Source organism: Schistocerca gregaria, chromosome 2, assembly GCF_023897955.1.
Source record: "Schistocerca gregaria isolate iqSchGreg1 chromosome 2, iqSchGreg1.2, whole genome shotgun sequence".
Lineage (NCBI taxonomy): Eukaryota > Metazoa > Arthropoda > Insecta > Orthoptera > Acrididae > Schistocerca > Schistocerca gregaria.
Genome location: NC_064921.1, coordinates 525,438,690 through 525,510,778, shown reverse-complemented (window position 1 = coordinate 525,510,778; position 72,089 = coordinate 525,438,690). Strand labels below are relative to the sequence as shown.

At 39.0% G+C, this 72,089-nt stretch overlaps 2 protein-coding genes across 3 annotated transcripts; one reads left to right on the top strand and one right to left on the bottom strand.

The window, feature by feature from the left end:
• Nucleotides 1-34,551: 34,551 nt before the first annotated feature.
• LOC126330241 (uncharacterized) lies at nucleotides 34,552-36,598 on the bottom strand. Of its 2 annotated transcripts, none has more exons than XM_049996341.1 (2): nucleotides 36,303-36,598; nucleotides 34,552-36,198 (listed from the first exon to the last, which is right to left on the bottom strand). In XM_049996341.1, exon 2 carries the CDS (start codon nucleotides 36,152-36,154, stop codon nucleotides 34,991-34,993), a length of 1,164 nt encoding a protein of 387 aa, XP_049852298.1. In that variant the 5' UTR covers nucleotides 36,155-36,198; nucleotides 36,303-36,598; the 3' UTR covers nucleotides 34,552-34,990. The 2 variants fall into 2 exon arrangements, with proteins under 2 accessions (XP_049852298.1, XP_049852299.1); XM_049996342.1 differs by having other exon boundaries at nucleotides 36,308-36,570.
• A 5-nt stretch (nucleotides 36,599-36,603) lies between these two features.
• LOC126330268 (beta carbonic anhydrase 1) lies at nucleotides 36,604-60,376 on the top strand. Its single transcript, XM_049996344.1, has 5 exons — nucleotides 36,604-36,920; nucleotides 37,001-37,085; nucleotides 56,550-56,689; nucleotides 57,709-57,948; nucleotides 58,727-60,376. The coding sequence occupies exons 1-5, from the start codon at nucleotides 36,828-36,830 to the stop codon at nucleotides 58,934-58,936; spliced, it is 768 nt and encodes a 255-aa protein (XP_049852301.1). The 5' UTR covers nucleotides 36,604-36,827; the 3' UTR covers nucleotides 58,937-60,376.
• The last annotated feature ends 11,713 nt before the right edge of the window (nucleotides 60,377-72,089 follow it).

The window sequence follows — 72,089 nt, the reverse complement described above, 5'->3', positions numbered from 1 at the left end:
GTGTTGATGTCTGCCGCATTGTAGTGGACAGTTGACGATTGTTTCTTGCAGGAGGTCGAGATATAAATCTTTTCTTATAATACACCTTATGCCTAACGTCTAATTTAATTTATACATCTTTGTTCAAATGTATGTGAAATCTTATGTCACTTAACTGCTGAGGTCTTCAGTCCCTAAGCTAGTTGTCGTTTCGTTTTTCTCCCTTTTTTGTGGCCTGCTGTCTCCTGGAGTCCTTCCGACTTGAGTAGCATTACTCAATACTGCATTACGCAATACTGCCATTACAGTTGCATAATACTTCAATGAAAGTCTATGCCCAGTAGTGCGTAAGCACCCCAATACTGCAATATTAGTTTGAGGTGACTTAAACCAGTGAGTATAGACTCAAACGTCTATGGAAACATCACAGTTAGTACGAACAGACAGTTTGGTGAAACAATGCTAAACACATTTTCCAAAAACTGTCGTGAGCAGCTAGTTCAACAACCACACACAATGGAAATATTTTAGACCATGTAGCTACAAACAGGCCTGACCTTATCAGCAGTGTCAGATAGAGAGCAGGATTATTGATCATGGTGTCATAATAGTGATGATGGTCACTAAAGTTAATAAATCTGTCAAGAAGGTTAGGAGAGCTTTTATGCTTGAAAGAGCAGATGAGCAGATGTTAGCATCCTGCTTATGTAATGAATGGACCTCATTCAGGTCCAGTATCATGGACATAGAGGAATTCTGGGCAGATTTTAAACTGATTATAAATCACAATTTGGAGAAGTACGTGCTGAGTAAGTGGTTAAGGATGGAAAAGAGCATTGTAGTTTAACAAGAAAATTTGCAAAAATGCTGAAGGAATATAGATTGTTGCACTTTCAGTTCAAAAAAACACAGAAATGTTGGCACGTAAGCATTAGTATAAATGTGCATGTCAATAAAAAGATGAATGTGCAAAACATACAACTTTCTCTGTCATAGATGAGGGTAAGGTCTTGCTGAGAGCGTGTGAAAATTCTTGTCCTATGTAAAATTTCTAAACAGGTTGAAGGCTTCTATTCAGCACTCATTGCGCAGTCTGGTGTGGGATCGATGACCGAGCAGTTTGGCCTGCTTCACCCCCCCCCCCCCCTCTCCTCCTCTTAGCCTTTAAGCCAAACAACCAATCAGTCTAGTGCAACAATGTAAGATGGTAAAAGGAAAGCTGAAGTTGTAAATTTAGCACTTAAAATGTCATTCATGCAGGAGGATCATACAGACATCCCATAGTGTCGTATCATACAGACTCTAGCAGTATGGAGGATATAGTAGGAAATTGGCACTCCTGGTGTTGACAGGCAAGTAAAAGAGTTGAAAATAAATAAGGTGCTAGGTGTGAGTGAATTCCCAATATGATTTTATAGAGAGTACTCCCAGCACTGGCCCCCTAACTGGTCTCACGTTTATCACAAATCCCACGCCCAGTGCAAAATCCCGAGAAACTGGAAAAAATGCAGGTGACTGCTGCGTATAAGAACGATAAAAGAACAGATTTACAAAATTACAGACCAATTTCCTAAACTTTGGTTGCTGCATAATTCATGAGTATATCTTAAGTTTGACTATTGAATTGCCTTGAGACAGAAAAGCTTCTGTCCACAGTCCAGTGTGGATTTCTAGAGCATCACTCATGTGAAACTCAGCTTACCCTTTTCTCACGCAATATCCAGTGGATCACAGATGAAGGGCAATAGGCTTATTTGAGATTCCTAGATTTCTGGAAAGCACTTGATGCAGTGCCTCACTGCAGACTGTTAATGAAGGCCCAATCACGTGGAAAAGGTTCTCAGATATATGAATGACTCAAAGAGGTTTTAAGTAATAGAATCTAGTGTGTTGTTCAGGAGAGCGTGCATTCATCATCAAGGGCAAGACTATCCTCATGAGTATGGGGCTGCTCTTGTTCTCTACAAACAAAACCACCCAATGAATAGGGTGAGCAGCAATGTGCAACAATCTGCTGATGGCACTGCTGTGTATGGGAAACTGTCTTCATTGTTTGACTGTAGGAGCATATGGGATAATTTGGGCAGCACTTCTGTTTGGTCCAATGAATGGCAACTTGCTCTAAATGTAGAAAAATGTGCAAATGCAAATACCCTTTGACTCAATACTGTCCTGTGACATAATCCACTGGGGCAGTTCAGCTACACTCAAAATGTATTTACTCACATTCTACAGAAGAGAAAGATAGGAATATCATGTACAGTTGATAACCAGTCATCTTGCAGAAGCTTCTTCAGGGACTTCACATTCTTGTACTTACCTGCAATACAATAACTTCATAACGATGTTGCTGCACAATGTAACCTACAGTGACATAAACAAATCTTTAAAATATGCTGTTTGCAATGGTTACGAGTACAAATGAGTTGATGTCATATATTGGAAGCTACATGATGTCAAAACTCAAGCAATCATTTGTAATTATACTGTATTTGTATTAAGGGATATAAATTCCAGTCAACAGTAACTTTCGCACTAAACAAGCTTTAACTTTATTAGTATGCAGACAGCAGCTTGCAATGCTCTTTGTAAAGTTGGGCAATGCTTACTTTTAAAGTCTTAGATAAACACAGCAGTTGATAATCAATCTGAGAAAATTCACACTAGCTGAAACTGCTTCACAACAGTGATCTGTAGTGGCTGCATCTGCAAGTTAGAGCATAATCCGACTCATTTCACAATTGTGAATATGTCTCTTTATGATTGTTTATCTGTAGAACTGTTTGTGAGAGACAACATAACAAATTAAATCAGCAAATAACGTTCTAAATAATTGAGAGAATTGTAAACTGTAATAAAAATGGCTGCCATTTAAGAAATTTATGATACTGTTTTATGTTCTTGATGTTTTCTACATTACTCATACACTTGCTGCACACAACGTAATCCTACACGATCAAACAAAAATAAAATCAAACTAAAACATGATATAGGGGTGATTATGATGCAAAAGTAAGGCAAAAACAAAGGTGTGATTGTTTAGTGGGAAACTTTGGATGTAGTGGCAGAAATGACATGGGTCATATATTCATAGTCATAATTGTCAAATGAACAACGTGTTGGAATTAAGACATTCTACAAGAAGAAACTAGTCTTTCAGCAAGAAACAAATGGAACCGAGACTGAAGCTGCTAGAGAGCTACTCACTGTAAAGATGACATGTTGAGTTGCAGACACAAGCTGTGTCTGTAAATGTGTAGATGGATATGAGTGTGTGTGTGCGAGTGTATACTTGTCCTTTTTTCCCCCTAAGGTAAGTCTTTCTGCTCCCGGGATTGGAATGACTCCTTACCCTCTCCCTTAAAACCCACATCCTTACATCTTTCCCTCTCCTTCCCTCTTTCCTGATGAAGCAACCGTGGGTTGCGAAAGCTCAAAATTTTGTGTGTGTGTTTGTTTGTTTTTTTATTGTGCCTATCTACCAGCGCTTTCCCACTTGGTAAGTCATGGAATCTTTGTTTTGTTCAGGAAAGCGTCTATTCATCATCAAGGGCAAGAGTATCCTCATGAATATATATAGAAACTTCCACAGGGGAAAAATATATTAAAAACAAAGATTCCAAGACTTACCAAGCGGGAAAGCGCCGGCAGACAGATCACATATATATATATATATATATATATATATATATATATATATATATATATATATATATATACAAAGATGATGTGACTTACCAAACGAAAGTGCTGGCAGATCAATAGACAAACAAACATACACACAAAATTCAAGCTTTCGCAACCAATGATTGCTTCGTCAGGAAAGAGGGAAGGAGAGGGAAAGACGAAAGGATGTAGGTTTTAAGGAAGAGGGTAAGGAGTCATTCCAATCCTGGGAGCGGAAAGACTTACCTTAGGGGGAAAAAAGGACAGGTGTACACTCGCACACACACACATATCCATCCGCACATACACAGACACAAGCAGACATTTGTAAAGGCAAAGAGCTTTACAAATGCCTGACTCCATCAACCTCCTGACCCCACTGACACCCCGCACCGCTACCTTCTACCTTCTTCCTAAAATTCACAAACCCAATCATCCCGGCCGCCCCATTGTAGCTGGTTACCAAGCCCCCACAGAACGTATCTCTGCCTACATAGATCAACACCTTCAACCCATTACATGCAGTCTCCCATCCTTCATGAAAGACACCAACCACTTTCTCAAACGCCTGGAATTCTTACCCAATCTGTTACCCCTGGAAACCATCCTTGTAACCATTGATGCCACTTCCTTATACACAAATATTCTGCACGTCCAGGGCCTCGCTGCGATGTAGCACTTCCTTTCACGCCGATCACCTGCCACCCTACCTAAAACCTCTTTCCTCATTACCTTAGCCAGCTTCATCCTGACCCACAACTTCTTCACTTTTGAAGGCCAGACATACCAACAATTAAAGGGAACAGCCATGGGTACCAGGATGGCCCCCTCATATGCCAACCTATTCATGGGTCACTTAGAGGAGGCCTTCTTGGTTACCCAGGCCTGCCAACCCAAATTTGGTACAGATTTATTTATGACATCTTCATGATCTGGACTCACAGTGAAGAAAAACTCCAGAATTTCCTCTCCAACCTCAACTCCTTTGGTTCCATCAGATTCACCTGGTCCTACTCCAAAGCCCATGCCACTTTCCTTGACGTTGACCTCCATCTGTCAAATGGCCAGCTTCACTCATCCGTCCACATCAAACCCACCAACAAGCAACAGTGCCTCCATTATGACAGCTGCCACCCATTCCACATCAAACGGTCCCTTCCCTACAGCCTAGGTCTTCGTGGCAAATGAATCTGCTCCAGTCAGGAATCCCTGGACCATTGCACCAACAACCTGAAAACACCTTTCGCATCCCGCAACTACCCTCCCGACCTCGTACAGAAGCAAATAACCAGAGCCACTTCCTCATCCCCTCAAACCCAGAACCTCCCACAGAAGAACCACAAAAGTGCTCCACTTGTGACAGGATACTTTCCGGGACTGGATCAGACTCTGAATGTGGCTCTCCAGCAGGGATACGATTTCCTCAAATCCTGCCCTGAAATGAGATCATCCTTCCAATCTTGGAAGCGGAAAGACTTACCTTAGGGGGGAAAAAAGGATAGGCATACACTCGCGCGCGCGCGCACACACACACACACACACACACACACACACATACACACACACACACACATGTCCGTCCGCACATACACAGACACAAGCAGACATTTGTAAAGACAAAGAGTTTGGGCAGAGATGTCAGTCAAGGTGGAAGTACAGAGGCAAAGAAGTTGTTGAAAGACAGGTGAGGTATGAGCGGCAGCAACTTGAAATTAGCGGAGGTTGAGGCCTGGCGGATATTGAGAAGAGAGGATATACTGAAGGGCGAGTTCCCATCTCCGGAGTTCGGATAGGTTGGTGTTGGTGGGAAGTATCCAGATAACTCGGACGGTGTAACACTGTGCCAAGATGTGCTGGCCGTGCACCAAGGCATGTTTAGCCACAGGGTGATCCTCATTACCAACAAACACTGTCTGCCTGTGTCCATTCATGCGAATGGACAGTTTGTTGCTGATCATTCCCACATAGAAAGCGTCACAGTGTAGGCAGGTCAGTTGGTAAATCACGTGGGTGCTTTCACACGTGGCTCTGCCTTTGATCGTGTACACCTTCCGGGTTACAGGACTGAAGTAGGTGGTGGTGGGAGGGTGCATGGAACAGGTTTTACACCGGGGGCGGTTACAATGGTAGGAGCCAGAGGGTAGGGAAGGTGGTTTGGGAATTTCATAGGGATGAACTAAGAGGTTACGAAGGTTAGGTGGACAGCGGAAAGACACTCTTGGTGGGGTGGGGAGGGTTTCATGAAGGATGGATCTCATTTCAGGGCAAGATTTGAGGAAGTCGTATCCCTGCTGGAGAGCCACATTCAGAGTCTGATCCAGTCCCGGAAAGTATCCTGTCATATATATATATATAAAATAGAAAGAAACTTCCACATGGGAAAAATATATTAAAAACAAAGATTCCAAGACTTACCAAGCGGGAAAGCGCCGGCAGACAGGCACATGAACAAAACACACACACAGGATTACTAGCTTTTGCAACCGATGGTTGCTTCTTCAGGAAGGAGAGGGAAAGACGAAAGGATGTGGGTTTTAAGGGAGAGGGTAAGGAGTCATTCCAATCCCGGGAGCGGAAAGACTTCCCTTAGGGGAAAAAAAGGACAGGTGTACACTCGCACACACACACATATCCATCTGCACATACACAGACACAAGCAGACATATCATATGACAAGCAGACATATCATATGTCTGCTTGTGTCTGTGTATGTGCGGATGGATATGTGTGTGTGTGCGAGTGTACACCTGTCCTTTTTTTCCCCTCAGGGAAGTCTTTCCGCTCCCGGGATTGGAATGACTCCTTACCCTCTCCCTTAAAACCCACATCCTTTCGTCTTTCCCTCTCCTTCCTGAAGAAGCAACCATCGGTTGCAAAAGCTAGTAATCCTGTGTGTGTGTTTGTGTGTTTTGTTCATGTGCCTGTCTGCCGGCGCTTTCCCGCTTGGTAAGTCTTGGAATCTTTGTTTTTATATATATAAACAAAGATTCCAAGACTTACCAAGCGGGAAAGCACCAGTAGACAGGCACAATAAAATAACATACAAACACACTCACAAAATTTCTAGCTTTCGCAACCAACGGTTGCTTCTTCAGGAAAGAGGGAAGGAGAGGGAAAGACGAAAGGATGTGGGTGTTAAGGGAGAGGGTAAGGAGTCATTCCAATCCCGGGAGCAGAAAGACTTATCTTAGGGGGAAAAAAGCATATGTATATACTCGCGCGCGCGCGCACACACACACACACACACACACACACACACACACACACACACACACACACACACCCATATCCATCTATACATATACAGACACAAGCAGACATATTTAAAGGCTTTGCCATTTAGGGTGTTAGTTCTTCCCTGTCCTCACCTAATACTATCCAAATTTGCTTATGTTTTTATACAAAATGCACAACTTTACTTCTGCCATTTTTTCCCCAACATTTGAGGCTTTAATGAAACAAATTGGTTACACATGTATCATTCGAAGTATTTTCCATCACTGGCCACTACTTTCTCCCATCTTTTGGGCAGTGTACGAATCCTGCATCGAAAAAATTGTTCATCTTTTGAAGCAATCTACGAATCGATCCAATTTGTGACTTCTACATGAGATCAGAAGTGTTGGTCAGCCAGGTCATGCGCCATTGGTCTAAACAGGTGACAGTCAGAGGGAGCAATGTCTGGAGGATACAGCAGGTGGAGCAGGACTTACCATTTTAACATTTCCAAGTACGTTTTGACCTCTTTTGCAACATGGGGTTGAGCGTTGTCATGCTGCAAAATCACCTTATTGTGCTTCTTGCTGTATTGCATCCGTTTGTCTTTTAATGCTCTGCTCAAACACATTAATTCAAATGGTTCAAATGGCTCTGAGCACTATGGGACTCAACTGCTGTGGTCATCAGTCCCCTAGAACTTAGAACTACTTAAACCTAACTAACCTAAGGACATCACACACATCCATGCCCGAGGCAGGATTCGAACCTGCGACCGTAGCAGTCGCACGGTTCCGGACTGCGCACCTAGAAACGCGAGACCACCACGGCCGGCAAACACATTAATTGCATTCGATAATGAGCACCTGTGATTGTTTCACTTGGTTTTAACACCTTATAGTACATGATGCCGAGCTGGTCCCACCAAATGCAGAGTGTGATCTTGGAGCCATGAATATCCGGTTTGGCCGTTAATGTGGAAACATGGCCGGAATATCCCCATGCTGTTTTGCATTTATGGTTATTTTAATGAACCCATTTTTCATTCCTGGTCACAATGCGATGCAGAAATCCCTTCCGTTTTTGCCTCTGAAGCAACTGTTCACAAACACACAAACACTGTTCAACGTCTCTTGCTTTCAGCTCACATGGGATCCAAGTTCCTTCTTTCTGAATCATGCCCATAGCCTCGAGACTTTTTGAAATGGCTTGCTGTGTACACTCCCATTAATCATGCCAATTCCTCTTGAGTTTCACACTAGTCGTCACTCAACAATGTCTCCAATTCTGCATCTTGGAAAACTTTCTCTGTTCCACCATTACGCCAGTCTACGACGTTAAAATCACCATTCTTGGATCATTGAAACCACTCATGACACATTCTTTAGTGTCCTTACCATACGTACTTGAGAGTATTCAATGAGACTGAGCTGCTGTTTTCTACATATTGAAACAAAACAGTAACACCTCTCGCAAATCACAAGAATTAGGCTCATAAATGGAAATTTTCAATCAAGAACAACTTTATGATGCAGACACAAATCGACTAATGTTCAGAGCTGAGTAGTGAGCTTTGTCTGGGGTGTTCAGCTGATAAAAACATTGCTATGAAATGCAAGATTCTGGATTTGAGTCCTGGTCCAGCAAACAGTTACAATTTGTCATGAAGCTTCAAATCAGTGCCTTGTTTCTCTTGAGCTGCTACTAGAGATTTTGTTGTAACCAAGTCAAAAGATTTCTCAACATCTATGAATCTCAAGCCAAGTGGCAATTCATATTTACTGCTCTGACTTATAATTTCATTCATGATTTTCAAATGGTGCTATGTGGATAATGATAATTTTAGTACGAGTAAATATTGAAAACCAGCAGGTCTAAAATTTTTGTATGTTACCTATACATCTCTTATGAAGTCAGACAGTTACAGCAATTTTTTTCAGTTTTCTGGTAATTGTCTGCTTTCCCAGATATTCTGCAAATAATTTTACAGGTTTGTTTTGTATTAGTTATGCTCTGATTTTCTATTTAAAACCCTTAATTTTCTGATGTCCTTCCTTTCTTCGAATTTCTATGCCTATCATCTACAACGTTAGGACATGTACTGATGAAGGCAATAAAGCTGAAATAAGTTTACATACTAAAATAAAATATCAAGTCAAGCAGCATACTTTCTACCAATTCTCTGCATAATGCCCTAGTGTGTCTCATTATTTGCATTGTTAACCATCTCACATATTGATCTCTTGAACATTTAAAGAAACCTCTGAATGCTTATAAAATTTTGTCTATGTAGTTAGTTCTGGTGCCCCCTTAACTGATTAAATGTGATATGTACCCAAAACATTGATTAAGCTTTGTTTTCTTCTTAAGCTTACTGTTTCCAGTTCTTTGTATAGTCAAGTTTCCATTTTGTATTCCAAAGATTTTTTTTTTTTTCAAATTCAGCATAATTTAACATCTCCATATTATCCTTTCCTTGAAACTTGCACCTTCCCTTTAAGAGCTGCTGTGTCCAATCTGAAATTTGCTTTTCATTTGGTTTCATCATACCTACAGCATATTTTATGTTGCTGAAGTACCTTTGTTAAATAACAGAACTTTTGCGGCTGTCTGTATAAGCTTCATTTTTCAATATAATCAGTAATGAACTTTTGTTTAATTTAATCTAGTGTACCTGTTTATCATTAAATTTTCATAATCTACGTTTCCTGGCTAAATAGTTTCTGTCTTTCTAGACTTGTGTCTATTTTTACTATATGGATTGGTGGTCTGTGGTAATTTGAAATTCAAAACTGGTTTAGGGCCAGCATATCTTTCACAATTTCTGAATTGTTTAGTGCAAATATAGTCAACACCATTCTCAAACAATGGAAATTCCATGTTGGGATATCAACAATATAAAGAAAAATATGACACGTTGAGGACACACACACACACACACACACACATATATATATATATATATATATATATATATATATATATATATATATAAAACAGAAAGAAACTTCCACATGGGAAAAATATATTAAAAATAAAGATTCCAAGACTTACCAAGCGGGAAAGCGCCGGCAGACAGGCACATGAACAAAACACACAAACACACACACAGAATTACGAGCTTTCGCAACTGGCAGTTGCTTCGTCAGGAAGGAAGGAAGGAGAGGGAAAAATGAAAGGGTGTGGGTTTTAAGGGAGAGGGTAAGGAGTCATTCCAACCCCGGGAGCGGAAAGACTTCCCTTAGGGGAAAAAAAGGACAGGTGTACACTCACGCACACACACACACACACACACACACACACACACACACACATCCATCCTCACATACACAGACACAAGCAGACATATTTAAAGGCAAAGAGTAAGGGCAGAGATGTCAGTCGAGGCGGAAGTACAGAGGCAAAGAAGTTGTTGAAAGACAGGTGAGGTATGAGCGGCGGCAACTTGAAATTAGCGGAGGTTGAGGCCTGGCGGATATCGAGAAGAGAGGATATACTGAAGGGCGAGTTCCCATCTCCGGAGTTCGGATAGGTTGGTGTTGGTGGGAAGTATCCAGATAACTCGGACGGTGTAACACTGTGCCAAGATGTGCTGGCCGTGCATCAAGGCATGTTTAGCCACAGGGTGATCCTCATTACCAACAAACACTGTCTGCCTGTGTCCATTCATGCGAATGGACAGTTTGTTGCTAGTCATTCCCACATAGAAAGCGTCACAGTGCAGGCAGGTCAGTTGGTAAATCACGTGGGTGCTTTCACATGTGGCTCTCCCTTTGATTGTGTACACCTTCCGGGTTACAGGACTGGAGTAGGTGGTGGTGGGAGGGTGCATAGGACAGGTTTTACACCGGGGGCGGTTGCAAGGGTAGGAGCCAGAGGGTAGGGGAGGTGGTTTGGGGATTTCATAGGGATGAACCAAGAGGTTACGAAGGTTAGGTGGACGGCGGAAAGACACTCTTGGTGGAGTGGGGAGGATTTCATGAAGGATGGATCTCATTTCGGGGCAGGATTTTAGGAAGTCGTATCCCTGCTGGAGAGCCACATTCAGAGTCTGATCCAGTCCCGGGAAGTATTCTGTTACAAGTGGGGCACTTTTGGGGTTCTTCTGTGAGAGGTTCTGGGTTTGAGGGGATGAGGAAGTGGCTCTGGTTATCTGCTTCTGTACCAGGTTGGGAGGGTAGTTGCGGGATGCGAAAGCTGTTTTCAGGTTGTTGGTGTAACGGCCAGCACATCTTGGCACAGTGTTACACCAACAACCTGAAAACAGCTTTCGCATCCCGCAACTACCCTCCCAACCTGGTACAGAAGCAGATAACCAGAGCCACTTCCTCATCCCCTCAAACCCAGAACCTCTCACAGAAGAACCCCAAAAGTGCCCCACTTGTAACAGAATACTTCCCGGGACTGGATCAGACCTTGAATGTGGCTCTCCAGCAGGGATACGACTTCCTAAAATCCTGCCCCGAAATGAGATCCATCCTTCATGAAATCCTCCCCACTCCACCAAGAGTGTCTTTCCGCCGTCCACCTAACCTTCGTAACCTCTTGGTTCATCCCTATGAAATCCCCAAACCACCTCCCCTACCCTCTGGCTCCTACCCTTGCAACCGCCCCCGGTGTAAAACCTGTCCTATGCACCCTCCCACCACCACCTACTCCAGTCCTGTAACCCGGAAGGTGTACACAATCAAAGGGAGAGCCACATGTGAAAGCACCCACGTGATTTACCAACTGACCTGCCTGCACTGTGATGCTTTCTATGTGGGAATGACCAGCAACAAACTGTCCATTCGCATGAATGGACACAGGCAGACAGTGTTTGTTGGTAATGAGGATCACCCTGTGGCTAAACATGCCTTGATGCACGGCCAGCACATCTTGGCACAGTGTTACACCGTCCGAGTTATCTGGATACTTCCCACCAACACCAACCTATCCGAACTCCGGAGATGGGAACTCGCCCTTCAGTATATCCTCTCTTCTCGATATCCGCCAGGCCTCAACCTCCGCTAATTTCAAGTTGCCGCCGCTCATACCTCACCTGTCTTTCAACAACTTCTTTGCCTCTGTACTTCCGCCTCGACTGACATCTCTGCCCTTACTCTTTGCCTTTAAATATGTCTGCTTGTGTCTGTGTATGTGAGGATGGATGTGTGTGTGTGTGTGTGTGTGTGTGTGTGTGTGTGTGTGCGTGAGTGTACACCTGTCCTTTTTTTCCCCTAAGGGAAGTCTTTCCGCTCCCGGGGTTGGAATGACTCCTTACCCTCTCCCTTAAAACCCACACCCTTTCATTTTTCCCTCTCCTTCCTTCCTTCCTGACGAAGCAACTGCCAGTTGCGAAAGCTCGTAATTCTGTGTGTGTGTTTTATATATATATATATATATATATATATATATATATATATATATATATATATATAAAACAGAAAGAAACTTCCACATGGGAAAAATATATTAAAAACAAAGATTCCAAGACTTACCAAGCGGGAAAGCGCCGGCAGACAGGCACATGAACAAAACACACAAACACACACACAGAATTACGAGCTTTCGCAACTGGCAGTTGCTTCGTCAGGAAAGAGGGAAGGAGAGGGAAAAATGAAAGGATGTGGGTTTTAAGGGAGAGGGTAAGGAGTCATTCCAATCCCGGGAGCGGAAAGACTTACCTTAGGGGGAATAAAGGATAGGTATATACTCGTGCGCGCGCGCCCACACACACAAACACACACACACATATCCATCCATACATATAGAGACACAAGCAGAGATATTTAAAGGCAAAGCAAGAAGATTCCATATTACTAAAACTTTTCTAGTTTTCAGAACCTTAAACTGGGAAATAGAAGAATGGATCAATGGTAATGGAACATTATGGACTATCGTCACTTAGCTGATGGCACTGTAATGTTTGCTCCAGTGCACATGAATTTTGATAACTAATAGAAGAATTTAACAAAGATACAAGCACACAGCACATGTTTCCCGATATGTCACTGGCTCAAAGACTTTTTAAGTAACAGAACCCAGTATGTTGTCAATGACAGCGAGTTTTCAACAGAGACAATGGTATTGTAGGGAGTGTCCCAGGGAAGTGTGATTGGACTGCAGTTATTTTTCTATACCTATAAATTATTTGGTGGACAGGGTGAGCAGCAGTCAGCAGCTGTTTGCTGATGATGCTGTGGTGTACAGGAAGGTGTCATAATTCAGTGGAGGGTACAATTATGACAATATTATGAAATGCATAGATCAGTACTTACTATATAGCAGAGATGCTGAGCCACAGATAGGCACAACAAAAGACAGTCAAACAAGTAAACTTTTGGCCAAAAAGGCCTTAATCAGAATTAGACAACATACATCATACACACTCGCACAAATGCACTGTGTGTGTGTGTGTGTGTGTGTGTGTGTGTTTTGTCTAATCCTGATGAAAGCCTTTTTGGCTGAAAGCTTACTTGTTGACAGTCTTTTTGTTGTGCCTATATCTCACTCAGCATCTCCATTTTATGGTGGGCGGCACTCTATCCTTTTCATAATATTATCATCATCCTATCCTGTATTTTGCACTGTAGGAGGATACAACATGACAAACAAAATTTACAGTTGATATGATGAATGACAGCTACTGGTAAATGTAGAAAAATGTACGTTAATGCAAAGGAGTAGGAACAACAAACCCTAAAGGTCGAATACAGCAATAGTGGTGTGCTGCTTGATGCAGCCACATCAATCAAATATTTAAGGAAAATATAACAAAGTGATTTGAAATGGATTGAGCATGTAGAGCTTGTAGCAGGGAAGGTGAATGGTTGACTTCAGGTTATGGGGAGAATTTTAGGAAAGGGTGGTTCATCTGTAAAGAAGATCACATGTAGGACACTAGTGCAATTCATTCTTGAGTACTGCTCAAGTGCTTGTGATTTGTACCACGTCAGACTGAAGGAAGTCATCGAAGCAGTTCAGAGGCATGCTGCCAGATTTGTTACCAGTAGGTTTAACAACACATGAGTATGAGAGAGATGCTTCAAAAATCCAAATGGGAATCCCTGGAGGGAAGATGATGTTCTGAGGAATAATATTGAGAAAATTTAGAGAACCACCATTTTAAGTTGACTGCAGAATGATTTTGCTGCCGCCAATGTTGATTTTGAGTAAAGACCTTGAAGAGAGGAGAAATTAGGGCTCTTATGGAGGCATATACACAGTCATTTTTCCCTCACTCTATTTGCAAGTGGAACAGCAAAGAAAATGGTACAGGGCACCCTGCACCACTCTCTATACGGTGGATTGTGTAATATGTATGTATGTAGACATAGATGTAGGTACAGAAGGTTGGAAGTAGGCCTAAAAATCAATGATAATATGACTGAAACAAATTATTCAATACATTGAAATATTATACCACAAATTAACAATGAAATCATAGAATGAGTTAAAGAGTCTTTGTATTTATGGCTATTGAAGAGTATAAACAGATAAATAAAAATGTTTGGAAGTGCTTTTCATAGGGTACATAAAGTTTTCAAAATGAAGAGCCCATTGTGCTTGAGATGGAGAGTTTGCTGTAAGTGTGTACTGCCAGTTATGGCTTATGGCAATGAGACATGGAGTTATAATGTGAAAACCACTCAAAGACTGGAGGGAAGCTAAGTAGACTAAGGAGGGATGCGGGATTGAATTACTATGAGAAGAAAGAAAACAAACAACTGGATTGGGAATCAAGTGGGGTGAGAAGTCTAAATTATGACATAATCAACATGAAATGGAGGTTGGTGAAACATTTAGCTGGCTAATGGAACACATAAAGACCAAGGAAATTCTTTGCTGGATTCTAAGACATCAAGATAAAAGAAAAGACTGAGTCTACAACATAAATGAAGGAAGGTATATGGAATTAGAAAATATCCAGAAACAATACGGATGTACGTGGCTGAAGATTGCAGTGCATGGGGCAAGAGATGACTAATAGCTGACAGTAACTACAATGACAACAAAAACAAAGAACAGCAGCTAGTACTTCAATTTTTGCTGTTCTTTGCTTATTTGTCATGTGACTATTTGCTTTTTTCTGTTGCATAAGCTCTTGCCTTCTTTCATTGATCAGTTTAATGATTTAGCATGTCCACCATATGACTGTAACATTTCTGTGGACTTAATGACCAAACGTGACTTTAGTCAGACTGCTGCAATTTTTCTTAGTCTGCTAACATGATATTCATGAAATGTTTGTTCTATTTTGTGGTATCACTGATTAGTTGCAGATTTGTGATGAGTGGCTTTGTGCCAGTTGGTAAGCCAATTTGAGCTTACAGGTTTGCACAACATTTCCATATGCTAAAGTGTTTTTATCTAATACATGAGAAAGGACTGCTTCAGTCTCTAATGGTCTTGTCATCAATAGGACTCTGAACTCTAATCTTCCTTCCTGAGCAGTGTCTCATATAGTGTGATAGCAAGAAGTAGTGGCTTTGTTGATAAGAGTGGGGATTGGCAAGGAGAGAAATAACTCAAAGGTTCCCAATCACAGTGCATCAAAGTTTTCCAGTGTGCTGGAGCTACATAGATGCCAAGGCAATGAACTGTCTCATTCATTCTGAAAGGATATGAGTGGCTGACTTGTGTAGCAAAATTAACAGCTAAGAGCTTTCACAGCTAGCAGAACTTATAATAATTATGTGGATAAATGGCACTGGAGATACCCTACCCTGTTCACACATAAGGGAAATTCTCCCTGACAGATAAGTCTACAGTAATCAGACACCCCCAGTTTCAAATACTCTGCAGAATAGAAATCTTACCTAGAAATACTCATGGCATTTAATGTTGTCCATAACATCCAAGCTAGCCCCAGAAGTGTGGAACAACAGTGTCAAAACTGGATTTGTTGTTCAAGAATTAGGTTCTGCACTTGAACGTAACACAGAATTTCATTAGGCATGACAAATGTGCTGAGCCACTTTGGAAACTGCTGACTGTAAACTGATCAGCCAATGCAATTTTGTCAAATAAAGACATGTTTGGAGACTGTGACTGTTATATGAAATAAATTGCTGATGGTGTACTGCACTGCACTGCATTTTAGCGTCTTTGACACTCATATACCTTTTAAGATATGTATTTGCTTTTGTAAGTTGTTAATCAGAACATGTGGTGCACATTGAAAATTTGTTTTGTGACTAAATGAAAGTGGTTTACTACGCTGAGCAACATCCTTGAGAATTTATTTCATTGCAAGAAAACTGCAGAAACAAATTCATCAGATGGACATTTCATGTAACTTGAATTCAAACAAAAATATGTAGTACACCCATTTGGTTACATGTTTAGTTAGTTAGTTAGTTATATTACTTGGTCCATGGATCATGAACACGATTCTTTCGTAATGATGTGGAATGTGTCAAAGTTTACAATTGTGAATTACTGTTTATCCTAGGACAACTCACAGGAAACCAATGTATAATTTGTTTTGGTGAAAGCATGAAAAAACAGTCTGATGATGAATTGTGAAAAATTTGAAACCAGTAATGGTATTTTTTAAATAAAGTAACCTAAAACCAATTGTGACTGGTTTTCTGTAGGCCTTCAACAATTTATGATCAGCCAATAATTCATAGCAATGCATTTCCTTGCCTGCCTTGGCCTATCTAAATTTGCTTGGATAGTGGCTAGCAGAGCTGTGTTTGATCAATATTTTATTTAAATTTACTATAAGATGACATGAATGATGCAGCACCAACAGTTATTATATAGTAACCTTACTTCAGTCACTATCCCATGTAGCTTATACAGTTACAACTGGTTTTAACATAATAGCCATCTTCAGACAGCCTCATCCAATGCTTTTGCATAACCTGATAGTCCCAACACAACAAGCAGCTACAGAGCCAGAGTAAGACTACACATGAAAGACATATCTTGATTGATTTATGATCCCTCCAGCCATGTTTATACCCTTAATACGACAGCAAGAGTATGCCAAAGAGTACACTTTTATTGTATTCTTAGTATTGAAGTTCCTATTTGTTATACTGTGGCTACTGGAAAGGGGGAGAAATAAATGATAAGACTAACTGAACATGGCTGAGATGTAGAATCTGGATAAAGATTTATAAATCATATCCAATTTGGAATGTTGATAAAGTTGCTACACACTTGTTGGATACTGTCATTTTCGTTTCTGTCAGTCTGAAGCAGTTGCTTGAGTTGTTGATCTGTTGAACTGTATGGTCCTCCTGCTGTATTTACATTGAGGACACACAACTAAGTAAGAACATCTTCTGTCAATTTTAGCTCAATTTCATGTACAGTATGGTAAGAAACAGTTGAAAAGCTTGTAAGGCTGTTGCTGGGTAAACTGTACTGAGAAATAATTGTTAAGAAAAAAATTCAAATCTTTGCACTGTTTCTGGGTTAATTAGCATTGAAGTTAATGAATCAGGCCATTGCAAGTGTAAATTCAAGTTGCCCACCACACAAAATTAATGTCAGTTGTTCTCATACCATAGTGCACAAGACTGACCAGTCTTCGGCTTGAGTTTGATGTCCAATTTTTGTCCTGCTCTCTTCATCGATTTTAGAAAACAAAATGAATAACATGTTTGGTGACCTGTCTCTGACAGATTGCTTGAATATGTGCACACAACCATCCGATTGGATAATGTCAAAGCTAATTAACTCGGAAATGGCAGAATGTATCAGACCCTTTTTCTTATCAATTATTTCTCAGCACATCCTATCCTGAAACACAAATACAAGCTTTTCAGGCTGTTCCTGACCACCCTGTGTTTGTTGTTACGAATAACTTTTAGACACTATCAATAATACAGTAAAACTGTTCTGCAACAACTGACTGAATCATTTTTTTCATTTGGTTGTTTCCATCATCAGCTACTGCAGTGTATGACAGTCAAGATGCAGAAGTTCTCTATAGTGAAGGAATATTTGTTGTTAGACAATGAATGCTTGTAGTTAGAAAATATTTCAAAATTGCTGAAACAACTAGAATGTGTACTTCAATATTTTTCTTTAGTTTCAAAATGAATCTAAAAAGTCAACACATGAATATCAATAGTTCACAAATGGACATTAAGCTTGGTATAATAACAGTACAAAATATTGCCATATAGGCCGAGTGTGGGTTCTAATCATTGTATGGCAGCAAAATTTGTTAGATACTCTTATGTGTCAATGTGGAACCAATTCACAATGAAAAAACAAAATTAGATGCAATTTGCATATCTGACACTGTGAATGCAAGGAAGATGTACAGAAATGTTTCCATATGTAATGGATTAGGAACAGGATGTGAGCAGAAAAGGTCAAACAAGAGTGAAAGGTATAATGCTGATTTTATTATTAACTGCCACTTACACAACTTGTTCAATATGAGCACTGGAGATCAGATATGCATCTGGTCGCCAAAATTGGAATTAATTTCTTTCCAGTTTAAATTGGTTCCACATTAATGCATTAGCGCATCTAGCAAGTTTCACTGTCATACAATAATTACGGCCCACAGTGGAACTCCATCAATAGCTGCACTGTAATTATAACCAACCATATAAGTTAACGACAGTATGTGATGTGACAGTGGCAATAAGTGGATGAATCGTCAGATGATTTTCAACTAGCTGACAAACCTGGCATTACCTGAATATTTTGCCAATTTTATATTAGAAACAAAAACAAAAAATGGACTGCATCACACACACACACACACACACACACAAATGCACCAAAACGCACCTCACACAGACATGACACACTGTTAGCTGGAGCCAGAGTGGGAGCAGCAGGGCATTATGAGAGAGGCAACTAGGTAGGCATAAAGTGAAGCTGGGGCAGAGAGGGGGAGGGAAAACAGGGTACGGGTGGGGGCAGTAAAGTGCTGCTGGGAGCATGCAGGGGTGAGGTGAAGAGTGGGGCAGCTAGGTGCAATCAGGAAGTTAGAAGGAGAGCAGGGGAGAGATTGGGGGGGGGGGGGGGGGTCAACAGAAAAGAAGAGACATAAAAAGATGAATGTGTTGGTGGGATAGAGAGTTCTGTAGTGTTGGAATGGGAACTGGGAAGGGGCTTGATGGGTAAGGATGATGACTAACGAAGGTTGAGGTCAGGTGGGTTATGGGAATGTAGGATACATTGCAGGAAGAATTCCCACTTGCACTATTCAGAAAAGCTGGTGTTAGTGGAAAGGATCAAGATAGCACAGGCTGTGAAGCAGTCATTGAAATAAAGGACATCATGTTGGGTGGCATGTTCAGCAATAGGGTGGTCCAGTTGTTTCTTGGCTACAGATTGTCGGTGACCGTTCATGCAGACAGATAGCTGTTGGTTGTCAAGCCCATGTAGAATGCAGCACAGTGGTTGCAGCTTAGCTTGTATATCACATGATTGGTTTCACAGGCAGCTCTGCCTTTGATGGGATAGGTGATGTTTATAGCAGGACTGGAGTAAGTGGTGTTGGGAGGATGTATGGGACAGGTCTTGCATCTAGGTCTGCTACAGGAAGACAGGTGTTGGGTGGCTGGAAAGATAAGACACGAGAGATCTGTTATACAAGATGTCTTTCATTTCAATTATTGCTTCACAGCTTGTGCCAGGTAGATCCTTCCCACCAACATCAGTTTTCTGAACTGCACAGGTGGGAACTCTCCGTGCAATATACCCTAGGTTTCCATAACCCTCCTGGCCTCAATCTTCATTAGTCAATATTCTTACCCATCTAGCCCCTTCCCTGTTCCCATTCCAGCACTACACAGCCCTCTATCCCACCAACATACCCACTCTTTTTACTTCTCTTGTTTTCCACTAACTCCCCCCCCCCCTCCCCCATCCTGCTATCCCTCCCCCTCCTCACTCCAGCCTCCTCCTCACCCCCATCTGGATGCCTCTCCCATAATACCCTGCTGCTTGCAGTCTGGCTCCAGCTGCCAGAGACTTTGGTCATATGTGTGTGAGGTGCATTTATGTGTCTATTTTTGACAAAGATGTTTTTGGCCAAAAGCTAACTTTCTGACAGTCTTTTTTTTTTGTGGCTTTCTGCAACTCAGCATCCCTGCTATGTGGTGAGTAGCAAATATCATTTTCATTATATTATTATATTCCAAACCAGATTTTCCATTGTTTAAAGGTATAAGCAGAATACTCCAGACAGTTTCTGTACGCTGGGCACAGCTGCTTTGCACGTCTACAACACGATTTTGTAACACTCTCTACGGCAATGCCACTTCATAGCTCTCTAGAGGGCTATTGTTTTCACTTACAGTCATTTGCGCTCCACTGTTGAAAGCTATCAAAAGCACAACCAGGTGTAAGGGATTTCCTTAAGTTGACTCGATGTAGGAATGTCTTACTAGTAAAGTACAGGGTGACAATTATTGAACTACATGAAGAAAAAAAGAAAATGTAAATTAGTATGCATACACTTCATTCAACATGAAAACATCACTACATATATTCAGATTTATGTCGTGACATGCTCAATATGCCTGCATTGGCAATGATTTGGTGCTGGCGAATAGTGAAATTCTGCATGTCCTTCTGAAGAGTTGGAACATCGACACAGCTGATGACCTCCTGAATGGTTGTTTTCAGCTCAGCATTTGTTTTGGGGTTATTGCTGTACATCTTGTCTTTAATATAGCCCACAAAAAGGAGGCACATGTGTTCAGATCTGGAGAATACGGCAGCCAATCGAGGCCCATGCCAGTGGCCTCTGAATACGGTCCCCAAAGTGCTCCTCCAGGACATCAAATATTCTCCTGTTTTGATGGGGTTGAGCTCCGTCTTGCATGAACCAGATCTTGTCAAAATCAGGATCACTGTGGATAATGGGGATGAAATCCTCTTCTGAAAGCTACACGTATTGTTTGGTAGCCACCGTGCCACCAAGGAATAGTGCATTGATTATTCCATGACTGGATATTGCACATCACACAGTCACCTGTTGAGAGTAAAGAGACTTCTCAACCATAAAATGCAGATTCTCAGTCCCCCAAATATGCCAATTTTGCTTATTGATGAACCCATCCAAATGAAAATGGGCTTCATCACTAAACCAAACCATACAGTGCATGTTAATTCCCATCATGTCCTGTGGCCAACCATGCAGTTTGAACATACTGATGCAAACCGTTCAGAAGTTATGACAATTTTATTTCATATAGTTCAATATAATAGTATTATAACTTCATGAAAGATGTGGTATTTCTTCATGTGTGTCAGTATTTATGATGTCATACCTCTTGAACTATATGTTGTATGATAATGTATTTATGTAGGTACATTCAGCAGCATATGAGGATAATGTCTGCAAAATATGTTGTGAGAAGAGTTAATAGCACATAAGTAATAAATTTAAACATCATGCATGATGTAGCTGTTTTTCATGAATCTCATTGTTTATGACATCATATCTCCTGAAGTATAATAGGAAGGTGGCTCTTAGTCCTACACTGACTGTTGCCTAACAGTAAGGGATATGTGTACCAAGTTTGATTGAAATTAGTCCAGTGGTTTAGGAGGAGATGTGGAAACACACACACACACACACACACACACACACACACACACACACACACACACATCCATTTTTATCCATTTTTATAACATGCATGGATCTGTATAAACACATTCTTAAAAAACATTCTTCCTAGAGGCCTCCTGCTACATTTATGTCGGGAATGCATGACTTCAGTGAAGCTTAGATCAGCTGTGTATACATATTGTAACTAATAAATTTTAGATTCTGTTAATTATTAAGTAAAATTGTTCAATCATGTTAATTATATTTTAGCTAGTTTAGCAACCTCTGCTTCGCTTACATAGACTGTATGGCCTACAGAGATCTGTTTGCTTTTATTTAATCAAATTTTTATGTTGTTCACAAATTACAACACCTTCTAAGATTTTCACACAAATTAAGGCCATATAAACATGGTCTTTTCTGAATGTACTTCTGACCAAAAAGGATCCTGGTAGCGGGAGTCCAAAGTTTTTGTTGATCATGCCTTTTGCATTCCTTTGGAAATATTTCCATAGCAACTTTCATCCCCTAACAAATATTTCTTTACATCTAACCAAGAAGTGAAATATTTATTTTCATAAATTTAACTTGAAAATTTTTTAATGTAACAAAATATTTTCTTATAAATCTTCATCCTCTGTTGCATTTCCTTAAGGATTGAATTTCCAGAAACATGTATTTTTTAATTTCTAACCGAGAAGGCAAATACTAATTGTCATAGATGTATCCTTAAAAAATCCTATAGCAGGTCTTTAGTAAATATTTATTTTCAAAATAGCTTTCACCCAGTATTTTATCCCCTTGGTGGTTGAGTTTTCAACACTGCTGACACATATCAGTTTTCATAGTTCTAGCTTCAAAATTCCCTTAATAGCGACATACTTTCAAAAAGCCTTCCATTTCCTATTTCTCCCCCATAGAGGTGGAATTTCAGATAATCCCTTCATAAATAATGCCTACAGTATAAGATCCACACCCTCTCCAAACTTCAAGTTTCTATCCTTAGCAATTTCGGCTGTGTGATGATGCGACAGTGAATCAATCTGACACTATTTCACCCCCTTAGAGGTTGAATTTCAAAAAACAGTGACTTGTGCATGTTTTATTTTAACAGAGATGACAAATACAATGAAGTATTTCCATAAAAACCTCCATCCCTGACTTCACCCCCATAAGGGTTGAATGTCCAAAAACAGAGAAACACATATTTGTTATTTCTAACTGAGAAGCCAAAGTTAAATTTTCACAGATTTAGCTTTAAAAATGCTTTCATAATAAAATATTTTCATAAAAATTTAATCTCTTATTTCATCCACATTGGGGTTCAGTTTCAAAAACACTGAAACATGTATTTTTTATTTGTAACCGAGAAGTTAGATACCAGTGTTCATAGATTTAGCTTCAAAAATACTTTAGTAGTTCTTTAATTATGACACTATTTCACCACCTAAGGGTCAAATTGCCAAAAAGGCTGAAATGTGTGTTTCTTTTTCTGACCGAGAAACCAAATACCTATTTTCAAAGCTTAGGATCAGAATTGCCTTAATAGCAACATATCTAATAATAATAATAAAATTTAAAAAAATATAATAATCCGTTCTTAAACAATGCCTGAAGTATAAAATCCACACCTTTTCCAAATCGGAAGTTTCTATCCTTAGCAGTTTTGGGTGGGTGATGATGAGTCAGTCTGTCTGTCAGTCAGGAAATTACCTTTAATATAGAGATATTAGAGATTAACTGTGGGTGAACCATCCATTGCACAACTTACTGTGAAATCTCAAATTAATCCACACAAAAGTTTGCATCCTACTGTGTGAATAAAGTTTTAGGGTGCATTAAGGTTACAGAGTGGCTGTAGTAGTCTAGTGAGAACAGTACTAGACTCAGACCCTGGAGATTTTTCCTCATTCCAGTCCCTCGAGGGTGGCGGCAGACCCACTCAGCCTGCTTTCAAATGAGTACCAGGGATCTTTCCTTGTGGTACAAGTTGACTGCGGATATTGGCCCTCAACCTTCTCCTCCTGATGCCTTGGTGAAAAAAGTCTGCACTCTACCTGCAGTCAGGCCAATAACCCAGTCACAGGCTTGCGCAATGGAAGGATACAGAAGTTGTAATGTTGTTCTGGGACAAATTCTGAGCCTAATGACAAGTAGCTTCAGAGAGTCCAGCCTGAGGGTATATAAGGGCCAACATAATGCTGGAGGGAGAAAAAATGCACTGAAGCAGTGGAACTGAGTGGATGTCCTGACTCAGTGATAAGCAGAAGCAGGTAAAAGGGGCAGTGTAGGCTGAAAAAGCAGTGGCAGATGAAGCAGCAACAGAAGTGAAGCTCTCCAGGAGCCCATCAGACTTGCATCTATAATCTGACAAGGTGTTTTTAATACTCAATAGGAAAATTGCTGAGTCTAAAGCTCCAGTAACCTTGGGTTGCAATTCCTCAGTGGGTCTTTCCACTTCTCTGTTAGCCAGCTTCAGTGTCAGTGGACTGTTCACATTGGATCAGACAAGGGGTACTCACAGAGGGTATGCCAATGGGACAGTGAGTTGATGTGAACAGAGAGTACATAAGATATATTATTTACTTGCTTGGGTACTTGATCACTTGCTTTTTAAGCATATACTGCCACTTGTTGGACTTTTTTTAAAGTGATATCTGTTGAATTTTGTTAGTTGATATAGTTTCAGAATGTGAATCACACTTGCAGTTGTAATGTCCCTATGTAATGTAATATGATTGTAATATTCTGGCTGTGAGTACCAGCAATGATGCACTACTGTAATTTGATACGACAGTGCTCTTTGCTTTGATAACAATGCTCTTTGCTGGGGGAAAAAAAGGAGCATCTACTATTTCTTGTAATTGTTGGAGATAAGTCTGCATATAAAAGTAATTTGAAGTGTGGAGGTCAACATGTAATTGTGATTATCAAAAATAAAAATTGAATTTGTGGAAAAAAGAAGGTTAATATTGTTTACGAACTTTTATTCGACATTGGATCCCCTCATACGTTCATAAAAACTATTATTGTGTTCAGCAATACAGTACACAGAGATTTCTTCATGAATTAATCATAGTGGGCCATCTGCTACTATCACGGTCTGAATGATGCACTATATTTTGCTGTCAGTTTGTATGTTCAAGACGTTCCCTATGCGACCAGTTTGTTAGTCAGAAGATATCATACTGTCACTGTTGTTGAACCTTATCATTTTGAAAGTGTTTCCTGAAAAGAAAATCTTATGGTGACTGTGAATATTGTAGCAGATAAGGGAGACGGCATCTTCATCGTGAGTTGTAGCAGTTTTGTCTGACTTTGCCTGGCATTCTCTGAGAACCGGAGAAGCAGAAACCCCTGACGACAAACTCATCCTGTACCTAACCTGATCTTTCCTTACAGCAGCCATGAAGAAAACAATTTCATCTATAGTCAAATTTCTTTCACAAATTGTTTGTGATAGACAGGTAAAAATTTTATAATGTGCGCATCTAGGCACAAAATTCAAAAGACAGCTTTTTTAAATGCAGGATCTGTCTTATCTTTGTCAAACAGTAAGTTAGTTAATTAATTAATTTTTCCTTATGAGTAGCACTTCACAGTCTTGTATAATGTACTGAATTTACCTTCATGATTACTTCTGGTTCAGTCATGTGATTTCTTCCATTTCCATGCTACTGAGCATTTTGACATTTTTATCCAAAGTTCACAGTAAAGTGAATGCCTTTTTATAAACATGGATGAAAAACTGACCTACGAGCGACTTATTGGCACTCAACAGCAAGCAAATAAGCAACAACAGTAACAGTGTCGACAGATGATAAGTTGATGATAATGATTTAACTATGCCAAAAAGATTGAATATTTCCACTCAGAACTGAAGATGTCAGGGGTCAGGTGACTGTTCACTGTTTTTGTTTGGTTGCTCCCACAGACTGGTTTCACTCAAAAAGAATGAATGAATAATAATCTAAGTGGCACATAAAACTGCAAACTACTTAATCGATTCTTTTTACATTCTGTTGGTATGATACACTTATTTTACTGAAAACAGTGAATGAATAGTCTAACCTACATGCAAAACTAAAACTGAATGAATCAATTGTTGTCATTTGATCTCTCCTATAGACTGGTTTCACTAAAAAAAATCAATGAATAATTCAACTGATACACACAACTACAGCTGAATGAGCTGATTGTTTTTCAACAACTGAATGTATCAATTGTTTTCATTTGATTGTTCTCATAATCAGCTACTGCAGTGTATGACAGCCAGCATGCATAAGTTCTCTAAAGTGAGGTAACACCTGTTGTTGGGCAAGACATACTTGTAGTTAAATGATCTGTCAACATTTGCTGAAACAACTGGAGTTTAAAAAATGAATCTAAAAAGCTGACACATGAATATCAATTTTTCACAAATGGTTTTATGTTTGATGCTATATCAATATAAAATATTGATTGTTTTGTTTGAATACCCAGTTAATAACAGAAATTCATGTGGTCAGTTGGCTGACTTGGTGGAGATCATTGGTCTCATTGGATTGTGTCAAGGATGGGGAGGGAAGTTGGCCGTGCCCTTTCAAAGGAACTATTCTGGCATTTTCCTGAAGGAAAGTGATGTGACAGTGACAATAAGCAAATGAATCCTCAATTTATTTACAACATATAGAAATACATTCTTGAACAACAGTGTTGCATTCTTAACAGTGTTGTAAAAATAGATTGCTGCTTCCCATAAAGAAGAAGTATTAAGTTCCCCAATTAAAAGACACTTACACAAACATTGGAAACTACACATATGAATATTGACAATGTAGGAAAGCTTTCCACTAGAACCTTCATCAGCAAAAGAGAAACACACCCCATTCACATACACAAGCAAGCGCACCTCATGTACACATGACTGCCAACTCCAGCGACTCAGGGCAGAATGCAACTATCACGTGGGATGGCAGCAGCAATCTTGAGAAGATAGGGAAAGGGAAAGGACAGTAGTGTATGGATGAGAGGGGGGGGGGGAGGGTGGAGTGGGGGGAGGAGGACAGATGAAAGTTGTCTAGTGGAGTGTGCAGGAACTAGAATGCCAACAGGAGCAGCATCAGGAGGGTTTGAGGCAGGGAGGTGGGGAAAAACGGAGTGATAAGGTGAGGAGTGGGGAAAGATGGGTGGGTCTATTGCAGAGGGTGGCAAACAAAGAGGCTGGGAGACAAGAATGGGGAGAAGATAGGACAGAGGGGGTGGAAACTGTTGGGTGGAGTGTGTGGGGACAGTGTAATATCATAGGTTGAGGATAATTACTGGAACAGAGAATGTGTAGTAACCATAACTACCGTCAGTACTGTTTAGAAAAAAAAAAAGCTGATGGTCGAGGGGAGGATACATATGGCTTGGGTATGTGTATGAATGATGTGTGTTTCTCTCTTTCTGATGAAGGCTGTGGCTAAGAGCTTTGTGTAAGTGTCTTTTAACAGTGCCTGTCTGCAACTTAACGTGTCATCTTTATGGTAAGTAGCAATCAATCTTTTTCTACATTACTGATATTCCTAAATGGAGTTTCCATTTTTTATTGTTGCATTCTTCCTAGAGGCACATACATTGTTTGTTCTTCCCAACAGTAAACGAGTGAATAGTTGAGTCATAAACAGACATGAAACAAAATCATGTAGAAAATGATGTAAAATCTTAAAAATGACATAATCCTTGAAAAACTAAGTACAGTATGGTACCAACAGGACCAAAAAGGCAAAATTAAATTTACATTTGGGGTTTTAGAACTTGTGAACAGCATGTGGCACATAAGGAAAAATATATTTTATGTGAACAAACCCTGGACATTGCTAATAAACCATAATGAAGTGAATTAAAGCTGCTGATCAGCTTAGATGTGAAAATACTATACATATGTGCTGTCCCATTAAGAAGATATCCATGGCGACAGTTTTGTCTTGGAAACGTTGTCTTCCTGTGGAATGAAAAAGTTCTCCTCCCTGTTTCCACATCACTAGGTGTTTACATCTTCATAACTTCATAGACCTCAAATGGCTACTGGTGTAACAGAACACATGTTTGACAAAACACATTGGAAAGAAGCTTACTTCTTCAAATTTCTAATAATGGTTAGCAACTGTAAGGTGCTAATTTCTAGTACTGTACTGTGTTACATTTCTTTTCATTTGTTGCATGTGTGTTCATTTGTAGTGTTGCTACTGATCGCCACACATTGATAGAAGTAGGAAGATGTGACCACTGGAACTACTGCCAACCCATGTGAGTTAACAGTGTGTGATACTCATTGAGTAATTGTTGAACAACAGCCTTAACTGCAAATAAGCACCATATTTGAGGACGAACATCTCTATAATGTGGTGTCATGAAACCCAGCTGATCATTACAGCATGAGTGTTGTAAGTAGTGAATGAAGTTATTTCTCAATTTTTCCATAATCAGTAATGAGTTGTAAAAGAGTAATGGTGCATGAATGAGGTTTACTTGAATGTCATACATTGTGAGGCACACAAGAATAGTAAATAGAGTGAAGAATTGACTGATTTTTTGTTCCTCATAAACAAATGAAAACCAAGAATGAGAGTGAGAAAACCATAAAATATACCACCTACAATGAAATATAACAAGAAAAGTGTGAGTCAGACTCACAAATCTCTCTTAAAATTGTACAGATAGAGGAAATATAGAACTAGCCAGTACCTTTGCTGCTTGAAGAGCTTTGATAAAAAGGACAGTAGTCTTCTCATCAGTATATCATGTCATAACCATAGTCAAGTCTAAATCTTTAATTAGTGTGTCAATGAAGTGCAATGCTCAACAACAAAAGAACACCTATATACAGTGAGAACAGAACTGTACTCCTGGAATGTGCGTGCTCCCATTTACATAAACACTGAATATTCCAAAATATACAAACATTAGACATGTAAGAAATTTCTAGAAATTATAATTGTACATAAAAAGAAATAGCTGCTGGTGTTCATGTTTGAGCTGGTGCCCCACATCATGCCAGCCAGCAATACTAACTGCTACCCACTGTTTGTAGCACAGGCTGTGGCAGTATTTCCAGTGTCAGAAATCACTTTGAAAAAAAGAGATTGGCAATTCCCTAAACCGTAAAATTTTGTTGTATTCGTGGCCACCTGACAAAAAATGTGATTTAAAGAATGGTATAGACAATATAAAAAGAACATTACATATAGACTATCTGTCATTATATCCATGATTGGTGTATTTTAAAGCAGTTAAAAGTACACTTAGTAAATCATGTATGCTGTTTCAAGATAATATACGACAGTCATCAAGGCACATTCATAAGCTGTCCATTCACTAATTTCAAATAAGTTTCATGAATACACAAAACTGCAAATGCATTCCAAATGACATAAAGATGCAGTTAAAAAGTCAAGTAATGATGTTAATCGGGTATCCCAGTCTGATATTTTGACAGCCTGCCAGGAGGCATGGATGTAGATGATAAGCTGCTAGATGGAGCCCCATTAATCTGCAAGTACTGCTGACACCACCACAGTGCTATGCATAGGCAAGCCCACCGGCTTGGCCTATTGGTGCTCATGGAAGTCCTATAAAGCCAGCAGGGCAAAGGGTCAGACCGCAGTTGTGTTCTGACAGCGCTCATCATTGTTTATGTATTCAACATTGCTCTGGTCACTGATAGTTGCTATGTCTTGTTATCAGATTTGGTTTTGCTCTCTGGTCTTGTTATCTCATCGTGTGATGTGTGGTGTCAGTCATCCCTGCCCTGTTGTGTGTGTCTGCATTGGACTGGAAATTCCCTGTTGACGCTGTCAGCCTATTGGCTGGTGCGCTCTGGTATCACTTGATTCCAGTTACTAGAGTTCATGTTATGACTAGAGACCAGGTTGTTGTTGTTGTTGTTGTTGTGGTCTTAAGTCCTGAGACTGGTTTGATGCAGCTCTTCACACTACTCTATCCTGTGCAAGCTTCTTCATCTCCCTGTACCTACTGCAACCTAAATCCTTCTGAATCTGCTTAGTGTATTCATCTCTTGGTCTCCCTCTACAATTTTTACCCTCCACGCTGCCCTCCAATACTAAACTGGTGATCCCTTGATGCCTCAGAACATGTCCTACCAACTGATCCTTTCTTCTAGTCAAGTTGTGCCACAAACTTCTCTTCTCCCCAATCCCGTTCAATACTTCCTCATTAGTTATGTGATCTACCGATCTAATCTTCAGCATTCTTCTGTAGCACCACATTTCGAAAGCTTCTACACTTTAAGCGTGTCATTTTCTAACCTAATTCCCTCAGCATCACCCGACTTAATTCGACTACATTCCATTATCCTTGTTTTGCTTTTGTTGATGTTCATCTTATATCCAACTTTTAAGACACTGTCCATTCTGTTCAACTGCTCTTCCAAGTCCTTTGCTGTTTCTGACAGAATTACAATGTCATCGGTGAACCTCAAAGTTTTTATTTCTTCTCCATGGATTTTAATACCTACTCCAAATTTTTCTTTTGTTTCCTTCACTGCTTGCTCAATATACAGATTGAATAACATTGGGGAGAGACTAAAACCCTGTCTCACTCCCTTCCCAACCACAGCTTTCCTTTCATGCCCCTCGACTCATATAACTGCCACTGTTTTCTGTACAAATTGTAAATAGCCTCTCTTTCACTCACACCATACTTAAATAAGTTTAAAAACTGGCATTCAGGGCAAATGATCAGCACTACACAGTATTGAGATAGAAGTACCCTGAGGCCTAATGCCCCTACCGTTTAACCTCTTCATTGACAGGTTAGGTTAGGTTAGTGTTGTTTAACGTCCCGTCGACAACGAGGTCATTAGAGACGGAGCGCAAGCTCGGGTTAGGGAAGGATGGGGAAGGAAATCGGCCGTGCCCTTTCAAAGGAACCATCCCGGCATTTGCCTGAAATGATTTAGGGAAATCACGGAAAACCTAAATCAGGATGGCCGGAGACGGGATTGAACAGTCGTCCTCCCGAATGCGAGTCCAGTGTGCTAACCACTGCGCCACCTCGCTCGGTTCTTCATTAACAATCTTCTAACTACACATAATATGATGGTCATCATACATGCAGATGACACTGCTATCCAGGCACAGGATTGGAAACCATTAACCAGCAACTCACACCTACAGGCAAAATTCTGGACCGTCAAGCACAGGCTGGACAAATGGCAAGTTAAAGTAATTGTTCAAAAGTGTGGGGCAGCCCTGTTCACATGCAGGCCATGATAACTGAACAAATATGCAGACAGAATAACCTAACACACAGATCCAACATGCTTTTCCAGTATGATCAAATAGCTTGGTGCCTGGCTGGATTGGAAAGTCACTTGGGAGGATGACTTGCAGTACACGACAAACAGACGACATGTGAGTCCCATACTACTTTAACCAATGCTCAACTGGAAAAGCCTTAGAATAAGATGGTGGGTAGTAACATGAAAATGACTCATTTAAGCCTGCTGATGACACAGTTAAATAACTCCTTATTTTAAGTCTGGAAAGCTTGACAACAACCAATAAATAACACACTTTCACAGGTGAAACTTTCCGACTGTAGCCAACAGCTAATGCGCCCCAGACAACACAAATCAGCATACCCCTGTGACATAACAGAATTGCTGGCTGTATCAGCCTATGATGAAACTTGGCAGATAACTACCAGCAACACCAATAATATTGCCTTACAGACTGTCCCACACACCTACTACACTGAAAGACAAGTTTTATAATCAAAATGGTCCATATAATTAGACAGGAACAATTATTCCACACAAGCCAGCCTACGAGACATCACAGGTGCTGATGACTAAGGTAATACATTTAAGAACCATCTACTAGCATGGCCTAATACTAAGCACGAGCTGCCACGAACAGCAAGTAACTTCCATTCTGCCACTCACACTACTACCCAGTCACACACTCACAACAGATTTTCATCCCCTTCTGCAGATGCTGTGGCATTCCAACCATCATGCTTTCTCAGTTGCTTGGTCCACCATCTCGTAGGTGGGACCGTGTGAATGGGTAAATCCAACATTAAGAGATAACATCACAGACCTGTATTCTGTGACTGTACAATAGTACATTAACTATGACAGGGGTGACAGTGAATTTTGGCATGGTCAGCATGAAAGTGTTGGCATGCAGGGCCTCCAATTTTTGTAGGAGGGGCAAAATGAAAAAAAAAGGTGGAGGAAACTAAGTTTCAGATGTCACCAGAAGCAGGACTTTTGTTACTCTATGCAGTGAATCAGTTGTCTGTTTCGGTTGGAAAATGGAATAATTTGTGTGTAAAATTTTTCTGATCAGTCACAGTTTGGACTCTAATTTTATTTGGTGGTTACAAAGATTTTGCTAATTTTTTTGTGTGAATTTTCAATAAAGTGTTTGCATTTTTCAAAAGTTATCGACAGTCAGGATTTCTATTTATTTGTGGCTGATAGATCAGACAGAACTTGTAATTATTTGTGTCAGCCACAGTCGTGACTTACATTTATTTTAGTGCTGCAGTGAACAACTGGGACTTGTATTTACTATTTACTGCTCATTAGCTGAACAATGGTTTATTTGGGGCATCAATGATCATAACTTAAAAATTTTAGTGTTATCTATAACGTAAGAGAGCTCACAATACAGTTAATGGACTTGAATACTATTTATGCACATTCAGTACAGGATTTTGCTGTTAGTACCAGTTCAGGCTCATAATGGATGCCAGTGAACAGTGTTTATGCAGTTTGCTTAACAATAAACTTTCAGTCGTATTACAAACACTTAATTTTGGCTATATACAGTAGCTTGAATTTTCATTATTTATTTACTATGAGGTCTAAGGAAACTGGTTGCTGCTGTCTTGTGCAATCAACTTCCTATACCTCTTAGAGACATAAACAGAACTACGTTTACATCCAATTCTTCTATATTTCAGGGCACAGTTTATGTTAATACCCTGAGTGGTAGAGTCATGATTGAAAGCTGGACCTAGTCATGACACAACACAGTGTACTAGTAGTCTGAGGTATCAGTTACTGTTAGCTTATTATAGTAACGGCAATTGTAGTTCACTGCATGAACAACACATGGCTTTAGGTATGTTCTGCACACCAGACATTCATCTAGGTCTTCATGGAAAAGGAAATGGTGACACTGTTCATACTGTGGGCCATTTCCAATGCAGTTAATGAGCAGAGTGTTTGTCCATTCTACTGTCTGCCATCCCCTCTAGACTAATATTCTAGAAGAATCTGTGATCAACAAGGCATTATACATGAAATAACTTTCCTATCTCCAAACATCTTAAGGTAATGGAAAATATTGTCTTTCGTGTTTTAAAAGAAAACTGGATTAAATAAGTACATCAGTGGAGACATCATTAAAATATGATTCCTACTCCTCTGACTGAGGGATCAGAGATTGAGTGCATCACACCTATAATTCAGCAGAACGCAATCAGAAGTCATACAGTGTGCAGTCTATGTATTACTCTGGATGTCCAACAATAAATTAAGATCCCACCCTTACACTCCATAAAAAAGTGTCTCTTGAGCTGTATAAGAAAGGAGAAAAACTTGACATCTTATCAGTCGCACTGACTGCAAATGAAAATCAACACAATCAATGACAGTGGACAATTACACTGTTGTATGTTCCTCTGTCTATCTACCTCTCGTCCCTGAGCAAGCTGCTACAAGTTCAAAGGCCTGGGATAGTGTAAGTACTTTTATATATAGATGTAGATATAAGTCTATAAGCAGCACTGACATTTTGCTTCCAGAAATGGGCGAGCGATACTGGGTGCCATTTCTATCTCAAAAGTTTTATAGTTTTCTTGAAAGAATTTTCCTCTTGATACAAAAGTAAAAATAAGACTTAAAGAAAATTATTCCACAAGAACAGAAAATGTTGTTAATAATGACATATTAGAAAAAATTAAACATCTTCATTATCTACTTTCTGGTATAAAATATGATTATGATATGGATACAGAGAAGAAACAAGCAAAACTTACAAATATATGTGGGACAATAAATATAAGACTGAAAAACACGACATGAGACATGACTGAAATTGTTTAAGCCGTAACTGTTTGTCCATTACTTTGTGGAAGTGAAGCACATGTTGTGTATAAAAAGCTAGAGAACAGAATTAAGGCAGTAAGGTTGAAATTTCTCAGAACATATGATGAGGAATTCCTCCTTATGCAAGACACCTTTTCACTTTTGTTTTACCCAGACATGTTCCAGCACTATTTGTGTGATCTTCTGTGGGTTAATTTATTTTCTTACTTACATGAAGCTATTGAGTGTTTATGTTGGTAGCCAGTCTGCTACACAATCTACAAGTTGTCATGGCTTTGATGATGTAGTGTTTTCTATGTTTTGGTGAAGTGAATTCGCTGATTCTGTGACTTATGGTCATTTGACAACACACTCCCCATGAATTTTCAAACATGGGAAGAGTTTTGCCACCACTGCGTGTTGTTGTAACAAATGACAGCAAAAACTTGGCCCATGTTTGAAAATTCATAGAAAGTGCATTGTCAAATGGCTATAAGTCACAGAAATTAGCGTGTTCACCTCGCCAAAGCATATGAGAAAACACTACAACTTCAAAGCCATGAGAAGTTGTAGATCGTGTAGCAGACTAACCATCAACATAAATACTCACTAGCTTCAAGTAAGTAAGAAAATAAAATAACCCACTGAAGACAGCACAAATAGTACTGAACCATGTCTGGGTAAAATAAAAATGAAAATAAGTCTTGCATAAGGCAGAATTCCTTGTCATATTTTCATAGCAAGCAAGGGCATAAGAAGAACTGCCACACCACAAGACGATTATCTCTCAGAACAGTGACATAGGGGAAAAATTGACAGCAACAGAACAAAACTGAATGAAGGCATTAGCAGAATGAGCAAATAAAGACTGCCACCTAAGTTTTTCACATACAATATGCAAGTGAGGAAAAGTTGAAGTAGACAGGAAAAAAATTGATGTTAAAATAGGTAAATCCCTACTGTGGGAAGTGAAGAAGAAGAAGAAGCGGGAGGAGGCAGAAGATTAAGAGTCAGAAGAGGAGAGGTGGAGAACAACTCAGGCAAATAGTTCTGCTGTTTGTTTACACTAAAAGACAGATTTCTCAGTTCTATCATAATTACTTTAATTTATATTGGTTCCATGGAATTCATTACAAATCTTCTCAATTAGGGATTTACCAAATAAACAATAAACAGAAATTGTAATTTACCAATACTATAAAAACTTCCACTGAAGTTAAAGTCAAATGTAATTCTAAAATTTCTTAACATTATGATTTTAGTCACAGAAATGCTAAGCTTTTATAAATTGCTTTATAAAAGAAAAATAGGCCACCTGTTTTAAATTTACACTTTCTCCCAAATCACTAAATAATACAATAAATTTCAATTGGAGAAATAGTGCACAATTTAAAATAGTAAGTATCATCATTAATACTTCAAAATCATATAAAATGATTAAAACATGTACTGTAATAAATGAAGAAAAAACTGTTCGACTAACAATTTAGGCGACACATATATCATAAGTAGTTTATCTAGTTCCTCTGACAGCTTACATCTTCTAGAGATGGAAAAATAGCACCTCTCACTCGCAAGAATGCTGAAGGAGACATGGAATGTGGTGTTTCAAAATTAGAGGACACGAAATCAAGTCTCGATAGAAATCTATTTGTATTTGAAGGTTTCACAATGGGGGATATACCAGTGGGCGATAAAATGTCACGGGGCATCATTGGGGATCCATAATGTCTTAAGCTCACAGAAGCACACTGAGGTGTAACTGATGACTCACCCTGCAAAGGACTACCATCATCTAACACAGAAAGTGGGCTGCTGCTATGGAACTGTGGAGATGAAACATAATGTTCACTGAACAACTGACGTTTCAGCATTGACATCCGTATATCAGTGTAGACTTCTTCAAAGAATGTTTCATATGAAGACAACAGAGCTTCTAATTCTTCTGTTAATGTTTTTGGGAAGCTCAATATTGTCTGGGAGCACCTTGTAACTTTTCTGAAACTTTCAGCATTCATTTCCCAGTCATCAGTCTGGGTACCTTGTGAATGCTTTCCGCACACAGTATCACACACGCTGCATTTAGCTAATTTCACCTCAGTTTCAACTTGTTTTTTGTGTAAAGTTAAAGCTTCTTCGACTTCTTCAGGCAGACTTGATGGGAATGTAATGTTTGTTTGTGTCCAAGTAGTGCTAAGATGAATGTCATGTTGAAGAGTTGATGGGTCACAGATATAACTCAAAGAAATGTCCTCATCTGCCCTCATCTCTCCTGTAGCTATTAGAAACGAATTTGTCACTTTGTCAGGTGTAACAAATAAATCTTTAGAGGCATCTTCAAAGAATTTTGAAATTGTTTCTTGTGCTGCTTTTTCTGTTTCAGAGTCCAATGTTTCATCAAGAAATATATCACTTTCATTGATGTCACAAGATGTTAATATTTCCGTTTCTTGACAGGGAATAGATATTGCTTTTTCAATGCTTTTGAAAAGAGAAGGACTGCAAACAGGGTACCTCAATTTGTCCAAATAATTGATATGGAATGGGTTTCTTCTGCCATTATCTGGTGAAGTTCTTGAAAACTCTTCTGAATAACACCCAGTAACTTTTGCACATTCACTGTGTTCTGAAGGGCTGCTCACGTTTGTAGTTTGTGAATATTCATTCATCTCCTTGGCCATTATCAACCACTGCCGTCAGTCAACATCAACTGCGGTTGCAGCTTCTGTAAATACAAGGTTCTAGGTGTAAAAGGAAACACAGTGCATTATGATGTCCACAAAAATTAACGGATTATCAGTGATTAGGTACTTAAACTTATTATACTACCTTACTTTCTTATTTTCGGAAAATTAAAACAAAGAAAGACTTCATTTTAACTGAAACACCACTGCTTCATATTGCTTTAAATGTTTCAAATAAACGTCACCGCCGACGATCGTGTTTTTCGATGTTGCACAAACACATGAATAATTTCGTATTTCTTCTTTATCATTGCATTACTCGACACTATTAATTATTCAGGTCTTTATTATTTTTAAGCGGTAATGAGTGCTATGTAGTGAGACGTCCCCGCTGTAAGGTAAATAAATAAACACCATGGTTCAATCTAATTTTCGTGTTTCATAGGTATGTTGGCGACCTTGCGTGATGACAAGCACTGTGAATAAACAAACACAACTGTTCTGTGCGAAGCGAGTGACGCGTGCAGTTTGAGAAGGTGAAAGCAGTTTCAATGTCAGTGCCGTATCATCACGAGAGACCAAACTCAAATACACGCATGTCTCAATACCACGCTTCAGGCTCATGATAGAACGCCGGCGCCTGTAAGGCGCTGACATAATCCATGTAACGATGGACAGGATTTTGCGAGGTATAATGAAGTACAGAGCGACTGACCGGAAAACAATGGTAGAACAGTTTCAGAGAGTCAGGGATAATCCAGAGGCATGTATTCTTACAACTGAATACACTTGTCTTTTAAAATGCAGCCTCAGTAACGCTAGAATTTTTTTTTTTGATTGTAGCCCAAAGCAGTATTTTTTACTTGCATGGACAGCCGAATGATTCCAACGCGCTTCACCGAGACAAATATCGGCGACATGTTTGTTGGTAAGGTAATTTAATTCTGCCAGACTCTTTAATAAGGTATTTTTATTTTAACAGACATTCGTGTACAAGTGGAACAGTAAATTAAAACGCTCATTTTTATGTCATTACTCACAATACTATAAGACTACCATCTGAATTATAATACGCATTTATTAATGTGTAATATTGTGAAAGCTATGAGGGGCTGACTATTTCTGGTCAAGCTCAAGTTGGCCTGTCTTTCATATTCATTCATTGCTTTTACATTGTATTCAGTAGAACTCCTCAGGAAGGAGATCTTCAAGCATGCTGAATGATGTAAAATATGAATTTAGAGCTACAGGTACTCTACTATATGTACTCTCTCTCCCTGTGGTCTAGTGAAAAACAAGATACATCGGTATATTTCTTGTGCATGACACTATATTATATAGTCAGTGTGATGACTTGTATCTATCGGTTGTGTTCAGGCAGTATGCTGTCCTTGTGGGTGATAAAGTGGAGAGACTATAAAATTTCTACTGGAAATAGCATGTGTATTGAATATTATGATAATGTCATTGTGGTCTGATAAGTGATGTCACCAGCTGCACTATTGTTTTCTTGTTTTGTTCAGTTTGTGGTGAGACTGAGTTGTAGTATAGCCTGAGGTCTAAGTTATGTAACTTAATGATGTGATTGTGAATTAACTCTGCCCCCCTCCTTTTTCTTTTTTGTAAAAGTTGTGTTGACAGGCTGTAGTGCAGCCAGAAGTTTTGATTAGATTGGAAGGTTGTACATTGGCTGAGAGTTGGCAACAAAAGTCTTCAGACAGGTTTTCTTTTTAATTGTTTGATATGTTTGAAGCAGTTAAAACAAGAGTAATCGTACCAAAACTTCCTGTATCAATGGAGTTCTGTTAGTTGTTGGTTTTTGTTTTGGCAATGTTTTCACATTAGTGACATTTCTTGAGATTTGTATAACATTCTGTCTGTTGATGCATTATCATGTTGTATACTGGTCTTGTCCCTCATTCTTCTGTTTTGGACAAAGGAAGGAAGATCAGGGTTTACTGTCCTGTCAGTCATGGTGTCATTAGATGGAGCAAAAACTCAGAACATTTGGAAAATTCAGAGAGCTTTGAAAAGATAGACATCCTGTTCGTATCTGAGCACCAGATAATCTCTCACAAAATATTACATTCCAGCAGCTTACTCATGCAGAAATAATGTCAGAAAAGGAGGAGTTTTTTCATATAGGCTATAAAGAGATGTTCAGAAACTTTGCAATGAAGTGGATTTTGTAGTGATCGGCACACAGAAGTATGTACTTGTGGATTAATACTGAAAAACAGTTCAGTTTTAATTGTTACTGTATATAGATCCCTCCCTTTGAAATTACTGTATATAGATCTCTCCCTTTGAAACTTTTAGCTGTTTGGGGAATCTGGATTTCATACTGTGCTACTTCTGGCAGTAGCAAGCAATTAATAGTCATTGGTGACTTATCTACATCCACATCCATACTCCGCAAGCCACCTGACGGTGTGTGGCGGAGGGTACCCTGACTACCTCTATCGGTTCTCCCTTCTATTCCAGTCTCGTATTGTTAGTGGAAAGGAGGATTGTCGGTATGCCTCTGTGTGGGCTCTAATCTCTCTGATTTTATCCTCATGGTCTCTTCGCGAGATATATGTAGGAGGGAGCAATATACTGCTTGACTCTTCGGTGAAGGTATGTTCTCGAAACTTTAACAAAAGCCCGTACCGAGCTACTGAGCGTCTCTCCTGCAGAGTCTTCCACTGGAGTTTATCTATCATCTCCGTACTGCTTTCGCAATTACTAAATGATCCTGTAACGAAGCGTGCTGCTCTCCGTTGGATCTTCTCTATCTCTTCTATCAACCCTACCTGGTGCGGATCCCACACTGCTGAGCAGTATTCAAGCATTGGGCGAACAAGCGTACTGTAACCTACTTCCTTTGTTGTCGGATTGCATTTCCTTAGGATTCTTCCAATGAATCTCAGTCTGGCATCTGCTTTACCGATGATCAACTTTATATGATCATTCCATTTTAAATCACTCCTAATGAGTACTCCCAGATAATTTATGGAATTAACTGCTTCCAGTTGCTGACCTGCTATTTTGTAGCTAAATGATAAGGGTCCTATCTTTCTATGTATTCGCATCACATTACACTTGTCTACATTGAGATTCAATTGCCATTCCGTGCACCATGCGTCAATTCGCTGCAGATCCTCCTCCATTTCAGGACAATTTTCCATTGTTGCAACCTCTCGATACACCACAGCATCATCTGCAAAAAGCCTCAGTGAACTTCCGATGTCATCCACCAGGTCATTTATGTATATTGTGAATAGCAACGGTCATATGACACTCCCCTGCGGCACACCTGAAATCACTCTTACTTCGGAAGACTTCTCTCCATTGAGAATGACATGCTGCATTCTGTTATCTAGGAACTCCTCAATCCAATCACACAATTGATCTGATAGTCCGTATGCTCTTACTTTTTTCATTAAACGACTGTGGGGAACTGTGTCAAACGCCTTGCGGAAGTCAAGAAACACGGCATCTACCTGTGAACCCGTGTCTAAGGCCCTCTGAGTCTCGGGGACGAATAGCGCGAGCTGGGTTTCACACGACCGTCTTTTTTGAAACCCATGCTGATTCCTACAGAGTAGATTTCTAGTCTCCAGAAAAGTCATTATACTCGAACATAATACGTATTCCAAAATTCTACAACTGATCGACGTTAGAGATATAGGTCTATAGTTCTGCACATCTGTTCGACGTCCCTTCTTGAAAACGGTGATGACCGTGCCCTTTTCCAATCCTTTGGAACGCTTCGCTCTTCTAGAGACCTACGGTACACCGCTGCAAGAAGGGGGGCAAGTTCCTTCGCGTACTGTGTAAAATCGAACTGGTATTCCATCAGGACCAGTGGCCTTTCCTCTTTTGAGTGATTTTAATTGTTTCTCTATCCCTCTGTCGTCTACTTCGATATCTATCTTTTGTCAACTGTGCGACAATCTAGAGAAGGAAGCACAGTGCAGTCTTCCTCTGTGAAACAGCTTTGGAAGAAGACATTTAGTAATTCGGCCTTTAGTCTGTCATCCTCTGTTTCAGTACCATTTTGGTCACAGAGTGTCTGGACATTTTGTTTTGATCCACCTACCACTTTGACATAGGACCAAAATTTCTTAGGATTTTCTGCCAAGTCAGTACATAGAACTTTACTTTCGAATTCATTGAAAGGCTCTCGCATAGCCCTCCTCACACTGCATTTCGCTTCGCGTAATTTTTGTTTGTCTGCAAGGCTTTGGCTATGTTTATGTTTGCTGTGAAGTTCCCTTTGCTTCCGCAGCAGTTTTCTAACTCGGTTGTTGTACCATGGTGGCTCTTTCCCATCTCTTACGACCTTGCTTATAAATGTTCTCAAAGGAAAAAAGACCTGAAAATATTATTTGGACCTTACAATTTGATCTTACTAATTAAGGTTCCAACGTGGGTGGGTAAACACAGTAGAACCCCTAACTGATATTGTTTTCTTAGATGGAACTGAAAGCAAGAAAATAACTGTTACCCTGTAACAAATCTTCCTCAGATCATGATACACAGTTAATTAGAATAAATAATATATTGCCTTATCCATTACAGTCGGAGGAAGGCAATGGCAAACCACCTCCACTACGACCTTGCCTAGTATGGCGGTGTGGGTCTCCTGCATTGTTCCCCTATGCTCTGTCAAGGAGTATGGGACTTCATCATCATCATTATAGTATAGGCACTCCTCAGTGGAAATAAATTACAATAATTTATGACACCATGACAAATGTTTTTTAAACATAGTTGCAAGAGATGACCTAGTATGAAATTTATAATGAACCAAATGGTAAAGTAAAATTTAATCTATTCTATGATAAACTGAAAATAGCATTCACCAAAAGCTAATCAGAAAGGACATTAACTAGCCTTGAAAAAATAAGGCCATGGACTACTAGAGGGATTAAAGTACCTTACAGTCTACTCTCTGTGAATAGCACCAAGGGGGGCCACCAAGTTAAACGTTTCCATACGATGGACAGATCACCATCAACAGTGTCATATGCCCTCACTTCATGAGACACTGCTGAGAGGTTCAGTATTTAAAAAAGGACATTGGCACAAAGTCTAATGATTAGGATCTTTACTCAAGTCATTCCATGTCAAATCAACACACTTTAAAAAAAAAATTTAACTCACCCTCTTAGATTTTGCTGAAAGTTGGTATACTTACAGTGAGTGCTGAAGCTAAAAAAATACCAAATTTCAATTTTTTACCTCAAACCATTCCTGAAATATGGTCATGTAAACTTTTCAAAAACTGGACAAAAATGTGTGAATGGACTTTTTTAAAATTGCCCTAGGAGCTGTCCTAATTGAGCTAGAGAACAGGGAAAGGTGTCATTTTGCATGCTCTTTCCAGTGATAGACATAAACTTTTTGTTGCTCCTGAAACTTCTTTGTCAGATACTGATGAATCCGTTCTTGAAAATCTTAAAAGAAACTTTAAAAATTCTATAAGTAGAGAAAAAAACTAATGATTCTTACAAGTTTGCCTGAAAAGCGGAGTGTCAGGAAAATAATGAGGGAATTTAATGCTCCTAATTACATTTTTAGGCAGTCCAAAAAAATTTTTTAAAGAGAGAGGATTCATGGAAGGTCCAAACCCAAAACCAAGGAAGTGTTTACCAACAGAAACTGTCAAAACTGTACATTCATTTTATGTAAATGATGAAGTTAGCAGGGCAATGCCAGGTATTAAAGATTGTGTGACAATTACAGAAGCAAGTGGAAATAAAACAAAAATATCAAAAAGACTTATTTTGTGGAACATTAAAGAAGCTTACATGCATTTTAAAGACAAGTTTCCTAACATAAAAATAGGTTTCTCTAAATCTGCTGTGTTGTGACCAAAGCATTGTGTAGTAGCTGGCCAGAGTAGCACACACACACACACACACACACACACACACACACACTGTCTGTGTGTGCACAACTCATCAAAACTTAAAATTAATGATAGAAAATGTCAAACTAAATACAGTAACAAACAGCAGCTTAAAAATTATAAGCAGTGCATTGCAAAAATGCTTTGCAACCCATCATCAGTTGATTGGAACATGGGAAACTGTGAATACTGCCCAGGAGAAACTGTCATACGTAAAATTTTAAGACTCTTTTCATGAAAACTTAATTGAACAAGTTCAGTTCCGACAGTGGATGTCAGTTGACCGATGTAATCTGGAAATTGTTCAGAAAACTTCTGAAGAATTCATAGATTTAGTATGTAGTAAGATGTTGACTTTGATTCGGCATGACTTCATTGCCAAGCAACAACGAACATTCCTTAACTCCACAAGAGAAAACCTTATGGAATATGAATTTGTTGTCATATGTGATTTTTCAGAAAATTATAGTATAGTTCTACAGGATGAAGCTCAGAGTTTCCACTGGACAAGACAACAGATTACCATTCATCCTTTTGTTATATATTACGAACAGGAAGGCAAAATTGAGCATATGAGCTTTGTCATTGTTTCTGATTGCCTGGAGCACAATACAACTGTGGTTTACACCTTTCAAAAGAAGCTAATTTCATATGTAACAAATAAATTTCAAAAGACTCCAAAAAAGATATACTATTATTCTGATGGTTCTGTCGCTCAGTATAAAAATAAGAAAAACTTCCTGAACCTTCACCTTCATGAGGAAGACTTCAACATAAAAAAGCTGAGTGGCACTTTTCAGCCACAGCACATGGGAAAGGGCCTTGTGATGGAGTAGGGAGTCCAGTAAAGAGACTGGCAGCTCATGCAAGTTTGCAAAGGCCATACCAAAATCAGATCCAAACTGCAGTAGATAATATCACAAATGTTGATTTTTGAATATTGCACTCAAGAGGACTACGCTGCTTCAGAAATAGTCTTAAAAAGCTGACTTGAAGGGGAATTGACAATCAAAGTAACACACGAATTTCACGCTTTCATTCCCAACACTACATCAAAATTAATAGTCAAATACTTCTCAGGTGATATGCAGAGTTGAGAGAGGGAAGTAACTACATCACCAGACAAACTGAAGTTACAAGATGTATCAGGCTATGTCACCACTGTATATGGCAGAAACTGGTGGCTTGGGTACATTTTAGAAAAAAACGAAGAACTTGATGAACTGAAAATAACTTTTCTTCATCCACATGGACCAGCTAAGTCATTCTCTTATCCTGCACATGCAGGTGTCCTGTGGGTGTCAGTTGTGGATGTTCTCACAAAAGTGAATCCATTTACTCCGACAGGGAGAACATACATTCTTAATGAAGGTGATGTAAACCAAACCCAGTCAGCTTTATTAAAATGTAATATGTGAAGTTCCAAGACAATTTATTGGGAAACTGCCTTCAACTCAAAACTTCATTTTCTTCTCAGGTTAGTGTTAATGTGTATTTTATAGAAAGTTGTTTCAAAATTATTGTTAGTACCCATTGTGTTAAATTTAGCTATGTACAGATACCTGTTACTCAAAAACAAGAGTCATTCCAAGGGAAATCAACACACCTATTTTACCTCACCCTCTTAGATTTTGCTGAACATTGGTATACTTATAGTGGGCACTGAGACTAAGAAAAATACCAAATTTCAATTTTTTATCTCAAACCATTCCTGAAATGTGGCTATGTAAACTTCTCAAAAAACCAGCCAAAAATGTGTGAATGGACTTTTTTTAAATTGGCCTAGGAGCTGCCCTAATTGAGCAAGAGAACTGGGTAAGGTGTCATTTTGCATGCTCTTTCCAGGGATATACAAAAAAATAGTTTCAAATTAATAACCCTTTTCAAAATACTAGTTAATATTTTGATTTAATTTTTTTACAAAAAGTACATAATTGAAAAATTTTCAAATTATTTCCATAACTACTTCATACTATTGTAAATCAATGGCAAAATTTTGTTTTGACAGTTTCTGTTGGTAAACACTTTCCTGGTTTGGGGTTTGGACCTTCCATGAATCCTTTTTCTTTCAAAATTTTTTTTGAACTGCCAAACAATGTAATTATGAGCATTATAGTTTCTTTTAAGATTTTCAAGAACGGATTCATCAGAAACGCTATCTGACGGAGAAGTTTCAGGAGCAACAAAAAGTTTACGTGCCATTGATGAGATTTTCTTCACTTTTGTTTTGGTGTAACACCTAGATGTTAATTTTCTCTTGTCAATTGGGGACTCACCTAGTTTTTGAAGTGTTGTGTTAAATGTTTTAAAGCTACTGAAGTTGGAGTGAAGTCAGGGTCTTGGTCTCAGATGATTATCTCTGATCCAGAAGATTCTTCTTCAACACTTTCATCACTGATGGGCTCTGGTGTATTTTTCAATTTGGTTACATCTTTCCTACATTTATCACAAATCTTGGCACCACTTGGTATTTTAGGAAAATGATTTGGACATCCGTGTTGTGACATATCTCAGTTTTTTTTCTGTCTCTAACAAAATGATTTGACTTCTTCAATGGATTACAACACTGCACTCTTATAGCACTGCACTTTTTACTTGGTTCCATATTTATACAAAAACCACTTATAAACTGCCTTTCAATGTATAGATTTACTTGAAAATGAACTATTAAATATAATAGATACAGACTGGTCAACACAGAGGTAACAATTGATTTGCACTAAAACCACAAATCACAATAATGATGTAGACACACAAAGCCTTAGAAGGTAACAATGCAGACTACATCATCTCAACAATGGCTCCAGTCTCTGAATTATTGTGCAGACATCAAGCCCTATGTATACAGTCCTCTACTGGCGTACTACCTTAAAGGTCAATTTGGTCAAACTATGGCCGTAAATGAAAAACAAGAGTGCGGATTTTTTTTTTTTTTTTTTTTTTTTTTTAAATAATGAACCCATCATCATCTCATATTTATATTTTGCCATGTGATTTACAACAGTATGAAGTAGTTATGGAAATATTTTCAAAATTTTCAATTATGTACTTTTTGTAAAAAAAATAAATGAAAATATTAATTAGTATTTTGAATAAGGTTATTAATTATAAGCTATGTTTTTTTTCTGTCGCTGGAAAGAGCATGCAAAATGCTGCAAAATGACACCTTTCTCAGTTCTCTCTCTCAATTAGGACAGCTCCTAGGATAGTTAAGTCCATTCACACATTTTGACTGGTTTTTGAAAAGTTTACATAGCCATATTTCAGGAATGGATTGAGATAAAAAAATTGAAATTTGGTATTTTTATTAGTCTCAGTGCCACTATAAGTCTACCAACTTTCAGAAAAATCTAAGAGGGTGAGGTAAAATAGTTGTGTTGATTTGACATGGAATGACTCACTCCACCTCCTCTCCTTCCCTTGCTGGCCAGGTTGAGCACCACTGCACAAGTATGTGTTAGTGACCACAGTACGGAGGTGGGTTATGGAATGTAGTGAAATGGGAGACAGGACAACAAGCCACAGAACAGGATATCATCCCTATTGAACTGAATGGAAGGGTTGTAAATGACGACTCTCAGATAGCAAATATATTCAGTACTAATTTCTTGAATATAGTGGAAGCACAGGGAGAAAAATAACAGCAGTATGTTGAAAAATCAACTCTGATAGGATTCCAGTTGTATGAATGTGTCACTAACTTCTCATTCTGTAATTAAGAAAAATATTCAGTCTCTCAAAAATAAAAACACATCTGATTTTGATGGTGTTTCCAATAGAGTACTAAAGATTTTTCCCCATTAAGCTCTGTCTTATATGAAATGTGTAATGTTTCACTAGCTTGAGGCATTTTTCCAGAGATTGGAATAAGCCATTGTCAAACCCCTCCATAAGAAAAGTGATACTAGAGATGTCAATAACTGCTGATGTGTTTCACTGCTGACATTATTTTCCAAAATTTTTGAGAAGGTGATGTATTCTAGAATAGTATCTCACCTGTTCAACAATAATATCCTCAACAAATTCTGTTTTGGGTTTCAGAACTGAGAATGCTATTTACATGTTCACTCGCCAAATTTTACAAGCGTTAAATAATAAATAGCACCAATTGGTATTTTCTGTGACCCCTCTATGACATTTTACCATGTGAATCGTATGTGCTATCGTGTGGTTTTTTGCACAGTATTGATGTAGATGTAGATAAATTGAAGTTTTGTGGGAATGATGGTACATCCAACCAGTGCATGATGTCATATCTAATCAAAAGAATGCAGATAGCTATATTCCATAATTCTGCCAATGTAGCCTGGGGACATTGTTCTGACTAAGGGGAAATCGTGTATGGGGTTTCCCAAGGCTCAGCTTAGGCTCACTATTGTTCCTCATACATTTATTTATTTATCTATTTATCTATTTGTCCTTTGACTCATTTTTGTACAAGACATGCACATTGTGATGCTCAAATATACAACTGATGTTGGACAATTCATAGCATGATGTGATAGTTTGATGATATTAGGTGATGTGATGGGAATGTACAGACATGATTTTACATAGTTATTAATTATTTTAATTGCATTTCTTTCTCACATACATACAAAATGCCTGCCGTGTTGGCATTATTAAAGTAGAGTACACAGTTTGCATGTTTATAGGTGGCATAAACAAAAAACTATTTTACATTACTGATTACTTTTTGCACAAAATTCATTTCTGCAATTGATTTCATATATATTTCACACATGTGGACCAAAAATTCAGATACTATGTAAAAGCAATGATCAGGCAGAAATATTTTTCAGAGTCTTAATAAGCAAAAGCAGAGTCTACCTGTTCCTTATTTCTGCTTTCAGTTGTAGTATAATTGGATGCCTTGGTTAAATGGTGACTTTTTGAAGGTGGAGGTACACATATTTGTTATTTATATTGTACCATGAACATTCACATTTTTGTTGAGTTTAGTAAAATTACTTTTTTACAAACTTACATGTTCCTAAAATGTAGAGACTGCCAAGAGAATGAGTGAACTTTGGGCAAGAGATCTGTAGCTGTCAGTTGGCTTTGCCTTGTTAATTATTCTCACAGCTGTCTTCTGGCTGAGGAGAATGTCTTTGCTGTGTCTCCCCTGAATGTGATACCATACTGCAGTACACTATGAAATTGCACATAGAAAGGCATAGCGCACTTGGTTCAGTTTACAGTTCATTTTGTTCATGTGTGTTTCCCACTTTAATGCATCCTAGACCCACAGGCCTAAAAAATCTTGCTTCTGATGTGGGGAATGTTAAAGAGCCATGTAGTTGTATGTTGTTGTTGTGGTCTTCAGTCCTGAGACTGGTTTGATGCAGCTCTCCATGCAACTCTATCCTGTGCAGGCTTCTTCATCTCCCAGTACCTACTGTAACCTACATCCTTCTGAATCTGCTTAGTGTATTCATTTCTTGGTCTCCCTCTACGATTTTTACCCTCCGTGGTGCCCTCCAATACTAAATGGGTGATCCCTTGATGCCTCAGAACATGTTCTACCAACTGATCCCTTCTTCTAGCCAAGTTGTGCCACAAATTTCTCTTCTCTCCAATTCTATTCAATACCTCCTCATTAGTTAAGTGATCTACCCATCTACTCTTCAGCATTCTTCTGTAGCACCACATTTCGAAAGCTTCTATTCTCTTCTTGTCCAAACTATTTATCGTCCATGTTTCACTTCCATACATGGCTGCACTCCATACAAATACTTTCAGAAACGACTTCCTGACACTTAAATCTATACTCGATGTTAACAAATTTCTCTTGTTCAGAAACGCTTTCCTTGCCATTGCCAGTCTGCATTTTATATCCTATCTACTTCGTTCATCATCAGTTATTTTGCTCCCCAAATAGCAAAACTCCTTTACTACTTTAAGAGTCTCATTTCCTAATCAAATTCCCTAAGTAGTTGCATATTAGGCATAAATTTTGTGGTTATCAGGCAGAAGTTTAGGAAGTTTCTTTTCTTTGTATTGACCATCAGATTACTTCTGTCAAACCAACTTCTGATACCACATGACCGCAGTTTGTCGAGTAGTGACGTCAAATGCCTTTGATAAATCTAGGAAGGTCTCAGCTACATTTTGTATTTTGTCTAGAGCATCTGTGGTGGGATATATGTACTTATATTTTCCTGTTGTTGTGGATTTAGTTTTCCTGACACCTTGCTGGGCATCTGAGAGGATTTCGTTCTTTTCCAGAAAGTTTATTAATCTGTGATAGCTTAGTCTCTTCAGAAGCTTACCAAACACGTGTAACAGTGATATAGATCTGTAGTTTCCCACATTACTTTTCTCACCCTTCTTAAAGATTGGGACAGCTTTCGCCACTTTCATGCAATCAAGAAATATACCTGTCTTCAGCAATGATTTGTACCCATTAGAGAGGAGGCAGCTATTTTATTTATGCAGTTTCATGTGAGTTTGTGACCTTGTTTCCCACATTTGCACCAATAATGTATGTTTTCCTGCAGTATTTGATTGAGTGGCCAATGTCATAGACTTTTAGCATTGCACAACAGATGCATAGTCCTTAGCTGCAAGTTAACTTTGAAGATGGTCTTTTGCATACTTTATGAAGTATAGATTTTACCAGTAATTTACTGCAGTACTAAACACTTCAGATGTATGTGGCTATCTGTAACAACTTGCTCATGAAGAAAAGCCATCTAAACTTAGAACCGTTTCATGCGGTGACTGTCGCGGTGGCCATCTTCTGTGGAAATCAAAATATACTAGACAGTAATGATATTAAAACAAGATATAATTCTGGTGCTGGCAATAATTTCTTTGTGTGGTATATGTTGTGCTAGGTGCTTGGTACCATTTGCAGCAGTACTGTTTTTTCCTAACTTTGTCTAAGTGTGAGCGTAGGTCTAAAAATCAAGCTAATGGGTGAAGTTGTAATTCAGTTCTGCCCCTGTTGTTTATACTGGGTTAGTTTTTCATATTGATAGTTAAAGATAGATATCAGGTAATAGGTCACAATCCATACAAGTTGAGGTTTGTGTGTGTGTGTGTGTGTGTGTGTGTGTGTGTGTGTGTGTGTGTGTGTGTGTGTGAGAGAGAGAGAGAGAGAGAGAGAGAGAGAGAGAGAGAGAGAGAGAGATTATTCCTTCCTTCCGTCATTCATTTGTTTGTTCATCCATCATGTTCCATATCCTATCAAATGGAGAACCATCATAGATGTGGAATGAGTCATGATTTACTTTAATGTAAGACAATGACATTGTAGAAACTGAATATAACAGTAACCTGTCATTAAACTGCTTAAAGCTATTCACACTTCAGTGACCCAAATTTAATCATGTAACTTCGTAAAAAAGCTGCTGCTTCCTTAGTTTTACTGCATAGTTGATGTTTATCTGCTGTTAGGGATATTATATTTATTTGATTACACTGGTGTGTTTCAAAGAAAAATTTTTTTGTACAACTGTAAGTGCTAGATTAAGGAAAGGCAAACCTACGTTTCTACCACTTGTAGATTAGAGAAAGCTTTTGACAATGTTGACTGGAATACTCTCTTTCAAATTCTGAAGGTGGCAGGGGTAAAATACAGGGACTGAAAGGCTATTTACAATTTGTACAGAAACCAGGTGGCAGTTAGAAGAGTCGAGGGGCATGAGAGGGAAGCAGTGGTTGGGAAGAGAGTGAGACAGGCTTGTAGCCTATCCCCCACATTATGCAATCTGTATATTGAGCAAGCAGTAAAGGAAACAAAAGAAAAATTTGGAGTAGGTATTAAAATCCATGGAGAAGAAATAAAAACTTTGAGGTACGCCGATGACATTGTAACTCTGTCAGAGACAGCAAAGGACTTGGAAGAGCTGTTGAATGGAATGGACAGTGTCTTGAAAGGAGGATATAAGATGAACATCAACAAAAGCAAAATGAGGATAATGGAATGTAGTAGAGTTAACTTGGGTGATGCTGAGGGAATTAGATTAGGAAATGAGACACTTAAAGTAGTAAAGGAGTTTTGCTATTTAGGAAGTAAAATAACTGATGATGGTCGAAGTAGAGAGGATATAAAATGTAGACTGGCAATGGCAAGGAAAGTGTTTCTGAAGAAGAGAAATTTGTTAACATCGAGTATAGATTTAAGTGTCAGGATGTCGTTTCTGAAAGTATTTGTATAGAGTGTAGCCATGTATGGAAGTGAAACATGGACGATAAATAGTTTAGTCAAGAAGAGAATAGAAGCTTTCGAAATGTGGTGCTACAGAAGAATGCTGAAAATTAGATGGGTAGATAACATAACTAATGGGGAGGTATTGAATAGGATTGGGGAGAAGAGAAGTTTGTGGCACAACTTGACTAGAAGAAGGGATCGGTTGGTAGGACATGTTATGAGGCATCAAGGGATCACCAATTTAGTATTGGAGGGCAGCATGGAGGGTAAAAGTCGTAGAGGGAGACCAAGAAATGAATACACAAAGCAGATTCAGAAGGATGTAGGTTGCAGTAGGTACTGGGAGATGAAGAAGCTTGCACAGGATAGAGTAGCATAGAGAGCTGCATCAAACCAGTCTCAGAACTGAAGACCACAACAACAAGTGTTGAGTCCTATTTACAGTATAATACTACTTGTAATTCAGCTTCATAACGAACACTGCTACTTGTCATCTAGTTAACAGAACTTCTCGCTCCCTGAATTCAGGAACTCAGATATTTATGGAGAGAGTGGCTAGTGAGTTATGTTTATAATTTCTGTTTGAGTTGTTAAGGATTTTGGATTTCTGGAATTATACCAAATATTTGAGCCTTTTGTGGCCACTTGATGATATATTATGTGTTGGCTTTCATTTTGGAATTTTTGACCAATGTTCATTTAATGATCTTTCCGGCCCAGCATTTCACCAGCACCAATGGAAGGATGACAAAGACTGAACCTCTGTTGTTGGTGTTAGGCTGAAGTAGAGACTACATCCAGAGATTATATGTTCCCGTTGCTCCAACACCTGAAGGCCTTTTCCAAGGGACTTTTCACCGATCATTTCCACTGTTGTTCTTCACTTGTTACCTGCAACAGTCAGTTACTCCAGTACAGAAATCAAGGGTCCTTTTATCTTGAGGCTTTCTTCTTTCTTGTTAAAAGTTTCTCAATTTGTCCCACCCTGCAGTATTGTTTATGATAATAATCTTGGTAAGGTGGATCATCTGGTCATTCAGACAAGGCACTGTCCACGTCTATGCAGTAAGCGGTATATTCCAGGCATTGCAACTGTATCATTTTTGCCATCTGCTGGTACTAACCATTCTCTGATTTTCTTGGAGACAATCTTTAACACCTCAGATATGAGATCCAGCATGTGAAATGAATTTTGAGGGACAATGGTTGTACCTCAAATTATATAACAAGTGTCACAGAACCTAACACATGGTGTAGTGACATATCAAAAGAAGAAATGTTAGATGTGGCTTTCTGCCACAGAGTGACAAACTTGGCCATGTATTCCACAGAGCATAAAGACTATGTACAAACCAATCAAGAAGAGCAGTGTATGTCTCAAATTGGCAAACTACCAAGTGGACCAACTCAGTGTTGAGAATATACTGCGCACTGTTCATGTGTTAAAGTCCTTGTTGGAATGAACAAATGGCCCACCAGTATTGAGATCATCGAAAATAAATATCAGCTATGGTGGAGCTCGCTCAGTGAGAGAGCAACCAGGAATAACATTCACTGACAAGGAAGTTCTTGCTGTGGAGAAGTGCCACTACAACTGTTTGTCGAGGAAAGCCATTGAAATGCATAAGCATGGCAATAGTTGCAGTAAGAAAGAAGGGCTCCTCAAGGCAAAGTGATCCTATATTCCTCTGCTGCAGCAACTGACTGTTTGCAGGTAACAAGGGGAGAGTTACAGCAGTAACAACGAGGCCCTCAGACATTGGTGAAAGTGAAGGTGACATCCAACTGAGGGCTCTACTACAGTATGTCACAAGCCATGGTGACTGAATCTTTGGCAATGTCATCCACTTGTGCTGATGAAATGCCAGGAAAGTTCTTGCTTTATGTCACACAAGAACTTGGTGAATGTAATACCACCAGAGTACATAACTCCATTCTGGATCATGGTGTATAATATAGTTAAACTGAAACTGTTTATTATTATCAGCAACAGAAACCATAGTTTTTCCCTTATTCTTGTTGTTGTTGTGGTCTTCAGTCCTGAGACTGGTTTGATGCAGCTCTCCATGCTACTCTATCCTGTGCAAGCTTCTTCATCTCCCAGTACCTACTGCAACCTACATCCTTTTGAATCTGCTTAGTGTACTCATCTCTCGGTCTCCCTCTACGATTTTTACCCTCCACACTGCCCTCCAATGCTAAATTTGTGATCCCTTGATGCCTCAAAACATGTCCTACCAACCGATCCCTTCTTCTAGTCAAGTTGTGCCACAAACTTCTCTTCTCCCCAATCCTATTCAATACCTCCTCATTAGTTACGTGATCTATCCACCTTATCTTCAGTATTCTTCTGTAGCACCACATTTCGAAAGCTTCTATTCTCTTCTTGTCCAAACTAGTTATCGTCCATGTTTCACTTCCATACATGGCTACACTCCAAACAAATATTTTCAGAAATGACTTCCTGACACTTAAATCTATATTCGATGTTAACAAATTTCTCTTCTTCAGAAACGCTTTCCTTGCCATTGCCAGTCTACATTTTATATCCTCTCTACTTCGACCATCATCAGTTATTTTGCTCCCCAAATAGCAAAACTCCTTTACTACTTTAAGTGTCTCATTTCCTAATCTTAATTCCCTCAGCATCACCCGATTTAATTGGACTACATTCCATTATCCTCGTTTTGCTTTTGTTAATGTTCATCTTATATCCTCCTTTCAAGACACTGTCCATTCCGTTCAACTGCTCTTCCAAGTCCTTTGCCGTCTGTGACAGAATTAGAATGTCATCGGCGAACCTCAAAGTTTTTACTTCGTCTCCATGAATTTTAATACCTACTCCAAATTTTTCTTTTGTTTCCTTTACTGCTTGCTCAATATACAGATTGAATAACATCGGGGAGAGGCTACAACCCTGTCTCACTCCTTTCCCAACCACTGCTTCCCTTTCATGCCCCTCGACTCTTATGACTGCCATCTGGTTTCTGTACAAATTGTAAATAGCCTTTCGCTCCCTGTATTTTACCCCTGCCACCTTTAGAATTTGAAAAAGAGTATTCCAGTCAACATTGTCAAAAGCTTTCTCTAAGTCTACAAATGCTAGAAACGTAGGTTTGCCTTTTCTTAATCTTTCTTCTAAGATAAGTCGTAAGGTCAGTATTGCCTCACGTGTTCCAACATTTCGACGGAATCCAAACTGATCGTCCCCGAGGTCCGCATCTATCAGTTTTTCCATTCGTCTGTAAAGAATTCGCGTTAGTATTTTGCAGCTGTGACTTATTAAACTGATAGTTCGGTAATTTTCACATCTGTCAGCACCTGCTTTCTTTAGGATTGGAATTATTATATTCTTCTTGAAGTCTGAGGGTATTTGGCCTGTCTCATACATCTTGCTCACCAGCTGGTAGAGTTTTGTCATGACTGGCTCTCCCAAGGCCGTCAGTAGTTCTAATGGAATGTTGTCTACTCCGGGGGCCTTGTTCCGACTCAGGTCTTTCAGTGCTCTGTCAAACTCTTCACGCAATATCGTATCACCCATTTCGTCTTCATCTACATCCTCTTCCATTTCCATAATATTGTCCTCAAGTACATCACCCTTGTATAAACCTTCTATATACTCCTTCCACCTTTCTGCCTTCCCTTCTTTGCTTAGAACTGGGTTGCCATCTGAGCTCTTGATACTCATACACGTGGTTCTCTTCTCTCCAAAGGTCTCTTTAATTTTCCTGTAGGCAGTATCTATCTTACCCCTAGTGAGATAAGCCTCTACATCCTTACATTTATCCTCTAGCCATCCCTGTTTAGCCATTTTGCACTTCCTCTCGATCTCATTTTTGAGACGTTTGTATTCCTTTTTGCCTGCTTCATTTACTGCATTTTTATATTTTCTCCTTTCATCAATTAAATTCAATATTTCTTCTGTTACCCAAGGATTTCTAGCAGCCCTCGTCTTTTTACCTACTTTATCCTCTGCTGCCTTCATTACTTCATCCCTCAGAGCTACCCATTCTTCTTCTACTGTATTTCTTTCCCCTATTCCTGTCAATTGTTCCCTTATGCTCTCCCTGAAACTCTGTACAACCTCTGGTTCTTTCAGTTTATCCAGGTCCCATCTCCTTAATTTCCCACATTTTTGCAGTTTCTTCAGTTTTAATCTACAGGTCATAACCAATAGATTGTGGTCAGAGTCCACATCTGCCCCTGGAAATGTCTTACAATTTAAAACCTGGTTTCTAAATCTCTGTCTTACCATTATATAATCTATCTGATACCTTTTAGTATCTCCAGGGTTCTTCCACGTATACAACCTTCTTTCATGATTCTTAAACCATGTGTTACCTATGACTAAGTTGTGCTCTGTACAAAATTCTACTAGGCGGCTTCCTCTTTCATTTCTTAGCCCCAATCCATATTCACCTACTATGTTTCCTTCTCTCCCTTTTCCTACACTCGAATTCCAGTCACCCATTACTATTAAATTTTCGTCTCCCTTCACTATCTGAATAGTTTCTTTTATTTCGTCGTACATTTCTTCAATTTCTTCGTCATCTGCAGAGCTAGTTGGCATATAAACTTGTACTACTGTAGTAGGTGTGGGCTTCGTATCTATCTTGGCCACAATAATGCGTTCACTATGCTGTTTGTAGTAGCTTACCCGCATTCCTATTTTCCTATTCATTATTAAACCTACTCCTGCATTACCCCTATTTGATTTTGTGTTTATAACCCTGTAATCACCTGACCAGAAGTCTTGTTCCTCCTGCCACCGAACTTCACTAATTCCCACTATATCTAACTTTAACCTATCCATTTCCCTTTTTAAATTTTCTAACCTACCTGCCCGATTAAGGGATCTGACATTCCACGCTCCGATCCGTAGAACGCCAGTTTTCTTTCTCCTGATAACGACATCCTCCTGAGTAGTCCCCGCCCGGAGATCCGAATGGGGGACTATTTTACCTCCGGAATATTTTACCCAAGAGGATGCCATCATCATTTAATCATACAGTAAAGCTGCATGTCCTCGGGAAAAATTACGGCTGTAGTTTCCCCTTGCTTTCAGCCGTTCGCAGTACCAGCACAGCAAGGCCGTTTTGGTTATTCTTGGAGTGTTTAATTTTTTGAGCACAGTATTTGAGCTCCGCCCCTCCCACTGCCCACACCTTAATGAAAGAGTGAGGAATCTGATAATTTTGCTTGTGGAGTTTTTAATCTTGGCTACTGCTGGTTCTTTTAATTATGTAGAGCTCTCTATTCTTAACAAAAGATTCTCTGATCCTAGGAGTTACTAACCTCCTATTCTTGATTATGTTGAATTATGCCCTTAATATGGTTTCAGGGGAAAATGAGTCAGAGCTGTAGAAAAATGTTTAAGGTAGAATTTCAGTTTACATCAGAAATATCTATTTTATAAATTTCTTTCCAGCATATGTCCCGTAATCTATATTACAAAGTGACTATCCCGGAACCCAGAACCAGTTGCAGTTTGCCTACCTAATGGCTTACCAGGACAACAGAAATTTGATTTTCAATATTTTGCATAATTATTGCCTGAATTTAAAAATTTAAATTGCTGTCTTAATCTGTTCATTAAGATATGTAATCTTATGTTAGAAGTTTAACGCAGTAAGACAGATATTACAGTTAGAAATTGTGTGTTTGTCTTGAGGTGGCATAACTGGTGGTGCACAAATACCCAGACTGTATTCATCTGTTATTTTAGAATGATAGCTCTTAGCAACTTCCAACAAACTTTATGCATTGTTTCAAATTGTTAAGAGACATTTTCTTGCTAACACTCCACAGAAAATGATGAAAGGAAAAAAGTTTGACTTACCACATTTTTGTTGTTCGTACAGCAAAACTTCAGCATCTGATACTATGTTTAATTTATTACTTCCATATCACCCGCCGTATTCGCAAGATAGTTTTCAGACAGTCTTTGCATATGCCACTGAAATGGTGCCTGCAAATTATTTCATTGTACAACACACAGTTCAGGACAGATGATGTGATAAACATTGAGATGCATGAGAAATGTGCTTTTGCTTGAAATGGAATGCAAATTTCCCAGACTATGTTCATCCAGTGTTTCATGATGACTCCAATAAACTTTAAGCATATTTTCAAACCTTTTCTTTACTTACTTTCTTAACGTTAAATATTTGTAAAATAATTAGGTGTTTGAATCTATTTTATATATGGCTGTTCAATTCTTTAAGGAACTGGTGGTTTGCTTGTTTCTCTCTCTAAACGCTGTGATGAAGTCAAGACAAACTGAGTGGTTTTTTTATGTTGTGGATTCACCAGAATTGAAACTTATTTGTTTTCAGTCCGGAATGCTGGTAATGTGATACCAAATTCACAGAATTTTCCAGAGGAAGTTACAACTACTGAACCAGCAGCATTGGAACTTGGTTGTGTTATAAATGACATCAGGCATGTTATAGTATGTGGTCACTCAGATTGCAAGGTTAGTTCATTTAAATTTATTGATAGTTAATCATGAATAGTAAGGTTTTGATAACTGTGTGAAATACATCGTTCTAATTTTACACATCCAGTTGTGCTTTTCATGTAGGATAAAATTAAGTACTTGAATTAAACTCGGAGGAGAACTGTAAATTTAAAGTTAATTTTGGTACTCTTATTGTGTACATAAACATTCTGAAACAACTTTTTGTGATGTAGCAAAGAATTCTACAGAGTGCTATGTTTCCCTGTTGTGTACAAGACAGTTGGCAAAGTTGTACCATGTTGGACTCGGATATCAAAGACACATAAACTTGTCAGCTTAATGTAAGTTCTTCCTCAACTAATTTGTGCAAAAGGTGTGATCATACCATGCATGTACTTGACTGCCCAATGTCCTATTTGACTTTTTTCTCTCTGATATTGAACACAACTCTGTAATGACATGTGGTGTGTTACTAATCTAAATTTGAAATTGTAACCATTATGAAAATGACTGGATGGAAAGTAAGTAAAATAACTTCTAAACTAATTATAAGAAATGTCTCATGAAGATTTGACGAGATTTTTTTAAAAAATCCCTTGTCTAGCTTTATTTACTAGTGACAGTATTATGAAAAGGATAGATCACAACTCACTACATAGTGGAAGCGTTGAGTCGCAAACAGGTGCAGTGAAAAGACTGCCAGAGTCGAGTCGCAGACAGGTGCAGTGAAAAGACTGTCGGAAATTTAAGCTTTCGGGAAAAAGTCCTCAGCCATGTGTGTGAGAAAGTTGTGCTTGTCTGAATGCATGCATGTTCTATTTCCACAGAAGGACCTCTGTATGAAAGCTTAAATGTTTACTATTCTTTTGTGTCTGTTTGTGACTTAGAACCTCCTGTATATGGCAAGTAATGATCTATTCTTTTCATAATATTGCAGTTATTCCATCCGGGACTTTCTGTTGTTTGATTATTTACTAGTAGTATGATTTTAATTCTCTCTTTGTTATTTATTTTTGTCTGGTTGGTTTTATAAGGCAATGAATTTGCTGCATCGTCTGAAGTGTGAAGAATTCTCATCAAGGGATAATAGGCTTATATCACCTCTTCGTGCATGGCTTATTGCCCATGCCAATGCATCACTTAAGAAATTTGAAAAGTTGGAGACTGGAGGATTTCACCAACCATTGTTATTTCAAGCTGAGACACCCATGCGCAAATTTGTGGCATATATTGACCCTGATAACAAATTCAGTATTGAAGACAAGCTGTCACAGGTGTGTAGTGTGGTTTCATTATTCATGTGAACAACTTTAATTTAGATGTGTGGTTTTAAGCGATACAAATTAATTTGGTAGGGTATCAAAGTAATAAACTGGTTATTTTAGAAATGGATTTTGTAGAAAGTCTGATGACTGTATTCAGTCATCATATTTGTGACAAACTGTGCTCACTTAGTTAGGATTCTGTTTAGTTTTAATCTGTATTTTAGTATTTTATCATGACTCAAAAGCAGACTGTTATTGATATTTGATAAATCCTTTACTTTTCCAGTAAAAATGTTTTGTGTGAATCAGTTGCCAGACACCTGCCGTTATTTGTCTTTATTGACTGTTCCCAGCTAAACTTAGGTTTCAAATGCATATGTGTACTGGGAAGGTTATAACGGTTTCTGTGAAATGTTTAAAATTGGAAAAAAAAGAATCTGTTGTCCTCTTCGTCATAGATGTCGTCAAAAAGTGATTAGAAAAATACATCAGTCCTTGAAATGGAAGTAATAATGCAAAGTGACAGGTTTGATGATGTACTCCATAACAATTCCTAATTACTGATCATCAATAAGCACAAACAAAGACCGTAATTTAAGTACAGCCATTGTTTTTGATAACTGATAGTAATCAGCGTCGTCCTCATTTAACTTTCATTCTAATTCTTCATTGTTAACAATTTGTAATATCACACAAGAATTCTTTTTAAATGTTTTTGCTTTGAATTGCACAGTATTTACATTTGCTAGTGACTAGATAATTCACTTGAACAATTTTTCTACTTTAGGTCAATTGTCTCCAGCAACTACAGAACATCGCAAGTTACGGGTTCCTCAAGAAACGTTTGGAAACACATCAGTTGCACATACATGCACTGTGGTTTGATATATACACAGGTGACATCTATTATTTTAGTCGGCAAAACAAACGTTTTGTGGAAATAAATGAGCATACTGTCATGGGACTAATAAAAGAAGTGAATAGGTACTACTCATAATGGCCATCGTACTATACTTCAGTGAGAGTTTATCTTTGTGAAATTGCTGTGTATAATGTTATACAATGACTGCACATTGTTAAACAGATTTACTTGGTGTTAGGCTAACATCTGATGTGTGGAAAAGGATCTGGGAAAGATTTCTCAAAACGCATACATTATTGTCTAATTCTTGGACGAGAATGAACATTGTATGTGATACCATCATTTTGGGGATACTAATATAATTACATGTCATCTTCTGTATGACATTTAAGTAAAAACTGATTGCTGTACTTGTAAAATCAGTAAAAGTGTACTTAGGGTGTACCTGGTTCTTCCACTGTGTGCCACAGTTGATAAAAAATGGTGTGATGGATGAAGAGGTTTAAATGGCTCTGAGCACTATGGGACTTAACTTCTGAGGTCATCAGTCCCCTAGAACTTAGAACTACTAAAACCTAACTAACCTAGAACATCACACACATTGATGCCCCAGGCAGGATTCGAACCTGCTACCGTAGTGGTCGCGCAGTTCCGGACTGGAGTGCCTAGAACTGTTCGGCCACTCCGGCCGGCTGGATGATGAGGAGTGAACTGACAGATTGTGAGTTGGTTGCTGGTAGTAGCTCAGAATGCCCATTCTTAATTTCTTAGGGTTTGTAAATGTAATGAGTTGGTATTGTGTTCTGTGAATTATTAGGATGTAGATGCAAGTGCTACTCTGAGATGAAGAGTTTGGCACAGAAGAGGAATTTATGACTGGTGGCATTAAACTGGTCAGAAGACTGATGACTCAAAAAGTTAACTTTAACCTCATCATTAGAATTTTCGGCAAAACTTGGAATTAAGACACACATGTAGGTTATTGCAATGATGGGCTTATATTTTGGGCTACACTTTTCATTAATCTGTTGTGACAGTTATGTTTTTTCTGTTGAGATTTGTTGGCTTCACCAACTCACAACATTCCTGCCCAACCTATACCTGGCATTGTGCCACAGATCAACTTGTCAACATATTCAGTTTTCTGCTCACTCTCCATGTCAAAAACAAATGTAGTCAATTTGCATCTTCTGCTGAAAGAAAAAATTAGATTCAGTGATTCTCACTGTCTATCTTATACTGTCCCCCAGTTGGCTGCCACTGACAGGAACACATTGCCAATAGCAGCATGCAGTGGAAGAGCCTTCTACACTGGAAGTGCATTTTAGCCACAAAATCTTTTGTGGGCGCTGTACACTGAGTTGTTACCAGTATATGTTATGTAAATAGTACTTTGTTACATATGGAACATAATAAATCAACTTCCAGTTCTGATTACGTGCATTAATAAGACTTGGTACTGACATTTTAAATGAATTTTCAATATTGAATAAGAAATTTTGTAACAAAAATAGGAAGTATTACATAAGAAATTTTGTAACAAAAATAGTCATGAATAAATCTGAAAGCACATAATACTAGAAAATATTGAATAAAATTTCACGATGCATGAAAAATCATTAATTTATTGAAGATGCAAGGTGGGTTTTAATTATATTTGCTCATGTGGAGTGCACTATACATTTGTTTCATTTGCAATGAATCCATGCCGCGGCATCAAAGAAATTAGTGTTTAGAACCTCCTGTGAGTTAAAACTTTATGCAGGGTCAGAGCTCAAATGTTGAACATTGCCTTTCTTCCTGTCCATTACTGTTTTTAGGCATGATTCATGACATAGTGTCAGCTTCAATTCTGCAATACCTTTCTCCTTGTTTCCAAACTCCACAGATGCTCCCCTGCATATTCTGGTTTATTATGATTTGCGGATGTATGGTATAGGCAAAACCTAGGGGTTGCTTCCAGATGGAGTTTTTCAGCCTTCAGCTGAGTGTGGGCTGTATTGAAACTTCCTGGCAGATTTAAACTGAGTGTTGGTGTGGAATTTAAACCTGGAAACTGGCTTATTGCAGAGAATGCTGTTACTGACTGAGCCATTTAGGCATAAACCCCTACTCACTTTTGTGACATTCAGAAAGTGGAGGAGAGGTACTGAATAACTCAAAAGCAGTGCATACAAAGGATAAGGTTGCAAGATCTTACCCAGATTTTTTGTCTGCCTGGAAGGTTTAAGGTAGAAAGACTTGTAGTCACTTCAAATAATGCTGAAAGCACACAATCAAAGGAACAAATAGTGGGAGGAGCAGTACTTTTAATCTGAAGAGAGACTTCTTTAGAAAATATTTAGGGATATTGATGAAATAAACCTTTATCTCTACCAGTTTCAATAAAGATTTATTCCCATCAGCAGCTTATGGTGGTTCATAAATATAACTTTTTTTAGAAATATTTACAAGATGTGTGGGCACCTACTGCCAAAACTATACCTCTAACTTTCTATGTGTGGTCCACTTCTGTGAATTATTTTGACCAATAATTTGTCTCGGAGCATTCAGAAAGTTCTACCAATGATGCCTGCCGATTTATAATTCCAATTATGTATGCCAGTTTATAGCTGTAGAATGTAAACATTTCATGACAAAAAATGTCGCACTTATTAAAATATTCCATACTACTGTGCCACTTGTAAATGAATGTCTTGGAGGAACTGTGTTTCATCCCCATAAAAGAATAGAAGCTATGAGCCTTCTTGAAGATATCCTCAGCAAGATGAGAACAAAACATTGTTTTTTTTTTTTTTTTTCAAGAAATTCATTAACCCTGGCATAACAGTCTGGAATATTTTAATAAGGGGGGTTACAATACATTAGTCATATCTGTCAACCCTACAGACAAGGGTCTCTGTGATGTAAAAAGATGTCATGCATGTATATTTAAAGTGCAGTACAACGAATGGCTTAACATTATGAAATATTATTGTACAGAACAACATAAAATTAATTTTAAGTGTTTTGGTGAAGATAATCTACGACACAGTCGAAGAAACTGTCCAATACAAAGTTCTTTAATTCTGTCTTAAACTACAACACCTTACCAATGGAGCCTAAGACATTTAATATACCCTGACAGATTACTGAATACATGTGTATCCATGTAGTGGACTCCTTTCTGTACTAATGTTAAGCACTTAGAGCTCGAGTTTGGTCCTAGTCTTATATTCATGCTGTATTCCATCATTGAGTGAAGGCCTTAATGAATATATGAAACAAAAGCCAAAATACTTAAATATTCTTGTACGATGAGTTTCTTCAAAAACTGGTTCTCTAATTCATCAGTAAATGGAAACATGCAGAATAAATTAGTTTATTCATGTTTGAATCACCTATTGCATTAATCATATACTGTGAATGTAGCTACACGAAGACACTTAGTTAATTCTTGGGTGTGTGTTTCCATATTCAGCTAGTCTCAAAAATCTAAATGTGGTATACTTCTTGTTTTTCTGTTATTTTTGTAGTTTGTTTATAACTTGAGGAGATGTATCAGAATTATTGAATTCCATATACTTAGTCTTTTTAAAATGTAATGGTAGTCCATTCATCTTGAACACTTTCTGTTTTCTAGTACTTCTTTAAGTATCTTTCAGTAAAAGGACTGCTGCTACTTTTATTGCTGTACTCATATCATATGCAGACAGGACCAAATATACACTACTTGCCATTAAAATTGCTTCACCAAGAAGAAATGCAGATGATAAATGGGTATTCATTGGACAAATATATTATACTGGAACTGACATGTGATTACATTTTCACGCAACTTGGGTGTGTAGATCCTGAGAAATCAGTACCCAGAACAATCACCCCTGCCCATGCAGCTTCAACACGATACCACAGTTCATCAAGAGCATTGACTGGCGTATTGTGATGAGCCAGTTGCTCGGCCGCTATTCACGAGATGTTTTCAATTGGTGAGAGATCTGGAGAATGTGCTGGCCAGGGCAGCAGTCAAACATTTTCTGTATCCAGAAAGGCCCATACAGGACTTGCAACATGCGGTCTGCATTATCTGCTGAAATGTGGGGTTTCGCAGGGATCGAATGAAAGGTAGAGCCACGGGTCGTAACACATCTCAAATGTAACGTCCACTGTTCAAAGTGCCGTCATTGTGAACAAGAGGTGACCGAGATGTGTAACCAATGGCATCTCATACCATCACGCTGGGTGACACGCCAGTATGGCGATGACGAATACACGCTTCCAATGTGCGTTCACCGCGATGTCGCCAAACACGAATGCGACCATCATGATGCTGTAAACAGAACCTGGGTCAACTGAAAAAATGATGTCTTGCCATTAGTGCACCTAGGTTTGTAGTCGAGTACACCATTCCAGGCACTCCTGTCTGTGATGCAGTGTCAAGGGTAGCTGCAGCCATGGTCTCTGAGCTGATAGTTCATGCTGCTGCAAACGTCGTCGAATTGTTCGCGCAGATGGTTGTTGTCTTGCAAACGTCCCCATCTGTTGACTCAGGGATCGGGCCATGACTGCACAATCCTTTACAGCCATGTGGATAAGCTGCGTGTCATCTCGACTGCTAGTGATAGGAGGCCGCTGGGATCCAGCACGGCATTCCGTATTACACTCCTGAACCTACTGATTCCATATTCTGCTAACAGTCATTTGATCTCAACCACCGCGAGCAGCAATGTTGCGATATGATAAACCACAATTGTGATAGGCTACAATCCGATCTTTATCAAAGTCGGAAACTTGATGGTACGCATTTCTCCTCCTTACACGAGGCATTGCAACAACGTTTCACCAGGCAACACCGGTCAACTGCTGTTTGTGTATGAGAAATCAGTTGGAAACTTTCCTCATGTCAGCACGTTGCATGTGTCGCCAGTGGCACAAACCTTTAGTGAATGCTCTCAAAAGCTTATCATTTGCATATCACATCATCATCTTCCTGTCGGTTAAATTTCGTGTCTGTAGCGTGTCATCTTTGTGGTGTAGGAATTTTAATGGCTAGTAGTTTAATATGATAGTAGTTTATGGTAAGAGGAAAGCTAATTCGAGTGCAAATCTTAATGGCCAGTAGTGTACATTATCAGACAAAAGTTTTCGATGACTTATCACAACTATGGATTTGTGGTTAAAACCAAGATTTTGTTTTAAATGTTGTATCATATCCCCATTCTGTTAAAAAAAAAAGCACAAAGATATAAAGATTAAGTGCATCTGTTGTGTATTTGACTGGTTGTTTGCCTTAACACCAATAGTGAAGCTTGGTGAGGGATCAGGCATGGTATTGGGATGTTTTTCAGGTGATAGTCGATGATATAGTGAGAATTAATGGAACATTAAGAAGGAAGGATATCGCTGTATACTGGTCAACAATGCAGTTTTACCTGGTGAGAGACGTATTAGTCGTGGGTTTGTTCTGCAGCAGGACAGTGATCTCAAACATGTTTCTACATTGTGCAGAGGATATGACAATAGAAAAAAGAAATAGGAAGAACTGAAGATTATGATTTGGCCAAATCAGCCCCTGACTTAAATGCTGTTGAACTCTTGTGGATTAACTTGATAGGGAGGTTAGTAAACTGAGGTCATCTAATGTCGAAGCTCTATGGAATAATTTACAAACATGTTGGAACACAATATTTGCAAATGCAGTACAAAATCTGTTCTCCACAATGCCAAGAGTTTGTGCAGCTGTATTAGGGGCAAAGAATGGGTACTTGGAGGAGGCTAAAATCTAAACCATGTTGTATTGTACTTACATGACGGAAAGAGAAAATATTTAGTTTGTTCAATGTGTTTGTACATTCAAATAAAGCATATAGCCTTTTTGTGGGTGATGAAGAACTTTGGACCAGTAGAGTACATCTTCTGTGTGTGTATATCAGAAATAGAAGACCCTGTAGTTCAGCATGTCTGCTTCCAACTCTGAATGTCTGTTGCTGTGTGATTGGTATGGAACTGACGCACCCTACTTTCTGATATGCAGGTAAGAACCATAAACCAGCTCTGTCAGCTATTCCATAACATTTTAACTTTTGTTTGAGAACTATCATGGTTTGTAAGGCCCTAGCCAAGTCACAAAATATTCCAAATGGGTATAACAACAATGTTATGAAAAGATGAAAAGGATAGAGTGCTACTAACTGTAAAGAAGACATATTGGATTGGAGACAGGCATGGAAAAAAGACTGCTGCACACTGAGCTTTTGGCCAAATCTCCTTCAGATAGGGACACACACACACACACACACACACACACACACACACACACACACACACACTTGGGCACTATCTCTAGCTGCACTGGAGTGATAGAATTTATCCTTTCCATAATATTGTTGATATTCCAACATGGACTTTCCAAATGCTATTATAATTTTTAAGTGTTTTGCCAGCAGTGTATTTAAATCTTTCTGGAATATACCACACTGGAAAGGTCAGTTACCTACATAACTTAGCATAGTGCAAAGCTCTGCTGAACATAATTTTACTGTTGTACTGGTTTATCATAACCACTGAAACATTTATTTTTGAGTGCTGTTGGAAATGTATGATGTAGTTGAAACTGCAAGAGACACAAACTGTCTCCAACTGACAGAAAAATATTCTTACAGGTATTTCATCAGTTCATTATTTCCCTTCAAAGCAGTTTCACCATTTTATTGTTTTGTTTTTGCGGTCTTACCTTTACTAAGTTTCAGATAGTTTTCATTTTGATGCTGTGATGGCTTTGCTTAAATTTTTCCAGTACCCTTTTTATGGGATTTAACCTTGCTATCATTCATGTCCCTTGACATGAAGTAAAGTTTTATGCTAATTTAATTGGATAGATAAAAAATCTACTCACCAAGTGGTGGCAGAACACACACATAAAAGATTACAATTAGGCAAGCTTTTGGAGTGAGTGACTTACTTGAGGCAGAAGGGTTGAAGAGAAAGGAAGAAGGGTGAAGGAAAAGGACTGGAGAGGTCTAGGGAAAGGAGTAGATTTTGGAAAAGTCATCTAGAACTTCAGGTCAGGGGAGGATTACCAGACGGGATGAGAAGGAAAGACTGATTGTTGGGGACTGCATCGGAAGAGATTTGAAAACCTGAGAACTTAAAGGTGGAAGTTGGGGTAATATGCAAGAGACAGATTACTGCTTAAACGTTGTGCATGAGTTAATAAGAGTGAAAAGCGAAGTGCATTGTACATAGCAGAGGTGGGAAGATGGTGGTGAAAAATAGGCAAGTAAGACAATGAAAGATATAGAAGACAGAAACAAAGTGAAGAAAATAGTAATTACTGTGAAGAAATGCTGAGATGGAAGAAATTAACATAAATGAAGGCTAGGTGGGTGGGAGAAGCAAGGACATGTTTTAGCGCTAGTTCCCACCTCCGGAGTTCTGAAAACTGATGTCTGGGGAAAAATCCAGATGGTGTGTGTGGTGAAACAGGCACCGAGGTCTTTTTCATGCAGTAGAGCACGCTATGCATCAGGATATTGCGTGTTGCCAGTGTACACTCTCTGCCTATGCCCATTCATCCTAAATGACAATTTGGTGGTAGTCATGCTGATGTAAAAGGCCGAACAGTGTTGACATAACAGCTGGTATATGACATGTGTAGATCCACAGGTGGCTCTCTCTTTGATAGCATATGTTTTGATAGTTACTGGGCTGGTACAGATGGCAGTAGGAGGGTGTATAGTGCAAGTCATACAGTGGGGACGTCACAGGCGTAGGAGCCATAGGGTAGTGAGATGGGTGTAGAAGGAGCATAGGGTCTGACAAGAATATTGTGGAGATTAGGAGGGTGACAAAAAGCTGTTCTAAGTGTGGGGAGCAAAATATCTGAATGAATCTCATTTCAGGGCATGATCTTTAGGGGGTCATGACATTGTTGAAGTAGCTGATTAATACATTAATTAATGCATTAATTCATATAAAATAGTATTATATTAATTAATGTATTAATTATTTACTTTGAAAAGGCCAATGCTTCCTAAAATCGTGCCCTGAAATGAGGTCCATTCTGTCTGAAATTTTGCCCACCACACCTAGAATATCTTTTTGTCACCCTCCCATCTCCGCAATGTTCTTGTCAAGCCCTATGCTCCCTTTGCACCCATCTCCCTACTATATGCCCCCTTACCCCTGTGACCGTCCCCACTGCAAGACTTGCCCTTTGCTCCCTCCAGCCCTGTAACTGGCAAAACATATGCTATAAAAGGGAGAGCCGCCTGTGAAATGACATGTCATATACCAGCTGTTATGTAAACACTATTAGGCATTTTATATCGATGTAACATGCACTATCCTGTTGCGGAGCATGCTCTACTACATGACAATGGTGACCTCGGAGCCTGTTTCACCATATGTATCATCTGGATTCTTCCCCCAGACACGAGTGTTTCAGAACTCCTTAGGTGGGAATGAGTGCTAGGACATGTCCTTGGTTCTCACCACCCACAGACCTTAAAAAACTTTGTGATCTGCCTTATGACAGGTCTTGTCTTGGGGGAAGCCTCATCAGAGAGGTTCACTGCATGAGCGTCTAGGGAAATGATTCCAGTGGTGCTTTCCCATTGCCTTCCACTGATGGTGATGAAATGATAATGAGGACAACACAACACCACGTCTCTGAGCGGAGAAAATCTCTGACCCAGCCGGGAATCAAACATGGGCCCCTTTGCATGACAGACTGCCGAGCTGACCATTCAGCTATAGAGGCAGACAACTGACCTTAATTTACATTAATTTTCTGTCTCGGCAATCTCTTACTCTTAGCCAGCTGATCTGTGACCTATATGCCTCCTCAGCCAGTTTCCAGGACACCAGACTTCTCTCCTTTTATAGAAACCTGTTGATACCTGCCCCCTCATGTTTCCTTTTATGGTACCATCCGCCAAGCCAACTTCAAACTGAAACAATATGCCATACTTCACCTCAAAGAGCTATTCCACCTTCTTCTAAACTACCTGAGCAGTGGTGTTTCCCTTCCTGTCTCTCTGCATCTCCCTAAACAGTCACACTGTCAACCATCACTCCTCTCCTACAAACCAAGCTTGTCCAATCTCCTTAACATCCCACAGCCTTCACCACTGCCTCCAGACAAGAATAATCCATAATCACAAGAACCAGTCACAACAGTACAGTGTCCTCAACCTCTCGTTTAAAACACTTTCCCCTCTTTAATTATCTGTATTATCTAAGGGTCTCACTTGAAAACTTAAACCTGTATTTGATCATACTGCTTTGGTGAAGCACCTGCTTTCCTTCACGCATAATGTCAACTGGAAATATCACTTTGCAACCCAGTCCCGAAACCTTTCAAAACCTAACATTGAACCCTGCCTTGAACAGTTCCAACTGTGATCCCAACTTGATCCACTACCTCAAAATCATCCCTTACAAGCCTTCAAAGAATTCCTCACATCCAACATTGCTTCATAACCGTTCCTCAAGCTCCTACGACATGACCGTAACCTGTCCTCTGCAGAACTCCAGGCTCTATTCTCCCTAAAAGCTGATGACTCCATCATTATCCTCCCAGCAGACAAAGGATCTACCTATGTGGCACTTTACTGAGAGTAGTATGTTAGTGAAGGTCTACACCAGCTGTCTGACACCTCTACATACAGTGTCTGCCATCAAGATCCCATCCCTCTGATTCAAACTGACCTACAGTCCATCCTTAAAACCTCAGACCCCTCGGAAAGACTAACATCTCAAACCATAGAACTTCTCACCCCACCCAACCATGCATTCCCACGTTTTACCTTCTTTCTACGGTGCACAAACCCAATCATCCTATAGTTGCTGGCTTCAAAGCACTCACTAAACATGTATCTGCCTTGGTTCATCAGCACCTGCAACCTATAGTACAGAAACTTTCCTTCTATATCAAAGATACCAACCATTTCCTAGATCGTCTGAAATCCATGCCCATCCCACTCCCACCACACACACCTTACTTGTCACCATTGATGCTACCTCCCTCTTTATCAACATCCCCTATGTACATGGCCTGTATGCTGCTGAACAGTCTCATAGCCAGAGCCCACCTGATCCCAAACCTATGACAACCTTCCTACTCACCTTTATCAATTTTATGTTTACCAACAACTACCTCACCTTTGAGGAATAGACACACAGACATATAAGGGGTACAGCCATGGGAACCAGAATGGCTCCTTCCTATGCCAACCTTCTCAGGGGTCACGTGGAGGGGGCTTTCTTGGGATAGATAAGCCTTCAGCCCCTGGTTTGGTTTAGATACATTGATGACATACCAAATGAACTCAGTGAGCCTGAGCTGTTAAAATTCCTAAAATCTCTGAATGCCTTCTCCCAATTAAATTTCACATGGTCCTATTCCAAATCCCATGAGACTTTCTTTGATGTTGATCTCTACCTCACTGAAGGCCAGCTACACACTTCTGTCCACATTAAACCTACTAAAAAACAACACCACTTATATCTTGACTGTTGCATCCTTTTCGTGTCAGATATTCCCTGCCATAGAGCCTTTGCATTTGAAGAAAACTCTTTTGTTCAGATTCAGACTTTACAACCATACACCACCATTCTCACCTCAGCCCTCACTGAATGTAAGTACCCCACCAGCCTAGTACAAAAGTAAAGTACAAAACAAGATTTCCCAGGCCAAAAACACATGCAATCCCGGTACTGCTGATACCCCCCCAAAAAAAAAAAAAAAAAAAAACCGCCACCTTCGGACACCACTGCTCACTCAGTATTATCCTGGTCTGGAATGGCTTCCTAAAATCATGCTACGAAATGAGAACCATTCTGTCTAAGATTTTGCCCACCACACCTAGAATAGCTTTTCATTGCCCTCCCAGTCTCCACAATATTCTTGTCAGACGCTATGCTCCTTTTGCAACCATCTCCCTACCCTATGGCTCTTAATCCCGTGATGTACCCACTGCGTGACCTGCCCTATACACCCTCCTACCACCACCTGTACCAACCCTGTAACTGTCAAAATATATGCTATCAGAGGGAGAGCCACCTGTGGATCTACACGTCATATACCAGCTGTTATGTAAATACTGTTCCGCCTTTTACATCGGTGTACACAGGTAACACACAGTATTCTGTTGCAGAGAATGCTCTACTACATGACAATCACAACCTCGGAGCCTGTTTCACCACATGCGCCATCTGGATTCTTCCCCCAGATACCAGTTTTACAGAACTCTGCAGGTGGAAATTAGTGCTACAATAAATCCTTGGTTCTCACCACCCACCTGGTCTTAATTTACATTAATTTATTCCATATCAGCATTTCTTGACAGTAACTACTCTTTTCTTCACTTTGTTTTAGTTTTCTACATCTTTCAGTGTCTTACTTGCCTATTTTTCGCCAACACCCTTCCACCTCTGTTAGTACAATGCACTTCGCTTTTCACTCTTATTGACTCTTGCATATTATCCTGCCTTCCACCTTTAAGCTCTCAGGTTTTTAAATCTCTTCCAATGCAGTCCCCAACAATCAGTCTTTCCTTTTCATCCCGTCTTGTAGTTGTCCCATGACCTGCAGTTCCTGACGACTTTCCCAAAATCTACTCCTTTCCCTGGACCTCTCCAGTCCTTTTCCTTCACCCATCTACCTTCCTCTTCAACTCTTCTGCTTGAAGAAAGAGTCACTCGCTCCAAAAGCTTGCCTAATTATAATCTTGTTTTATGTGAATGTTCTGCCACCACTTGGTGAGTAAATTTCTTATTTACCCAATTACATTATTTTGTTAAAATTGGAAGTTTTCTCTTAGTTTAGCATGAGATTGTGATTCCATTTGAAACTCATGTTTAGGAACATTTACTGTAATTTTCTTATGTGGATTAATCTTTATAGAATGAAAAGTTTCAAAGTAGCCTATGAAAGTTATAAAGTAAATGATTGCTTTATCTCTGTCTTCTCTCATAATAAATGAGGTGGTGCAGTGGTTAGAATGCTGGCCTTGGATTCGGGAGGATGATGGTTCAAACCTGCATCTGGCCATCCTGATTTAGGTTTCCCATGATTTCCCTATATTGCTGCAGGCAAATGCCAAGGTGGCCCCTTTGAAAGGAGAAGGCTGATTTTATTCTCTATTCTTCCCAAATCCGAGCTTGTGCTCCATCCCTAATGACCTCATTGTCGATGGGACATTAAACATTGTCTTCCCCCTCCTTCCCATGTCTTCTCTCATCCTCACAATAGGTTAGTCCCTTGCAACCTGTGGGCAGTGATTTGTGCTTTGTAATTCAAAAAATACATCACCATGCATGTTGTGATTAAATCTTCCTAGTCTATATTTTGCAAATACTTTCTGTATTCCTTGTTTCATTTATTACATTTGCATGCTGCCATTTTTATTTTTTTATGTTGGACAGCAAAGTGTTAAACATCAGCAGTTGAGCAGAATGCTCTGAAAGATCTTTAACTACAGGATTTATATTTTGACTTCAGTCTTGATGCATCTATAAAACAGTTATTGGTAGCAGTGTTCTTCACACCCGTAACTCTTGTTGAAAATTGTGTAAGGGAGCTACATTATATGAAATGGCGAGGAAACCTCATATAATTTTAGACTAGATACACTCTAAACAGTTAAATTAAAATCTCCATTTAGTGTTAACTTCTTATGTTTATGAGTTAAAAAAGTTAATAATGAATAAAGTTATTTTATGAATAACTCAAAACTACCTGTACCTGTTGGAGCACCGTATATTCTGACCATTAGTGTTAAATGTTCATTTATTTCTGAGCACAAACTCAAAGATGCTGATCACTGCAAAATCTTGGGAGTAAATGTCATATTAAAAACATTGACATTCTGTTGCCATACCTGACCTGCAGCAACTGCATGCTTAGTTGTATCTATCCTTATTCATGTTTCCTATGCCAAGATTCCAATGAAATACGAGTAGTATGTATATGATTTATAGCCTTCTGTTCCATCTGTTATTTTGTTGCAGTAAGTTAATTTTCCTTTTTTTTTATCTTCACATGGTTCATGTTCAAAATTATCAGTTATTTTACTACCTTAGAATAATGATAGCCTGATTAGTGGGGTAACCTCGAAACTGGGTTGTCCTCACATGAGTGACTACAGGAATGTTTCCACAAACTGCAGTGTCTGGCCTTAAATAATCTAAAGTTAGCCCAGTCAGTTTCCCTGTCTCTTTCCCACTGATTCATAAAACTCTATTTGCCAATAACATCAATAGGAACTGACTGAAGCCTCAGAGTAACTCTTTACTGACCTTGCAG

Coding starts and splice junctions, on each gene's coding strand:
- LOC126330241 (XM_049996341.1), bottom strand. CDS start 36,154: ATGGCCAAGGAGATGAATGAATATTCACAAACTACAAACGTGAGCAGC.
- LOC126330268 (XM_049996344.1), top strand. CDS start 36,828: ATGGACAGGATTTTGCGAGGTATAATGAAGTACAGAGCGACTGACCGG. Junction 36,921..37,000: donor GAGTCAGGGATAATCCAGAG/GCATGTATTCTT, acceptor TTTTGATTGTAG/CCCAAAGCAGTATTTTTTAC. Junction 56,690..57,708: donor GTGGTCACTCAGATTGCAAG/GTTAGTTCATTT, acceptor TGGTTTTATAAG/GCAATGAATTTGCTGCATCG.